A 72,089-nucleotide genomic window follows, 5' to 3' on the forward strand; every position below is an offset into this window, starting at 1 on the left:
ATATACAGAGCTTTAAAGGGTAAGGATCAAGTTGACAGAGAAGACTTATTTGTGTGGGACTCAAGAGATACAAAAGGACATGGAGTGAAGTTGAGGAAAACAGCAAGTAGAAGAGATATCAAGAAATATGGTTTCCCAAATAGAAGCATAGAAATATGGAACAGCTCAGATGTAATAGTGGTACAAGCAACAAATATTCATGAACTTAAAGTTAAGCTGGATGCTTATAGATAAGGAGACAGGACAGCATGAGCATAGCTCTTTTCCTGTAAAACACAACTAGATAAATACAACTAGGTAGATACACACGGTCCGCTAGTGTGGTGGTTAGCACACTTGGCTCACAACCGAGGGGCCAGGGTTCGATCCCCTGGGTGGACAGAGATTATTTGGGTTTGTCTCCTTACACGTGTAACCCCTGTTCACCTAGAAGTGAGTAGGTACGGGATGTAAGTTAAGGAGTTGTGACCTTGTTGTCCTGGTATGTTGCGTGTGAGTGGTCTTAGTCCAACCCAAAGATTGGTCAGTATGAGCTCTGAGTTCTTTCCGTAGGGAGACAACCAGCTGTCTTGAGAGAGACCAGCAACAGACTGTACAGTGAATACACACACACACACACACACACACACACACACAGGATATATAAATCTGCTGTGGAGAAATTTGTACCTAAAAAAGGAGCAAGATGTAGAAAGAGTAAAGAATGGTTCAGTACAAAATGCAAATAGGCTAGAAATTGTAAATCAAATGCTTGGAATAGATGGAAGAAGAGGAAAATTGAGAGCAGATGGGAGGAATATATTGATGCTAGAAACAAGTACATTGAGGTAATAAGAATGGAGAGAAGACACTATGAAAGAGATATAATAGATAGATGTATAAATGAACCCAAACTGTTCTTTAGACATATTAATGGGAATATGAAGAAGAAAGAAAGTGCATCAAGATTGAAAGTTGAAGGAAAAATCTGTGATGATGCACAGGACATGGCGGAGGTTATGAACAGTAGTTTCAGATCAGTATTAACTGTGGAAGGGGAGTTTGATGCTGGAAGGGATAAGTGGTGAGGAATATACTAAGTACAGTGCCAGTCAGTTATGAGGAAATACTTAAGATGATGGAAGAACTTGATGTAAATAAAGCAACTGGTCCAGATGGAGTATTGAACTGGATATTGAAGAAATGTAGAGAATAACTGGCTGATAAAATTCAGTCTAGTGGTGACATCACTATCACAGGGAAGAGTACCAAAAGATTGGAAGAGAGCAAATATTACACCAATATACAAAGGAGGAAATAAGGAAAATCCACAAAATCATAGACCAGTGTCCTTGACTAGTGTTTTAGGAAAATTATGTGAAAGATGGATGGAACACTTAGAAAGAGATAAAGTTTTAGTAAATTATCAATTTGGGTTTGAGAGGGGAAGATCATGCTCCATGCTTATTGTCTGTTTATTCAAGGGTAGTCGGTATTGTGCAGGAGAGAGACGGATGAGTGGATAGTGTCTACTTAGACTTGAAGAAAGCATTTAACAAAGTACCACACAAAAAAATTATGGAAAAATTAGAGGAAGACTGCTGGAGTGGATGGAGGATTATCTGGATGATAGATCAGAACTGTAATACAAGACCAAAATTCATGTTGGCTGAAAGTAACTGATGGTGTCCCACATGGGTCAGTGTCAGAACCGATAATGTTTGAAGTTAAAGAAGTCAGAAGAGGAAATGGATTGGGAGTGACAGTTACTGAAAATTTGACTCTGGACACATTGATAAAATTAAAATTACTGGAGAGATGATGAATTTTTTTAAAAGAGTAAGAATGGCATTCTCATATTTGGATAAAGAAATCATAAAAAAGTTGTTGATTTCCATGATAAGACCAAGATTGGAATATGCGGCAATGGTGTGGTCTCCTCATACAAAGAGGAATATTATAAAATTAGAAAGAGTACAAGCTGACACAATAAAAAGTTGAAGAAAGTTAACCGTAGAAGAGACATTAAGAAGTATAGTTTTCCTCACAGAAGTGTGAACAAATGGAATGAAGTCAGTGAAGACATTATAAATGCTGAAACTGTCAGTGCTTTTAAGACCGAACTAGATAGATATAAAGATGGGATACCATGAGATTAGTCTCCTCCCATAAACCACAATTAGGTAAATACAACTAGGTAAAATACAGAATGAAGATGAGATTTGCAAAGGAAGTTTATACCACATGGAGGAGAGACAGAAAAGGAAAGGGAGGAGGAGGAGGAGTGGTGATATTGGTAAAAGAGGATATTGTTGTTGAGGAAGTGGAATATGGTGATGGAATGGCAGAAACTTTGAGTGTTGTGATTAAGATCAAAGGAAGTGAAAAAAGAAAAGTTATTGTGACATTCATACCACCAAAACCTAATGCATGGGAGACCAATAGATATAAAACTATGCAACTAGAAACAAGAAATAGCATAGAAGAAATGATGAGAAAAGTAACAAAGTGCTCTTAGTAGGCGACTTCAACACTAAAGGAATTGACTGGGAGGAGATGGAAATGAAAGAAAATGTTGGGTCATGGAGCAAAGAACTTATGTATACCATGATGGTGAATACAGTGAGACACTGGGTGAATGTGCCTATGAGATGCAGAGAAGAAGAACCATCACAGTTGGACTTAGTGTTTACAAAAGCCCCAGAAAGCAGACCAAGTATGCATTGAGTCCACTGGGAAAAAGTGATCATGTGATAAAGGATAGTGATAAAGATGATACCAGAATTGGAAGACTTAAGCTATGAAGAAAAACTTGAAGAGATTGGATTACCAACAAAACTAGAGAGAAGAGAAAGAGGAGACCAGATAAAAATATGTAAATTAGCAAACAATATAGAAAGAATAGACAGAAATGACTTGGTACCACAGATAGAGGAGGGAGAGAGACAGACGAAGGGGCATGGGAAGAAAGTAAAGTTCAAGCAACATCAAGAAATACTAGCTTCTCATATCAAACTATTAAAATCTGGAATGATTTGAAGGAAGAGGTAGTTGTGGCAAAAATTGTACACATGTTTAAAGAGAAACTGGATAAACATGGTTATGGAGACAGGACAAAATGAGCTTTGGCTTGTGCCCTATACAATACAACTAGGTAAATACAACTAGGTAAATACACACACATTTGCCAAAACACAATTTAAAATGGATTTCGGTGTCATGAGCTATAATTGCATTCCACAGTTAGCTTTATTTCATGTTTTATTTACATATTCTTCCTCCTAGTCTCTGAATGCAGTAATTCTTATATATGTGACAGTGGGGAATCCTGCAGCTTATATAATGTGTTTGTCTCATCATAATATCCATCAGAGAGAGAGAGAGAGAGAGAGAGAGAGAGAGAGAGAGAGAGAGAGAGAGAGAGAGAGAGAGAGAGAGAGAGAGAGAGAGAGAGAGAGAGAGAGAATAAATCTGAAGATGCCGTGTAGTGCTTGTAGTGTGTGAGCCTCAAGGGTTTTGGCTGATGGTTGGCTGTGTTGTACCAATGTTATGGCCTTTATCCAATCTTATTCCCTACAGTGCAACTCCCTAGTGAATTCCTCACAAGTTCTATCACATATAAAATGTCACCAAGGGCATGCAGAACACTATCAGCTGAGCATCACTATTCTCTCATAGGGCACCTCTCCTTTTGATGAAAATTGAGGCATTGGGCTGTCATCTGCAGCCTAAAAATAATTTTGGGTGCATAGGAGTACCCTTCACCACTCCTAACCAATAAAAGTCTTTCAGGTCTTAAAAGTGATTATATATTACTTTTAAGGAACTTTTGTCAGTAAAAGTAAAACTGGTTACTAAAAGTACTTTTAGCCTGGTCCCCTTAATACTGGCATTACTATGTAGCTATTTTGTTCTCTTCTACAGTACAGAAAATTAACTTCCTTTGGATTATAACTCATACAAAGCAGGGTTGGCATTAAAAAAACCCACCCAAAAAAACTCACTCACTCCGAAAAAGTTTTTTCCCCTATGTCAAAATTTAGTTCTTTATCGTATTAATAAATAAGGTCTATATATGTACATATACATAAAAAAAATGTAAAAGTAGTCAATCCTGATCCATTAATTTCCTATACAGTATAAGTTAACACAGGCTTTGTCCAATTGGACCAATCTATATCAACATGACCTAAACAAGTGTCTTCTTCATCAATAGAAAGTGTCAAAATCTTTCAAGATATAACTCCCCTCGTGACTTCTGCCACCTAGCCAAAAACATCTTTATAACATTCCTTCTTCATCTTTCCCTCTTTTATTTCAACCTGATGCCACCACTGCTATCTCATCTACTTCTAAAGCTGAACTCTTCACTCAAACCTTTGCTAAAAGTTCTACTTTGGATGACAGGGCTTGTTTCCCACTCCTGCACCCTCTTGACTACTTCATGCTACCCATTAAGATCCTTTGCAGTGATGTTTTCCCACTCAATTTCCTCCACTCCCATTCCTATTTGAGAGTTGAAATTGATAGATCATATACCAGAAGAGTTGTTCTTTCCCATAGTATATTTAGTTTTCACCCAGGCCTCCAAACAGCCCCATACTAAATTTTAAAACATAAGTGTTTAGATAGGGAGAGAGTTTGCAGTTAGCGAGAGAGTGATGAAGCAGCTGGACTCTTCAAACCTCAGATCTCCATTCCCTTCTTCCCTCCCAGCACCCCCGTCCTGTGTCTTTATTGGGGACGAATTTAATGGATGTTCCCACAGATGCCAGCTTAGCAGCTGGCCGGGGATGAAGTTACAGAGTGAAGGATAGAAGCTGTAGGAGGGTTATTTTGAAATCAAAGTTTTGTGCCAGACTCTATCAAAAGCTTTTGATATCTCTAAGACGTCAAATTTTTCACCAACACTCTAAAAGAGGATGACCAATACTCAGTAAGGAAAGCCAGATCACCAGTAGAGTGGCCTTGACGGAATCCATACTAACAATCAGATAGAAGATTGTGAAGTGATAGACGTTTAAGAATCTTCCTGTTGAGGATAGATTTAAAAAATAGGTAGGCAATAAATTAAAACAATGGTACAGTAGTTTGAGGTATTAGAATGGTCACCCTTTTTAGGAACAGGCTGAATGTAGGCAAACTTCCAGCAAGAAGGAAAGGTAGATGTTAATAGACACAGCTAAAAGAGTTTGACTAGGCAAGGTGCAATCATGGAGGCACAGTTTTAGAGAATAGCAGGAATCCTATCAGGTCCATAAAAGGACAGTGAGGTCATGGAAAATATTGTGAAGGATTTTAATAGGTAGCATGAAGTATTTAGACAGTGGAGGAGAGGGAGGAACAAACCTTGAATCACCCAAGGTGGAGTTTTTAGCAAAGGTTTCTGCAGAGTTCAGCTTTAGAAGTAGATGAGATGGCAGTGGTGACATCAGGTTGAAATAAAAGAGGGAAAAATGAAGAAGCAAAGTTATTGGAGATGTTTATGGATAAGTGCCAGAAGTCAAGAGGGGAGTTAGATCTTGAAAGATTTTGACACTTTCTATTAATGAAGGAGTTTTTGGCTAGTTGGAGAACAGACTTGACATGATTCTGGGCAGAAATATAAGGTGCATAAGATTCAGGTGATGAAAGTCTCAAGTACCTTTTATGGGCAACCTCTGTCATATAAAGCACAAGAACAGTCTGTGTTAAACCACAGTTTAAAAAGTTTAGGTCGAGAAAAAGAGTGAAGAATGTACATTTCCATGCCAGACACTATCACCTCTCTTATGCATTCCGCACACACAGATGGGTCTCTGACATGAAAGTAGTGGTCATTCCAAGGAAAATTAGCAAAATAACTCCTCAGGTTCCCCCAACTAATAGAGGCAAAATGCCAGAGGCACCTATTCCTGACTGTCTTGGAGATATGCACAACATTCTTGAGCTTTTCCTAACCTCTAATCCTTCTGCTTATGATGTTACCCTCTCTTCTCCGTTGGGCTCCTCCAATCACAATCTCATATCTGTATCTTGTCCTATCACTCCAATCCCTCCTCAGGATCTCCCTAAGCAGAGGTGCTTCTGGCATTTTGCCTCTGCTAGTTGGAGTGACCTGAGGAGGTATTTTGCTGATTTTCCTTGGAATGATTACTGCTTCCATGTCAGAGACCCATCTTTGTGTGCTGAGTGCATAACAGAAGTGATAGTGTCTGGCATGGAGGCATACATTCCTCACTCTTTTTCTCATCCTAAACCTTCTAAACCCTGGTTTAACACAGCCTGTTCTCGTGATATACATGATAGGTGGCCCACAAAAGGTACTTGACCCTTCCATCACCAGAATCTCATGCATTTTATATTTCTACCCAGAACCCTGCCAAGTCTGTTTTCCAACTAGCCAAAAACTCCTTCATTAATGGAAAGTGTCAAAATCTTTTAAGATCTAATGCCCCTCGTGACTTCTGGCATCTATCCAAAAACATCTCCAATAACTTTGCTTCTTCTTTCCCTCCTTTTTTTTCAACCAGATGGCACCACTGCTATCACATCTATCTCTAAAGCTGAACTCTTCACTCAGACCTTTACTAAAAAACTCTGCCTTGGAAAATTCAGGGCTTGTTCCTCCCTCTCCTCCACCCTCTGACTACTTCATGCTACTTGTTAAAATTCTTTGCAATGATGTTTTCCATGCCTTTCCTGGCCTTAACCCTTGGAAGGCTTATGGACATGATGGAGTCCCTCCTACTGTTCTCTGAAAGTGTGCCTCCATGGTTGCACCTTGCCTAGTCAAACTCTTTCACCTTTGTCTGTTAACATCTACCTTTCCTTCTTCTTGGAAGTTTGCCTACATTCAGCCTGTTCCTAAAAAGGAGACCATTCTAATCCCTCAAACTACTGTCCTATTGCTTTAATTTCCTGCTTATCTAAAGTTTTTTAATCTATCCTCAACAAGAAGATTATGAAACATCTAACACTTCACAACCTTCTTTCTGACTGCCAGTATGGGTTCCGTCAAGGACACTCTACTTGTGATCTGGCTTTCCTTACTGAGTCTTGGTCATCCTCTTTTAGAGATTTTGGTGAAACTTTTGCTGTTGCCTGACATATCAAAAGCTTTTGATAGAGTCTGACATAAAGCTTTGATTTCCAAACTACCCTCCTACGGCTTCTATACTTCTCTCTGTAACTTCATCTCAAGTTTCCTTTCTGACCGTCCTATTGCTGCTGTGGTAGATAGTCACTGTTCTCCTAAATCTATTAACAATGGTGTTCCTCAGGATTCTGTCCTCTTGCCCACTCTCTTCCTATTATTCATCAATGATCTTTTAAACCAAACTTCTTGCCCTATCCATTCCTACGATGATGATACCACCCTGCACTTTTCCACATCTTTTCACAGACATCCAACCCTTTAGTTCACACAGGGAAGCCACAGAATGCCTGACTTCTAATCTCTCTAAGCAAACTTAGTATTGTTCAATGCCTCAAAAACTCAATTCCTTTATCTATCATCTCGACACAACCTTCCAAACAACTATCCTGTCTTCTTCAGTGACTCTCAACTGGCCCCTCTTCTACACTAAACATCCTCAGTCTGTCCTTTTCTTATAATTTAAACTGGAAATTTCACATCTCGTCTCTAGCTAAAAACAGCTTCTATGAAGTTAGGCATTCTGAGATGTCTCCACCTGTTTTTCTTACCCCCCAGCTGCTAACTCTATACAAGGGCCTTATCTGTCCATGTATGGAGTATGCTTCACATGTCTGGGGGGATTCCACTTGTATCACTCTTTTAGACAGGGTGGAATCAAAAGCTTTTCATCTCATCAGCTCCTCTCCTCTAACTGACTGTCTTCAACCTCTTTCTCATCGCCAGAATGTTGCATGTCTTGCTACCTTCTACTGCTATTTTCATGCTAACTGCTCTTCTGATCTTGCTAACTGCATGCCTCTCCTCCTCCCACAGCCTCGCTGCACAAAACTTTGTTCTTTCTCTCACCCCTATTCTGACCACCTCTCTAATGCAAGAGTTAACCAGTATTCCCAGTCATTCATCCCCTTCTCTGGTAAACTCTGGAACTCCCTTCCTGCTTCTGTATTTCCACCTTCCTGTGACTTGAACTCCTTCAAGAGGGAGGTTTCAAGACACTTATTCTTCAATTTTTGACCACCACCTCAGACCCTATTCAGGACCGGTATCTCAGTGGGCTTTTTTTTTTTTTGTTAGATTTTTGTTTCTCTTGTGTCCCTCCTACATATAAAAAAAAAAAAGAAAAGAATGCTTTAGGGGATCCAGAGGAGGGATTGGAGTGATAGGACAAGATACAGATATGAGCAGAATTAGAGGTTAGGAAAAGGTCAAGAATGTCGGGTGCATCTCGGGTAACAGCACAAGGAGAAGGATTAGAGGTTAGGAAAAGGTCAAGAATGTTGTGGATATCTCCAAAACGGTCAGGAATATGAATAGGTTGTTGCACTGGTTTCTCTAGTTGTAGAGGATAGCAAAGTTAAAGACTAGTTCACCAGGATGGTCAGTGAAGTTAGAGAAAAGCCAAAGCTGGTGATGAACATTGAAGTTTTGAAGAATGGAGATCTCTGCAAAAGGGAAAAGAGTAAGCATGTGCTCTAATTTGGAAGTTAAGTAGTCAAAGAATTCCTTATAGTCAGAGGAGTTAGGTGAGAGGTACACAGTACAGATAAATTTAGCTTAAGAGTGACTGTAGTAGATGATCGAAAACCCGGAAGATTCAAGAGCATGGGCATGAGAGCAGGTTAAGTCATTGTTCATGTAGATGCAACATCCAGCTTTGGATTGAAAATGAGGATAGAGAAAGTAGGAAGGAACATATAAGGGGCTGCTGTCAGTTGCTTCAAACACCTGTGTTTCACTGAGGAAAAGATGAGGTTTAGTAGAGGAGAGGTGGTGTTCTACAGATTGAAAATTAGATCTAAGACTGCGAATGTTGCTGAAGTTAATGAAGAAAAAGTTGAGGGGGATGCTAAGACACTTAGGGTTGATACCAGAAGAGTAGTCAGACTGGGGACATTTGTGGCCCCCTCTCCAGATGGGGACTTAGTGGCTGGTGTAGGAGTCACCATATTGATTTTGAATTTTGAGTGAAGGATGTGTGTGTAATTAGGTGGATGTAGTTTTGTGTGAAGGAAGATAGTTGTCTTTAGAGGGTAGGCTTTGACTGGTCCCCTGTGTAATGAGACAAAGGGAAGCATTCAGTGAGGTCACAGGTGGGTTCAATGAAAAGTTCTCAGCACCCCCTGATTAAGTGCTTTAGACCTCACTGGGAGTAATTATCATTTGGCAGGTGTCTACTGCCTCCTCCTGTGTGGTTATTTGTTAATTTATACTCCTTATCCACTTCCTGAAGTTCTCTACTGTTATCCCCACACTTCATCAGTTGTTTGAGTCTTGCTTAAAGATGTTTTTTTCTTTTGATTTTCAACCACAGTTTTTGGTTCATCAGTAATTCCTTGTTAGTTTGTTTCCTTGATGCCCAGACCTCCTTTACTGGTACACACTCTTTTATTGCTTCATCCACTCTAATTCTAAACTTTGATCACATTTTCTCTATGTCTCCCTCACCTAAGTACTCCCAATTTATGTCCAGTCTGTGTCTCATAAGGTCATAGTCTGCTCTCTCATATATGTATGTTTTGGTATAACAAGTCCTGCCTTGAACTTCAGCCTCATAGGTGAAAGTAATGCAGGCATGATCACTTCACCGAAAAGGACTTCCGTAATGCAGGCATGATCGCTTCACCCAGTAGGACTTTCGTAATGCCGGCATGATTGCTTCACCCAGTGGGACTTTCTATTCTAATTTCTCCAACTGCTTCTTCCTCACTGGTAAATACTAGGTCTACAACACTTCCTTTTGGCCCCTCTCTATACCTTGTGATGTCCTTAATGTGTTGTGTCAAGGTGCCTTCTCTCTCTCTGTCTCAATAAACTTGTACTCTATACTGTTTCATCCTCCTGTTGTGGTGTTGTTTGTCCAGTTAATAAATGGTACATTAAATCCCCTAAAATGATCTTGTATGCTGTTTGCTTATTGTTTATTTCTTTCGTTAATTTCAGTAGTTTTTCATTCTCACTGGTTCAACACTTGGACTTTATATATGGTTGTAATTAATATGGTTTCAGTCATTCCTTTTACCTCTGTCCACAGATACTTGCAGTATTTTTGTTCCACAGTTATATTGTTAAAGTTTACATCTTTACATACATAAATTAGCAGGCCTCTACCTTCTTTTGTATTAGTAATATTTTTTTTCAATTATTTTATATCCATCAATACTATATTCCAATGATAATACATTGGATCTGAAATTCTTAGGTTTAACTTCTTGCAGTGTTATGATACAAGGCTTATCTTCATTATCCTGTACTCTTGTTTTCATTTCCCTTAGTTTATCTAGAGTGGGCACATCCACATTGCAGAATACAACTTTAACACGTTACCCACTTCTTGTTCTACGGGTGTACCACTAACTACATTTCTCTATGGCGACTTGGTACATCAATGGTGCAATGATGAGTAAACAGGAGTATATATTTAAACTCATTTTCTCCTTCGCAATTACTGATCGGACATTTTCTTGACTTTCAAACATTACCAAGGAACATGAATAAGCGGAAAATGAAACACAGGAATATGTATTCAAATTTATTTTCGAGCAATATGTTGAGACTCCAGAACATAATATTATTTTTTTCATATGAAAAATAAGACATGGTAAAATAAACAGGCAAACAAACAATCTTCAATGCAGAATGGAGTTGTGTAACTGAAAACCATCTATACTGATAAAATAAATAATTAAATAAAGCAGAAACTTAATATAATTAGATTTCTAAGAACTTGTATTTATGCTTGAAGACAATTAGTATGATTACTCTAACTCCTTTGATCAATGCCACACATTGTTTTATAGCATGGAAGCCTTCGGTATTTTTAATACTAAAATTAACATCTTAGTGAAAGAAACTTTTTTTTTTTATAATGATCCTGAAATAGATACAGCTTCACAAAACAATAATCTTGAGTACAGTAACATGCTATATAACAATGTTTTCCTTATGATGAAAAGAAAGTATTGCTTGCATGTATTTTATGCACTGTGCTTCTCAGCAAAGCATATGATACAGAGGTGTGTCTTATCTTCACACTCAAAACAGAATGTGTTTACTCTTCCAGCTTTATTTCTAGCTACCTTGAATCCTTCAGAAAGTGAGATTTTTTGTAGCAGCCACAACACAACATCTTTTTCTTGTATATCTCTTAGGTCCATCTTTCTCAGTCAGTATATGAGGGCTCCTTTTTCCTGATATGACTCCAGAACTTTTCCCAGGTCTAATGTTCTCAGGTTCATTTCCAGTGAGCAAATACACTAAAGCCTCTTGAAATTGCAGCTGATTCATCTTAGCCATAGGGAAGTACTGGCAATGGAGAACCCATGTATTTACAACTAAGAGTCCAGCAGTCAGTTCAAAGGCCAACTTTCTGTACCATTTTTTTGCTCTTTCTCAGTGGACTGTAATAGGATGTGTATTGGTCAGAGACATCCACACCTTGTTTGCCCTGTTGTATGCCATTACACTTTCTGGTTTTGAAAACTTCTTCTTTGTGTCTTTTTATCATGCCACTGGGAACTAATTGATCACTGTGTTCAGGCAGAGTTGAAATAGTCAGTACATTTCTTTTATCCCTCCATTTGAAAACTCATGCCCTTGCTGTTCTCCTGTCCTTTCATTTCATTCTTTCTGAGTTTACTTTGAGTAACTTCCTTGGGAAGGTATTTTCTTGTGCCCTTTAGATAAGTTTTTTTTATCCGATAGGTACTCTGCTAATGTCACTGAACAATAGTAGTTATCAGCATAAAGGGTGGCACCCTGGTCAAATAGCTCTTCACAAAGTTCTACTGTTAGGCTTTCTGTGGAGTTTAGTCCCTGACTCTTTTTTTGACTTCTGGCATGAATCTTGAAATTCCATGTATAGCCACTTGGAATACATACCTTGTACAACTTGAAGCCATATTTATGTGCTTTCCCAGGAAGATACTGCCTTACATTAATTCTGCCCCTAAGGGGAACCATACTCTCATCAATTACAAAAATGGGCCTGGTTTATGAACAGCCTGACAGCAGTCCATAATGGCAGTGATCAAGGGTCACATCTTGAATAATGGATTAGCTGGATCATCAACTTCAGTATTATCCCTGAAATGTATACACCTAAGAAGGATTTCAAGTCTCTCTTGTCATCACACTGCTGACATAAGAATCAGAATACAGCTTGTTCTTACTCCAATAGGAAGAAATTTCTGGCATTGCAACAATTCCCATGCATACAATTATACCTATGAACTTATTTATTTCTTCCCTAGTTGTGGGTTTTCATTAAATGAGACGTGACCTCCTTGTCAGTGGTGCTATTTATTTTTTGTTGAGCATATACATTTGGCTGATTAACTGTTGTGTCCAAAAGAGCATCACTTATGAATTATTTACACATATCAATAATGGTTTGCCTGTGACTGAGTTTACTTGAGGCAAAATAACCAGCTCTTTTTTACTACTAAAGGTATAGGAATGCTGTTTGGAAGAAACAGGCCCCCATCCCTGTATGGCTGGTACAGAATCATCATCTGTCTTCCCCTCTACTTCATCTGATCCATCATCATCTTCTGTCTCTCCTCCTGCTTCACTTTCTTCACTGTTACTTGAGTCGCTCAAATTGGAGGGAATGAAATCTTCATCAGAGCTTTCTTGCTCAAAACGACTGCTGTAGAATGACGAAGGATCCATTTCCTGCATACCAAAAACACCTAAAGATGTTAACAAATCATTGCATAGTATTTCCATATCAATTATTATCAATTATATTTAAATCTGATAAAAAACTGTGATATTAACTTATTACAATTTTTTTTTTACTTGAAAATCATTGGTACATGAGTGGCCCAAGACACAACAGATGAATAAAATATTTGAGTATGGTGAATTGGGCCACTGGTGGTACACTGAGTAAGTGCTACACTGGTGGCCCAACACACAGTGGACAGTGGCATACACTAATGTGGATGGTTTGGTTTCGGTGATGGATGAAGTGAATGAATTTATAAAAGCAAATGAACCAGACATCATGGCAATGGTAGAAACTAAACTAAGAGATTCAGAGACACCAAATTTAGGAGGGGGAAAGTACAATATGTGGATAAGAAACAGATGTGGAAAAGGAGGAGGTGGAGTGATGATGCTTGTTAAAAAGGGTATCAGGGTGAAGAGTGTGGAAAAGGCAGAAGGCTAGGTGGAAGGCCTAAACTTACAACTAATAAATGGAAGAAGAGGATTATGATATGTCACAGTGGTGTATGTCCCACCAAAAACAAAGACCTGGAATAGACAAGAGCATGAACAGTTGCTGAGTGAGACAAAAGAATGGCTTGTAAAGAAAATTAAAGAAAACAACAAAATTGTTATAATGGGAGATTTTAATTGTAAAGAGATAAATTGGGAGGAGTGGAACACAAGAGGAGAAGACTCATGGAGAGATAAGGTTCTGAAACTGGCAATGAACAATATTATGACTGGGTTGAGGAAAACACTAGCTACAGAGGAGGAGAGGAGCCATCAAGACTTGATTTAGTATTATCAAAAGAAACAGATATTATAGAAGACATGAATTATAGTTGTCCACAAGGAAAAAGCGACCATGTCATGATAAGGTTTTGTATTAAAGAAAAAAGAGAAGGAAATAGATGTGAAGATTATAAAAAGTGAAAGATTTAATTATGGTAAGTCAAATTTTGAACAAATGAGGAGATACTTTGGTGAAGCGGACTGGAGTACACTTATCACAGCAAGTAATGTGGAAAAGAAATGGGAAGCTTTCATTAATATTTATGAAGAGGGAGTGAAAAGATATGTACCAAAAGTAGAGACAAAGAGAAGATATAACAATGACTGGTATAATAGAAGATGTGAAATAGCTAGAGAGGAGAGGGAAACGGCATGGAATAGATGGCGGAGGAAAAATACGCAGGAGCTATGGGAAAACTACACAACTACAAGAAATGAATATGTAAGGGTTATTAGAGAAAAAAAGGAAAAATTATGAGAAAGATGTTATGGACAAATGCAGAGAGGAACCAAAATTATTCTTCAGATATGTGACAGCAAAATGAAAAATAGAGAAAGAATAAGCAGATTGAAGGTGAATGGCCAAATGTGTGAGGATCCAGCTCAATTGGCAGAGATAATGAACACGAGTTTTCAATCAGTATTCACAAAAGAGAAAACATTTGTGTGGCAGAGTGAGATGAGTGAGGAAATGGGTTTTTTTTTTTTCTTTTTTATGTAGGAAGGACACTGCCCAAGGACAACAAAAATCCAATAAAAAAATATGCCCACTAAAATGCCAGTCCCATAAAAGGGTCAAAGCAGTGGTCAAAAATTGATGAATAAGTGTCTTGAGACCTCCCTCTTGAAGGAATTCAAGTCATAGGAAGGTGGAAATACAGAAGCAGGCAGGGAGTTCCAGAGTTTACCAGAGAAAGGGATGAATGATTGAGAATATTGGTTAACTCTTGCATTAGAGAGGTGGACAGAATAGGGGTGAGAGAAAGAAGAAAGTCTTGTGTAGCGAGGCTGCGGAAGGAGGGGAGGCATGCAGTTAGCAAGATCAGAAGAGCAGTTAGCATGAAAATAGCGGTAGAAGACAGCTAGATATGCAACATTGCGGCGGTGAGAGAGAGGCTGAAGACAGTCAGTTAGAGGAGATGAGTTAATGAGACGAAAAGCTTTTAATTCCACCATGTCTAGAAGAGCAGTATGAGTGGAACCCCCCCAGACATGTAAAGCATACTCCATACATGGACGGATAAGGCCCTTGTACAGAGTTAGCAGCTGGCAGAGACGTCTCAGAAAAACTGGCAGAGACGTCTCAGAACGCCTAACTTCATAGAAGCTGTTTTAGCTAGAGATGAGATGTGAAATTTCCAGTTCAGATTATAAGTAAAGGACAGACTGAGGATGTTCAGTGTAGAAGAGAGGGACAGTTGAGTGCCATTGAAGAAGAGGGGATAGTTGTCTGGAAGGTTGTGTCAAGCTGATAGATGGAGGAATTGAGTTTTTGAGGCATTGAACAATACCAAGTTTGCTCTGCCCCAATCAGAAATTTTAGAAAGATCATAAGTCAAGCGTTCTGTGGCTTCCCTGCATGAAATGATTACATCCTGAAGGGTTGGAAGTCTATGAAAAGACGTGGAAAAGTGCAGGGTGGTATCATCAGCGTAGGAGTGGATAGGACAAGAAGTTTGGTTTAGAAGATCATTAATGAATAATAAGAAGAGAGTGGGTGACAAGACAGAACCCTGAGGAACACCACTGTTAATAGATTTAGGAGAAGAACAGTGACCGTCTACCACAGCAGCAATAGAACGGTCAGAAAGGAAACTTGAGATGAAGTTACAGAGAGAAGGATAGAAACCGTAGGAGGGTAGTTTGGAAATCAAAGCTTTGTGCCAGACTCTATCAAAGGCTTTTGATATGTCCAAGGCAACAGCAAAAGTTTCACCAAAATCTCTAAAAGAGGATGACCAAGACTCAGTAAAGAAAGCCAGAAAATCACCAGTAGAGCGGCCTTGACGGAACCCATATGGGCGATAAGATAGAAGGTTGTGAAGTGATAGATGTTTACGAATCTTCCTGTTGAGGATAGATTCAAAAACTTTAGATAGGCAGGAAATTAAAGCAATAGGACGGTAGTTTGAGGGATTAGAACGGTCACCCTTTTTAGGAACAGGTTGAATGTAGGCAAACTTCCAGCAAGAATGAAAGGCAGATGTTGACAGACAGAGCTGAAAGAGTTTGACTAGGCAAGGTGCAAGCATGGAGGCACAGTTTCGGAGAACAATAGGAGGGACCCCATCAGGTCCATAAGCCTTCTGAGTGTTTAGGCCAGAGAGGGCATGGAAAACATCATTGCGAAGAATTTTAATAAGTGGCATGAAGTAGTCAGAGGGTGGAGGAGAGGGAGAAACAAGCCCAGAATCGTCCAAGGTAGAGTTTTTAGCAAAGGTTTGAGCGAAGAGTTCAGCTTTAGAAATAGATGTGATAGCAGTGGTGCCATCTAGTTGAAATAGAGGAGGGAAAGAAGAAGAAGCAAAGTTACTGGAGATATTTTTGGCTAGATGCCAGAAGTCACAAGGGGAGTTAGATCTTGAAAGGTGGTAAGTGGCATGAAGTAGTCAGAGGGTGGAGGAAAGGGAGGAACAAGCCCAGAATCGTCCAAGGTAGAGTTTTTAACAAAGGTTTGAGCGAAGAGTTCAGCTTTAGAAATAGATGTGATAGCAGTGGTGCCATCTGGTTGAAATAAGGGAGGGAAAGAAGAAGAAGCAAAGTTGTTAGAGATATTTTTGGCTAGATGCCAGAAATCATGAGGGGAGTTAGATCTTGAAAGGTTTTGACATTTTCTGTTAATGAAGGAGTTTTTGGCTAGTTGGAGAACAGACTTGGCATGGTTCCGGGCAGAAATATAAAGTGCATGAGATTCTGGTGATGGAAGGCTTAAGTATCTCTTGTGGGCCACTTCTCTATTATGTATAGCACGAGAGCAAGCTGTGTTAAACCAAGGTTTAGAAGGTTTAGGATGAGAAAAAGCGTCAGAGGAGTTAGGTGAGAGGTATACAGCACAGATAAAGTTAGTATGAGAGTGACTCTGTAGTCGTAGCCAGATGGTGGAAAACTCAGAAGATTCAAGAGCATGTGCACGAGAGCAGGTTAAGTCATTGTGCACATAAACACAGCATCCAGCTTTGGATAAAAAATGAGGATAGAGAAAGTAGGAGGAAACAGAAAAGGGGCTACTGTCAGTTGCCTCAGACACCTGAGTTTCAGTGAAGAAAAGATGAGTGTTAGAAGAGGAGAGGTGGTGTTCTACAGATTGAAAATTAGATCTTAGACCACGAATGTTGCAGAAGTTATTGAAGAAAAAGTTGAGAGGGGTGTCAAGACACTTAGGGTCGTTGACAGAAAGGTAGTCCGACCTGAGGACATTTATGGTACCCTCCCCAGATGAGGACTCCAAAGCTGGTGTAGGAGTCTGGGGGAAATCCAAGTGACTGAAGAGGATGTCCAGAAACAGATGGAGGGACTAGATGTTAGGAAGGCCCCTGGACCTGATGGAGTGTCACTGTGGATACTAAAAGAGTGCAATCAGCAGTTGACATGGGTAATACATAATGTTATTGAAAGCTCCGTAATTCAAATCAGAGTCCCAATTGAATGGAAGAGAGCCAACATAGTGGCATTCTACAAAGGTGGTAGTAAAGAGACCTGTGTCTCTAACAAGTGTGGTGTGCAAAATATGTGAAAGATTGGTGAAGGATAAATGGATGTAGTACCTAGAGGGAAAGGAAGTGATAATAAAGCAACAATTTGGATTTAGGAGAGGGAGGTCATGTGTTACAAACTTACTGAGTTTTTATTCTAGAGTGGTGGATATAATGCAAGAAAGAGATGGATGGGCTGATAGTGTTTATTGAGACCTGAAGAAGGCCTTTGATAAAGTGCCACACAGGAAATTGTTGTGGAAGTTGAAGCGTAATGGTGGGCTAATAGAGGGGCCTGCTAATATGGATGGAAAATTTCTTGACAAACAGAGAAATGAGAACAGTGGTAAAAGATAAAAAAAAAATCATCATGGAGAGAAGTTATAAGTGGAGTACCCCAAGGCTCAGTACTTGCACCAGTCATGTTTGCAGTCTATATAAATGATATGAAGGAGAGTGTGAACAGCTACATGAGCCTTTTTGTGGATGATGCAAAGTTGCTGAAGAAAGTTGAGAGTGCAGAGGACTGTGAAACGTTACAAGAAGACCAGAACAAGATATCAAGAGTGGAGTTATAGATGGGAAATGGAATTTAATTTAAAGAAGTGTAAGGTAATAGAATTTGGAAAAAGTAAAAGAAGAGTAAAAGGAAATTATGTGTTGAATGGTGTAAGGTTAAGTGGGACAGAAGAGGAAAAGGATCTTGGTGTTACAGTAACTGGGAACCTGACCCCAGAGAGACACATTAGCAAAATTACAGGAGAAACCTATAACTTGTTGAGAAGAATAAGGCAGGCCTTTGCATGTATGGATGAGGAGACGGTCAGGAAGATGATTGTGTCGCTGATAAGACCTAGACTAGAATATGCAGCAGTAGTGTTGTTGCCATACAAGAAAAAGGATATAAGGAAGTTGGAGAAAGTTCAGAGAGCAGCTACGAAGATGGTACCAAGTATCAGGGACTTGTTATATGAAGAGAGACTGGAAAGGATACATCTACCAATGTTGGAAAAGAGGAGAGAAAGGGGAGACTTGATTGCGATATATAAAGCACATGAGGGAGTAGAGGAGGTGGACCAGAGCGACTTAATGGTCTGGGATATATGGGACTCTAGAGGACATGGAAAGAGTCTGAAGAGGAGTGCTAGTAGAAGAGATGTCAAAAAGTATAGTTTCCCATATAGAAGTATTGATGTATGGAACAGTCTGGATGAGGAGATAGTAAATGCAGAAAGTATACATGGATTCAAGGCTAAGTTGGATATTAAAAGATATGGAGATGGGACAGCACGAGCATAGCTCTTTTTCCATAAAGCACAACTAGGTAAATACAACTAGGTAAATATGGTAGAAGAAAATATCGTGATCACGTGTTGGGCCACCAGTGAGACATCACTTTTATGAAGCCATATGAGTCATTGGGACTAAGAGAAGGTATGTACTTATTTTCTCCTTGATAGCTCCAATGCGACTGACATGAGACCAACGTAAAGGTTGCCGTGACAGAGGCAAATCTTGTTATTGCCGTAACGTGGGTAATGTGTTAAACTCATTTACAATATTTTCAGGTGGTTGAGATTTACTTAAACTGAGCTTGCCCCTTCCACTTGTTGGCCTTCTCCTTCCTGTATTAAGTTCCTCTTTTCCTGTACTGTGTTCCTCATTCTTATGCTGCCCATGTCCTGTATTGGGTTCTTTCCCATGTCGCCTGTGTCCTTTATATCTGTGCCTTTCTCCATAGTGTTGGGGTGCTTGGCCATGACCCCATTGCTGGATCTCATTGCATCTTCTCTGTACCACCTTCTCCATCTTACCAGATGCCTTTTCCATGGGTCTTCCCTCACCACGTACAACTTTCTCAACTCACTCTCTTTCTGACTTGCATTCTTTAGTCTTGCTTCTTCTCTCAGCTCTTTGTCCTTGTTTCTTTCTTCTTTGTTCATGAGAGACAGTAACATTCCTTAGCATTTCCCTGTTTTTTGCTGTTTGTGTCCTTTAATTTTGTAGGCATTTTTAAGCACTCTGTCCTTTAGTCCTTCTCTCATAGTTACTACAGTCGGCCTTCCCTTCTTGAGGTTGCTGTTTCTGTCATCCTTATTGGGCTCTCCATTATACTTCTCAATTCTTTTATTTCCATCATATCATCCTCAAATATCTCCACTCCAGCCACTTCACAAATTTCATGAATGATAATTTTGTCTTGCTTAATTTTCTCCTACCTAAGACCAATATTAGCTTTTCTGTTAATATGCCCAGGCACACCAATGATCACCATGTTATTCTTCTTGTCAAGTCTACTCTGTACTTGAGTTGCAGCTTTCTCCACAAGAACTCTGTCAATGTCCTTTTGTTCATGCATCTGTTTCATCTCTTCCTTCATTACATCCCTGTAAGACTCTAGGGCAGGTTTGACGTTGGTGCACACCCTCAGTTATCTCCCTAGACTTTTTTACTCTCCACATCCACTAAATCCTTCCTCACTGTCTTAAACTTCTCTTCTGAATTCATTTCTGGTACTTTGAGTTTTGACTCCATCTCATCCTGCCATCCCTGGAGTGGTGTCATTTGTGATGCTATTTTACCACTGATTATGTTGCATTTATTGCAATACCAGTGAAGGGATTCAAGTTCATAACTCATTAAAAACTTGTAAATTTCTATCAACATAAATGCTCTCATAGGTGATATGATGCCACTTATCACACAGATTGCACATTAAAGCCTCATCCTTATTGTTTGTTTACCTTTGCAGGTGCCGCAAGTATTTGGGGCAGCATCCTGCTTAATCCCCTTGGTGCCAACTGAGCTTTGTTTACCACTCATCACGGACCTCAGATATTTTATACACATTCTCACTATGTGTGTTTTTAGGACTTGTGCTGTCCTTGATTTATATTAAGGAATATATCCCAGTATGCACTCAATAGACTCAAAAGTAACAAAATATTGAAGTAAATGCAGGAGCTACACTGAATACGTCTGCTCTCTGCCACTGCTAAAAATTATAAGAATATTATTTATCTCCATCTTACATTGCAGATGATTCCTGCTCTTTGAGCATCTGTGAAAATCAAGGAACAGGAAATACTGACAAGAAGATAGCCAGAATGGCTCACTGGTTCCTGAAGTTCCTTTTAGTGGCCTTATTGAACCTGTGAGTTCTTTGCTGTTGTATCTGTATTATTTTCCTTCCCAGTTTTCTTTCCTTAATTTGATCCCTTTTTACATGTGAGGGACAATGTTAAAGGGGTATATCAGCCTTTTTGACCCAATTTTTGTCAAAAATGGTGAAATGAGATATTTGCTCCAAAAAATCAACCAGTGCTCTGGTAATATTTCAGAGATAAAGTTTTAGTGTTCCATGCCATTTTTAAAACCTCTAGGGGACATTTAAAGGGACATGTGCTTTGCATTTAATGATCCAATCTGAGGCATAGGAAACATGTACATTTTCATTTTTTTTTTCCTGATTTTTTAAATTTAATGTAGTTTTTTTATTATTATTATTATTCTATCTTGCAAAACATGAGATCTATCTGAACAGCTGGCAACCCTCTCACTGCCTTAGTATGGTATGCCTACCAGCACCATTGCCCTTGAGGACTTCCAAGCGAGAGGTGGGTGTATCGCCTTGCTCAATTGCACTTTTTGTTATTCTTACTTCTGAATACTTATGCTTGGCCTCATCATGCCAAAAACAAATGCTTTATGTAAGAAGAGGAAGAAGGTCTTCATCAAGGAAAGAGCACACTGGTGGAAACATCAAAATCAGCGAGAAACATACGCAATACTATTACCACCAACACCAGCAGGCTTAGGCCTTAGCTCCTTGTTCATATGCTAAAAAGCAGAGGTTTCTCACACACTCATTCAAATTTCCAGACTGCAGTGGCAAAACGTGAAACACCACCAAACTATCGAGAGATGAAGATATTCTCCCTCCTATCTAAGCAGCTGGAATTAATGAAGAGAGTGTATACTTGGCTTGCATCAGATGAAATGATGAAAAGATGTCTACAAGGAGTCACACAGAACCCAAATGAATCTTACCACAGTCACATATGGCTACACTGCCTGAAGCACCTCAGAGCTGCTGAAAAAAGAAAGCTTGACTTTGTAGTAGCTGTGGCGACAATGGTGTGGCGATTGATGTCATTGCAGTGTGACTGGTTCATGCTGCAATTCCTGGAGCTGGAGAAGAAGTACAGTGGTGGTTATGTCACCAGCAATTTCCATCGCTGTCTTGGCCTGCCATGTACCTCCATACTTCACAAGGGCCTTGAGAAGAAGGACAACAGGATGGACAGGCCACTAATGAAAAAAAAAAGAAAAAAAAAGTAACAAACATCTCTCGAGAGAACTCATTTACTAACCTCAAAGTTTCTGTTGGGTTGGAGCGCGGCATCATGGAGACTCACCTTTGCACTCTGTTTTCTCGAAACCAACTTTTTTGACTTTGTGTTTTAATAACTTTGCTAATTTTTAATCAATTACCTTTGTTCTTTTTTTAAAGTGATCACCATTTAATATTCTATGTCTTATTCTGATTAGAATTTTTATTTTGCCAAATCTTCCAGTCAAATTTTTCCCTAATTTCTCACTTTTTTGACAAAATAAAAAAAAAACACGCGAGTTTACAGTTTTATTAAAAATTGCACAAGCATATGAAATGAAAAAAAAAAACATCAGATGAAACCTTAAAGTATCCATTCTTGCTTTAATCAGACGAAATTTAAAGCAATTTTGGAAAGTCATAATTACATCATTCTTTACATGCTAGGTGGACAAAATTAGCTTTTTTTTTTTACAGCTATATTGGAACAGCTTAAGTTTATCATTAAGACACAATAAAAATTAAAAAATGATTGAATGAGTTTTAGCAAAAATGGCTAAAAAGGCTGATACACCCAGTTAGAGTGTATAAGATTGATGTCATTGCAGTGTGACTGGTTCATGCTGCAATTCCTGGAGCTGGAGAAGAAGCTGTATGGACAGAAGTCAGCTGTCAGTGTGTTGGAGTGGTACAAGAGTGACCTTTGCCGTGCTCCAGCACATCACCTCGCCTACCACTTCTACAAGAACCTAGTGCCGGGATCAGTCACGGAGCAACTAATGGAGCTGGAGGTGTGTAAGGGGAGAAATAACCAAGATAGGTTATAGTGAAGTGTCCAGCCATTTTTCCAGATCCCAGAATCATCTGAGCCAAGCAGGGGGTGTTCCACAAAGGGGTGATAGGACAGAAACACAAGGGAGCAGTGTGGAAGTTTAATCACAATACTTTCTTCACACACTACACACAAGATACCAAAGACAAGAGTAATACGTAATACACATTTACACAAGGACACTGCCGCTGAAGTTTCTCAACACCCTTCCCCTTTCCGTCATTGTGACAAGAGAAAACACTAACATACACACACATACAACCTGTCACTAGGGACAAATGAGGATGAGGGCACTTCATTGCAGTGGAAACCGAGATGACAGCCAAGAGAGAACAGGTGTGCCTAGTCTTGGCACCGAGTCTGTTCTGCTGGAGTTGGAATTACAGGGTCTGCAAATAACCTTGGAAAGAGGCTACAAGAAGCCTACACACACACACACACACACACACACACACACACACACACACACACACACACACACACACACACACACACACACACACACACACACACACACACACACACACACACTGAAGCCTTGAGACAAGTTTAGCTGTTCAAAGCATCCACACATTCTAAAACAGCCGATGACTTGATGCTTTGGGACAGGCGCTGGTGAGCTGACCTTCTACACTCCCAGGTGGTGGAAGAGGGAAGAGTACCAGGTTCCCCTGCTCCTCCTCAGCTTGCTTAGGTGGGAGTGGTGTTTCATCCCTTACAAGGTGCTTCTGTTTTCTCACTTCTCTTAATTCTTTTTACTTCACATTTCGTTTTGTTTTGTTGTGATGAGTGAATGAACAAGAGAGCAACTAATGGAGCTGGAGGTGCTTCTGCCTTCTCACTTCTCTTAGTTCTTTTTATTTCACATTTTGTTATAAGCTGCCTATGTTGTGACAAGTGAGTGAACAAAAGAGTAACTAATGGAGCTAGAGGTGCTTCCATCTTCTCACTCCTCTTGGTTCTTTGGTGATTAATTTCTCTTTCTACTTTATATTGTGTGTTGTGATAATTGAAGAGCTAATACAGTCAAGAGAGCTAATACAGTCAGTGCCAAATGGTTGTGTGTGTCTTAAACATAGTGTTATACTTAGTTGCTGTGCAGTGCCTAGAAAATACACAGGTCATGATGAAAGTTCAAGCTATAAAGTTTTATAAGAATGGTGAAACAAGTAGAAAAATAAGCTGTGCAACTGATGCCAATGTAAAGACTGTGATGTGAAATGGTGTGATGAGTGGTGTGAGGATGTGCCTCACTTACCCGCTAAATGATCTGTTATGCTCCACTTTTATGATTGCCCAAGTGCACATTCACCCTCTCTGCAAACAAGTGTAGTGGCATTTATTTGGGTGAATGATCATAGCACCATGATGTTCCAACAGCCAGTGTTTCCAGCACTTGTGTTCACCAACTGTGTTGTGTTTGGAAGTGCCAAAGATTTACCAGTGATATACAACATCAGTGACTTTATATTACCAACCATGGTTTCCAAATGTCCTGCTGGCTCCACTGACTGCCTTACCAAGGCCAAGAGAGCAAGGACAAGCATCAATCTTGAGATGAAATTGGTGATTCTGAGGCAGCATACTGGAGGAGAAGGGATGAATGCCTTCGTATGCTTGCTTGATTTGGCCCAGTCATCTGTCTCCATCGTCCTCAAGAATACTGCATCAGAAAAGCAGGTGAAGCTTGCACTATGCTCATGGCAAAGACGACCACCACACTTACTCACTACATTGAGAGTAAGTAGAAAAATTATTTTTATTTTATTGCTTTTTTCTTGTGTTTGTTTTATTAAAGTAACATGTTTTATTACTTTAGGCAATAACTATTTACATATGATATTTCATGGTTTTTATGGGTTTTAGAGACAATTAGGGCACATTCATACAGGTCTTGGAATGCATCCCTATTTTACCCCACTCATTCTTAACTTGGCTATATGATCATTTGCTGTATGATTGCATCTTCAGGACCCTAATTCAATCACATAGCTGATTACCTGTGTTAAATCATATATATATATATATATATATATATATATATATATATATATATATATATATATATATATATATATATATATATATATATATATATATATATATATATATATATATATATATATATATAGTTACAACCACAGATTCATGTCCCATTTACAGCTGCCTCAAGCTGGGCTAGCTTCCCCCAAGTCACCATCTGTGTGACTTGGTGCAAAGCCTAAAGTGGGTTACAAGATCCTTCTGGTCTCTTGCAGATGCTCATAATAGCAGGTTATGCTCCCCTTCTCACCTACTTGTACTGCCACTTAATGTGCAGTATAATGCAGAGCCTAATTTACCTCCACTGGGTCCTTCTGGCCTCCTGTAATGAATTAAACAACTGAGGTCACCAGTCTGTTTATCCCACCCACAGACAAAGATATAATACAACAATCAGTTCCAACAGCTGAGTAAGAGTCACCAGCCACATTCTAGGGAAAAGACAATTATAACAAGTGACAACACGTATAGGGTTGAAGTAGCTCTGTTGGACTACTGCCCTCATATCAAAGCCACCCACTGTCCAACAGCATGTTACAGCCTCTAGCCAAGTAATGTCATTTACAGCCTCCTGGATGGCAGGCCTTGTCAGGGCCTGAGGAGAGAGTAAAGTTCATTACACAGCTCTTCACTTAAGCCCTCTGTGGCTGAACAGCCTCAGTCAGCAGTAGCATTTAACACAAAAGAAGAACACAAAGGGACACGAATACTGACAGGTGTCCACAAACAAACAGGAGAGTAATTCACCTCTCACTGTATCACAAAGTACTTGGCTTTAGCACTGCCAAGGAGTCACGTCCCCCAATATCAGTGTGTTACAAATAACTACACTCACTGGCAGACTGAAGTGGAGACTCCTAAAGCTACTTAGATAGGATGGGACATATGGCTGGTAATTACTCAATTATCCCCATAAAGCAACTTCATTGTCAAAAACCAACTCTTCTACTAAATGCTGGGTGAGACTTAAATTGAATGAACAATGGGAAATAAGGAAATTTAAGTTAGGAATATAAGAGACATCTATGCAGGTAAATTTAACACTAAGATCTGTGGACTAGGCTACCCATCAGAGATGTGTCAAATTTTCATTCCCATCCTTTCTTCTCATCTCTCTCTCTCTCTCTCTCTCTCTCTCTCTCTCTCTCTCTCTCTCTCTCTCTCTCTCTCTCTCTCTCTCTCTCTCTCTCTCTCTCTCTCTCTCTCTCTCTCTCTCTCTCTCTCTCTCTCTCTCTCTCTCTCTCTCTCTCTCTCTCTCCCTCCTTCCTTCTTTCATTCTTATTTCTCATCCTTTCTTCATTCATCTTTCTACATCACTTTATGTCGCTGTGCACAACAATATATATATATATATATATATATATATATATATATATATATATATATATATATATATATATATATATATATATATATATATATATATATATATATATATATATATATATATATATATATATATATATATATACGAGTATATATATATATATATATATATATATATATATATATATATATATATATATATATATATATATATATATATATATATATATATATATATATATATATATATATATATATATATATATATATATATACAGAGGGTGTCTGAGTCACAAGGTGACAAGTTACAAATGTTCAGAAATGCAAGCAGTCTATTCATAAAATGAAATTGTGCTCTTCATATTGTTACCTTTGCTAACCAAAAGTTCAAATTTGGCATTACGCCCCATATCTAACTAGTACGCTGCTTTGCCACTACCCACAGTGCATCATGATAGCAAAGGACCACCCACCACCCCAGGACACAGGCCTTTTAGCAGTTTATTCTGAGACGCTAGTTTAAAATTTGTTTAATTTAAAAATTTATTGTATTGCACCACAGTGAGTATGGCTTGAGATTCCACTGTATAGAGACCTCTGCCAGTTGGCCTAAGAGAGACATAAAGATGGGACTGTTGTGCTGCTTGGTGTAGAAAGCCTTCTCCATTACATTGTCTATAAATAGGCAGACATACCTGTCATGCTTTCAGTCAGCTTTCAGTCAGCCAGCTTAATAAATTATATGAATAAAGGCTTGTACAACCCAAGAAAGAAAGAGAGAGCAAGAAAGGAAAAAATGTGTATGAGAGAGAGAGAGAGAGAGAGAGAGAGAGAGAGAGAGAGAGAGAGAGAGAGAGAGGCGTTTCATTTTAACCCAGGTCATATGCCTGGCAAATCTGAGTCTTGCATTTGGCAGAAGCCTCAAGCCTATCACTATTCAGTAGTATCACATCACCCACAAAGCAAAGTACTCTCTCTCTCTCTCTCTCTCTCTCTCTCTCTCTCTCTCTCTCTCTCTCTCTCTCTCTCTCTCTCTCTCTCTCTCTCTCTCTCTCTCTCTCTCTCTCTCTCTCTCACATGGTATCAAGTATCAAGTAAGTAAGCATTACATTGTGGAACATATGTTTTTTTTTTTATAGAAAAATTATTATGAGTTTTGAGCAAAACGACTTAAGTGCAGCCTTCCAGAACATAACTTGCTCATAAATTGAACACCCTCTGTGTGTGTGTGTGTGTGTGTGTGTGTGTGTGTGTGTGTGTGTGTGTGTGTGTGTGTGTGTGTGTGTATGTGTGTGTGTATATATATGTATAATCTTGTACAGTTAACTCCAAAAATTTTAGTACACATCATGGCAAGGTGAAGGCAATGTTTGGCATGACTACACAGTGGAGCTGAAAATGTCCCCAGGGTTAGGATAACAGATGGAAAAGCTGTTGTCAGTGCTGCCTGAGACAGAAACGCATGCAGTATCTCCATCCCAGTTACCCTAAACTTGGGGATAATTCCTGCTCGGTTTTGTGTCATGCCAGACATTGCCCTCCCCTTGTTGTGATGAATACCAAAATATTTGGAGCCCAAATAACTCCTTCATGCATTGAAACTAGTGTCTTGCCAACAGTGCATCAGCAGAGCATGTCCTGATGACCCCATGGTGCTGGAGCAAGTGAACCTCTACCTTCACAGTTGTAAGTCCACTGCTTCATTTCTTCATTAGTTCCTCTCATTGGTTCAGTGTGCTGCATCAGAGAACACCTCTGAATGTCATTTACTCTATGTTTTTATAAGCTATCACATATATCACATTTTCTAAATATGTAGTGTTTTATTTATATATGTATTTTTTTTCATCCAGGAATATTTCCCTGCACTATATGATATATTTATTCAGTACATAGTAAGCAAGCCTGTTTCCACAGTAGCCATGTGCTGCTGATGACACCACATTTTTGCCACCACACTTGTTTAGAAGCATTGGCAGTGATGGTGTGTATTGCTTAACCAGTCCTGACAGCTTTGTGTTAGGGGCAGTAATCGGAAGTGTCAGCAGTGCAGATTGATAATATTAATGGTGATGATTCACAGTTTTTGTGTTGGTGATTAATAGTGATTAGTTTTACTAACAATGGCCAGTATTGGTGATGGAGGAAGTCACTGGTGGTATTTGGTAGTATTAAAGTAAGTTCTGTAACTTAGCTTACCTTGATAACTTGTCAAAGTGTGTCTCTAAATTTCCTTGATTCATGTGCATGAAAATGCTATAACCAATACCTGAATAGTTATTAAGTGATGTGTACTGTCAAATGGGCTTAGGGGTGGAAGTGTGAGGAATTCAGTGGAGAGAATGGAGGACAGAAAACTAATAAAGATAAAAGTGAAGTCAGATGTGCTCCGTGAAAGGTTAAGAGATAGATCATGTCTGGAGTGAATGAACTGCATGAAGAGAGCACTGAATGAGAGAGGAATGACAGCAGCAAGCAAGAGTGATTTTGTCTGATAGAGGTGAATGGAGAGTGAAGGGGAAGTGCATGAAAATGACATGGTTTCCTTGACCACTGGGAGGGGATGTAGACACACATGGAGTGGCCCATTGGCATATGGACTGAGAGTGCAGGGCACTCTGTAGGAAGTAGCCTGCATCTGCTGTGGTCTCAGGATTGGAGCAGGTGTGGAGTAGAGAAGAGTCTCATTATGAAGGGACAAGGATAAACCAGTGTATACTGATGGGCCAGCCAAAATTAAGATTTATCTTATAATTATGCTTGTGCTTCTTCAATGCTGGAAAATGAAGTAATATTTTGCATTTGCATCCAATGAGTTTTTGTGTTGTACTTTCTCATATTTTATTTCTTTCACTTCTCTTCCAAATAGAGTGTGATTAAAACCTTCTTATTATATTTGAATATCCAGCCATGTCATCAAAGTGGAGTTAAAAATAAAAATGGTTCTTCAGTAGTCATTAAGAATATAGCTTAAGCTGCAAGAAGCCCGTAAGCCTGAAAGTGTCAATCCCTAAGAAGTAGGTGCAGCTGTATTACATGTTTGTCTGTATGAATAGCTTTGTGTCTTGCCTCACAGTGGAGCATAGAGGGCCGGCACTAGAGAGGGCTGTGATGTGGATGAGGAGTGCTGAGAGTGACAGTGGCCAAGAAAGCAGTGATGAGTGTCCAGGTCCCACAAATGCCTCCTGCACATTGAGGACAAGTGAGTGCTGTGGTGTTTCTTGGCAGCTGGTAGGGATATTCTGTTCTTTGCAGTTTCCTTATGCTACACTTATGAACTTTTGTTGGTATTGGTTGCTTCAGTCATTTTACAGATACACCTAAATATGGCTTAGTATTATTCATTGGCATATTCTTTAAAGCATGATGTGTGTTAGTTGTAAAGGTTATCTTCTAAATGAAACGAATGTGAAGAACAGTAATGGTAATGGAATGTTCAGGCAGTTGAGATAATTTGTGTATTTACTAGTTGTATTGTACAGGGCACGAGCCAAAGCTCATTTTGTCTTGTTTCCATAACCATATTTATCCAGTTATTCTTGAAACATGTGCACTGCTTTCTGCAACCACCTCTTCCTTTAAATCATTCAGATTTCAGTAATTCTGTACAGGAAACTGTATTTCTTGATGTCACTTGAACATCCATTCTTCTTTATTTTCTTCCCATGCCCCCTCGTCTGTTTCTCTCCTTCCTCCATCTGGTGTACCAAGTAATTTCTGTCTATTCTTTCTATATTGTTTACTAATTTGTACATTGTTATCAGGTGTCCTCTTTCTCCTCTTTCTCTCTTGTGTGTTGATAAACCCATCTCTTCAAGTCTTTCTTCATAGCTTGAGTCTTTCAATTCTGGTACCATCTTTGTCACTTTCCTCTGTTTCCAGAGGAAACAGTTTCTCCAGTTTCCATATATCTTTTTTTTCTGTATAGAGCCCAAACTACTGCTCCATATTCATATCATGCTTGCTATAATTTTCTTCATAATTTCTTTATCTAAATAGTTAAATGCCACCCTAATGTTGGTTAACAAGCTGTATGTAGGGCTGAATATCAATTTTATGTGGCTTCCAGGTGATAGTATGTCCTGGATCATTACTCCAAAATCTTTTCTTCATTACTTTTCATTATTATTTCTCCCATTTTGTAATTCCATAAAGGCCTCTTTCTACTTTTTCCTATCTCTAACTCATGGCATTTTCTGGCATTAAATTCTAGTTTCCATCTTTGGCTCAATGCATGTATCTTGTCAATATCCTTTTGTAACTCCTTGCAGTCATTTTCATCCATAATTATTTTCATTATTTTTGCATCATCAGCAGAAAGCTTTATATAATTACTTAGATCATTTGTCATATCATTTATATATATTTGTAACAAAATGGGTTGCTTGCAGATGCTTGCAGTACCCCACTTGTTACATCGCACAAACTTGAATTAGTGTCTCTGATTAGTATTCTCATTTCCCTTCCTTGTAAATAATCACCTATCCATCTTTATGTTGCTCCCTTTAGTCCTCCTCCATTTTCTAACTTTCACATAAGACTTGTGTGGGGAACTTTATTGAATGCTTTCTTTTGAGATCCAGGTATACCACATCACCCCATCTGTCCCTGTCGTGCACTCCATCTGTTACTTTCATATAGAAGCTCAGTTGATTTCTGATACAGGATCTCCCTTTCCTGAATCCAAATTGCTTTTCTGTAATTATATTTTCATCTTCTAAATATTGCACCCATCTATCTTTAATTACTATTTAACAAAGCTTGCTTACAATACTTGTTAGTGACACTGGTCTGTAATTTAATGGTTCCATTTTATTTCCCCCTTTGTATTTTGGGATTATGTTAGCTCTTTTCCATTTCTTTGGTACTTTTCCTTCTTTCAATGAACTGTTAATTATATCCCATATGGGTTCCTCCATTTGTTCTCTGCATTCTTTAATATCCATCCATTTACTTGATATAGTCCCATAACTTTTATAACATCCAGCTCTTCCAGCAGTTTCTTAATTTCTTGTCTCTTTACTTGTATCTCCTGTATTTCCTCATTGTGATACCACTTTTGGTGCCACAAAATCAGTTTCCTTTGTAAACACAGATTGAAAACTCTCATTCATTAGTTCACTCATCTGAGTAGTTTCATAAGTTCTTCCTTCTCTTTTTGACTTGTTTATGTCATCCCTGTTTCATTTTGTCCATTTACATATCTGTAGAAGAGTTTGGGCTCTTCCTTGCATTTTCTTACTCTGTCATTTTCAAAACTTCTTTCTTCTTCACTTCTTATTATACCATATTCATTCTTTACCTTTCTGTATTCTTCCCTAATATTTCTGCTCAGTTTTCTCATAATTTTCCTCTATGCCCTGTCCTTTTCCTTTTTTCTGGTTCTACTCACCTAGCATTATACCATTCATTCTTCCCAATTTTCACTTTATAACTTGGTACAAACTGTTGCACCCCACTCTATAGTTGCTGAAAAATATCTCATATTTTTCTTGGACTACTTTACCTTCAAATAGTTCTTTCCAGTTATTTTTCTATAAAATTTAGTAAGACCTGCAAAGTTTGCCTTAGCATAGTTCTGTCTCCCATTTCTAAAGTGTTAATTTCTGTGCAACACTGTTTCCTTCTGTAGCAATATTTCTGTTGTCACATGATCACTTCTTCCCATTGGACTCAGACAATGTATATTTGGTGTACTTTCTGGAGTTTTGTAAACACTAAGTCCAAATGTGATGGTTCTTCTTCTCCTCTGCATCTTGTAGGTTCATTCACCCACTGTTTCATTGTATTCACCATCATAAATTCTTATCATAAGTTCTTCCCTCCATGACCCAACATTTTTTTTCACTTCCATCTCCTAGTTAATTCCTTCAGTGTTGATCTTCTACTAAGAGCACTTTGTTATTTTTGCTTATCATTTCCTCTATGCTATTTTGTGTGTGTGTATGTCTGTGTCTGTGTGGACCAGTGTTCATTGTCCTATGTAATGTATAGTTTATCATATTTTTTCATGTGTGTGTGTGTGTGTGTGTGTGTGTGTGTGTGACATTAAGCTTAAGACCTTAAGCTGATGGGGTGCCAGTCTTAAGGGGATGCTTAGAGTAACGTTAAGTTCATCTGCAGCAGGGAAGATGGAGGTGCTGATGAGATGCCTGTCGCTGCTTGTGGCAATGCTGGACTACCCTGCTCACACCTGGGATCTGCAGCGGTGGCAGAAGCTGACACAGGTGTTGACCAAGTTTTACCAGGCCTGGGTCCAGTACGTGTCTTGCAGGCTTACTTTTCTTGCAGTCTTTTGAGTGGTTAGTTAACCATTTTGTACCTGTGGTCATCCTTTGCTCATTTGACTCCTCTTGGCCACATAACTATTTAATAGACTGTAGCATAGAAAAGTTATTGATAATTATGGGAAAAATGATGCAGGAGTGAGAGGGTTAATGATTTTTTTGTTGGGAACTTCAGTTGCTTTTGGTTTCCAGTGTGGAAGTCATCAGCAACCCTGACTACACCATTTCAAGAGGCCAGGTTATGTGTACAAGTCACCTTCAGTTGTGTCACAAGAGTAGTGAAGTGCTTCTCAGTTTTTGCTGTTACCAGGTCTCTGAATCTGAATGGGTTCTTACTTTGGAATTCTTTCCTCTTCTCTTTGGGAGAGAACTAATGGGCTTTTTCTCTTTTCTGAATTTGTTCTTGGCATTGGTGTGTCTTCTTTGTGATTAAAAAAATGGTATAGAAATAGTGCGTTGTTGGTGCCATCCCTTAATGTGGGAAGGCATTAATCAGGTAACCTCAGTACCACAGTGGTTTGCTGGCTTACCCCCTCATCCCTATACTGTCTGAACACTACACTGCCATTCCCACAAAGCAGGCACTATTATTCCTATTGTTATTGTCTATGACTTTATCCTTTACTTACAACATTTTCTGTTTTACTAACTATTTAATTGGTGGTATTATTATTATTTTTTTATTTATTCATTTACCTATTTATTTATTTATTTACTTCTTTATTTCTTTCTTTATTTCTTTCTTTCTTTATTTATTTATTTATTACTTTATTTTTTTCTGGTGTGTGTGTCAGTGAGGAGAGGGGTTACCTAGTTATATTGTACAGGGTCCAAGCTAAAGCTCATTTGACATCTCCATACCTGCATTTATCTAATTTCTCTTTAAATTTGGTGACAACAATTGTAACCACCTCCTCACTAAAGCTATTCCAGAGATCAGTGCTTCAATATGGGAAATGTATTTCTTAGTGTCATTGAGACATTTACTCTTCTTAATCTTTTTTATTTTTTTTTATTTTATGTCCTCTTGTACATCTTGTCCTCTCATCCATATGCATCTCCAAAACTTGTCTGTCTACCTTTTCCATACAGTTTATTTAATTTGTACATTGTTATCAAGTCTCTCATTTCTTCCAGTTGCTCTTCCTAAGTCTTTTCCTTCAATTCTGGCACCATGTCGTTGCTGTCATTTGTATTCTTTCCAATTTCCTCATATTCTTCCTATGTGGAGACCATGAAGCATAGTCCAACTTGGGTGTATCAGATGTATCATGTTTATAATTATTGTTTATTTATTTATTTATTTTTTCATCATATCCATGTCCATGTAGGTGAAAGCCACTCTTAATGTTACTTAACATCCTATATGTGGAACCAAATATCCAACTTATATGTTCTTATGGTGACTGTGTCCCCAAATCCTTTTCTTTATTACTTTTCATCATCATATTTTCACCCATTTTATAGTACCATATAGGTCTCCTTGTACTTTTTCCTATTTCCAACACATATCATTTCTTTGGATTAAATTCAGGTTTCCACTTTAGGTTTCAAGCATGAATTTTATCCAAATCTCTCTGTAGTTCCTTACAATCCTCCTGGCCCTTTATAGCTCATAACATCTTTGCATACAGCAGACATATTAATGTCTGCATACAGCAGACATATTAATGTCTGCATGCAGCAGACATATTAATGTCTGCATATAGCAGACATATAGCTATTTAATTCTTTCTGTATATCATTCATGTAAATGTGAAACATAATTGGTGCTAATAAAGATATTCTTATGGTAATTCACTTGTTATCCCACCCCAGCTTGAAATTACATTGATTATTGTCCTCATTTGTCTATCCTTCAAATAATCTTGCATCCAACTTAATATGTTGCCTTTTAATCCTCCTATATTTTTCAGTCTCCACACTAGGCTCATATGTGGAACTGTGTCAAATATATATATATATATATATTTTTTTTTTTATGTAGGAAGGATACTGGCCAAGGGCAACAAAAATCTAATAAAAAAAAAATGCCCACTGAAATGCCAGTCCCTTAAAAGGGTCAAAGCAGTGGTCAAAAATTGGTGGATAAGTGTCTTGAAACCTCCCTCTTGAAGGAATTCAAGTCATAGGAAGGTGGAAATACAGAAGCAGGCAAGGAGTTCCAGAGTTTACCAGAGAAAGGGATGAATGATTGAGAATACTGGTTAACTCTTGCGTTAGAGAGGTGGACAAAATAGGAGTGAGAGAAAGAAGAAAGTCTTGTGCAGCGAGGCCGCGGGAGGAGGGGAGGCATGCAGTTAGCAAGATCAGAAGAGCAGTTGGCATGAAAATAGCGGTAGAAGACAGCTAGATATGCAACATTGCGGCGGTGAGAGAGGGGCTGAAGACAGTCAGTTAGAGGAGAGGAGTTGATGAGACGAAAAGCTTTTGATTCCACCCTGTCTAGAACAGCAGTATGAGTGGAACCCCCCCAGACATGTGAAGCATACTCCATACATGGACGGATAAGGCCCTTGTACAGAGTTAGCAGCTGGGGGGGTGAGAAAAACTGGCGGAGACGTCTCAGAACACCTAACTTCATAGAAGCTGTTTTAGCTAGAGATGAGATGTGAAGTTTCCAGTTCAGATTATAAGTAAAGGACAGACCGAGGATGTTCAGTGTAGAAGAGGGGGACAGTTGAGTGTCATTGAAGAAGAGGGGATAGTTGTCTGGAAGATTGTGTCGAGTTGATAGATGGAGGAATTGAGTTTTTGAGGCATTGAACAATACCAAGTTTGCTCTGCCCCAATCAAAAATTTTAGAAAGATCAGAAGTCAGGCGTTCTGTGGCTTCCCTGCGTGATATGTTTACCTCCTGAAGGGTTGGACGTCTATGAAAAGACGTGGAAAAGTGCAGGGTGGTATCATCAGCATAGGAGTGGATAGGACAAGAAGTTTGGTTTAGAAGATCATTAATGAATAATAAGAAGAGAGTGGGTGACAGAACAGAACCCTGAGGAACACCACTGTTAATAGATTTAGGAGAAGAACAGTGACCGTCTACCACAGCAGCAATAGAACGGTCAGAAAGGAAACTTGAGATGAAGTTACAGAGAGAAGGATAGAAACCGTAGGAGGGTAGTTTGGAAATCAAAGCTTTGTGCCAGACTCTATCAAAGGCTTTTGATATGTCCAAGGCAACAGCAAAAGTTTCACCAAAGTCTCTAAAAGAGGATGACCAAGACTCAGTAAGGAAAGCCAGAAGATCACCAGTAGAGCGGCCTTGACGGAACCCATACTGGCGATCAGATAGAAGGTTGTGAAGTGATAGATGTTTAAGAATCTTCCTGTTGAGGATAGATTCAAAAACTTTAGATAAGCAGGAAACTAAAGCAATAGGACGGTAGTTTGAGGGATTAGAGCGGTCACCCTCTTTAGGAACAGGTTGAATGTAGGCAAACTTCCAGCAAGAAGGAAAGGTAGATGTTGACAGACAGAGCTGAAAGAGTTTGACTAGGCAAGGTGCAAGCACGGAGGCACAGTTTCGGAGAACAATAGGAGGGACCCCATCAGGTCCATAAGCCTTCCGAGGGTTTAGGCCAGCGAGGGCATGGAAAACATCATTACGAAAAATTTTAATACGTGGCATGAAGTAGTCAGAGGGTGGAGGAGAGGGAGGAACAAGCCCAGAATCGTCCAAGGTAGAGTTTTTAGCAAAGGTTTGAGCAAAGAGTTCAGCTTTAGAAATAGATGTGATAGCAGTGGTGCCATCTGGTTGAGGTAGAGGAGGGAAAGAAGAAGAAGCAAAGTTATTGGAGATATTTTTGGCTAGATGCCAGAAATCATGAGGGGAGTTAGATCTTGAAAGGTTTTGACATTTTCTGTTAATGAAGGAGTTTTTGGCTAGTTGGAGAACAGACTTGGCATGGTTCCGGGCAGAAATATAAAGTGCATGAGATTCTGGTGAAGGAAGGCTTAAGTACCTTTTGTGGGCCACCTCTCTATCATGTATAGCACGAGAACAAGCTGTGTTAAACCAAGGTTTAGAAGGTTTAGGACGAGAAAAAGAGTGAGGAATGTACCCCTCCATGCCAGACACTATCACCTCTGTTATGCGCTCAGCACACAAAGATGGGTCTCTGACACGGAAGCAGTAGTCATTCCAAGGAAAATCAGCAAAATACCTCCTCAGGTCCCCCCAACTAGCAGAGGCAAAACGCCAGAGGCACCTTCGCTTAGGGGGATCCTGAGGAGGGATTGGAGTGATAGGACAAGATAAAGATATGAGATTGTGATCGGAGGAGCCCAACGGAGAAGAAAGGGTGACAGCATAAGCAGAAGGATTAGAGGTCAGGAAAAGGTCAAGAATGTTGGGCGTATCTCCAAGACGGTCAGGAATACGAGTAGGGTGTTGCACCAATTGCTCTAGGTCATGGAGGATAGCAAAGTTGTAGGCTAGTTCACCAGGATGGTCAGGATGGTGGTGAACATTGAAGTCTCCAAGAATGGAGATCTCTGCAAAAGGGAAGAGGGTCAGAATGTGCTCCACTTTGGAAGTTAAGTAGTCAAAGAATTTCTTATAGTCAGAGGAGTTAGGAGAGAGGTATACAGCACAGATAAATTTAGTATGAGAATGACTCTGTAGTCGTAGCCAGATGGTGGAAAACTCGGAAGATTCAAGAGCGTGGGCACGAGAGCAGGTTAAGTCATTGCGCACATAAACGCAGCATCCAGCTTTGGATCGAAAATGAGGATAGAGAAAGTAGGAGGGAACAGAAAAGGGGCTACTGTCAGTTGCCTCAGACACCTGAGTTTCAGTGAGGAAAAGAAGATGAGGTTTAGAAGAGGAGAGGTGGTGTTCTACAGATTGAAAATTAGATCTTAGACCGCGAATGTTGCAGAAGTTAATGAAGAAAAAGTTGAGGGGGGTGTCAAGACACTTAGGGTCGTCGACGGAAAGGCAGTCCGACCTGGGGACATTTATGGTCCCCTCCCCAGATGGGGACTCCGAGGCTGGTGTAGGAGTCGCCATGATTTAAAAATTTTTTGAGTGAAGGGTGTGTGTGTTATTAGGTGCTTGTAGTTTTGTGTGGAGGAAGAGAGTTGTCTTTAGAGGGCAGGCTGTGACTACCCCCTTGTGTTGTGAGACACAAAGGGAAACGTTCAGTGAGATCACAGCTGGGTTTAATAATAAGTTCACAGCACCCCCTGAACAGTGCTTTAGACCTCACTGGGAGTAATTATCGTTTCGGCAGGTGTCTACTGCCTCCTCCTGGCGGGAGTAACTATGACTCTCTGAGGTCCCGGGATGGTGTCATGCCGTGACTCCCCGAGTGACGTGAAAATCCTCTTTGAGACTTAGTTACAGGGGAAGCCTGCCTCCTAGTGGCGCCCGCTGGTAACGTAGGCACAAGCCCGAGGGATTGGGCCTACGGCTAAAGTGCTTACCCCGCGAGATGAATGTGGGGCGGGGAGTTGGACAAATATTCCATCCTCCCTTCTCAATAAATGTTCATAGAGTAATGGGGCTCCGCCAGGCTTCGGAGCCCAGAACAGCTTCACTGGTCCGGAGTCCTTTCTGCTCCTTCGAGTTCTCTACCTCGTTGGGTGGTGGGCCGTCAGGGTGATTTGCTGAGTCGGTGGGCTAAACCCACTAACCCTCGACAGCGGTAGTCACTCTGGCGTTTCCGGGATGACGGCCCGCTGGTTTGGGGGGGTAGCGCTCTTCCTGCCCCCAAGGGCCAGCGGGTTCATGGCTTTGAAATGGGGTACACGGGGTGGATGCGGTCCCAGTCCCCCTCGGGTCCGAGGGGCGTGCATAGAGCCCCCGTGCACGTCCTCTCGGACCCAGAGCGTCCTAGCAGAGCTCGTAGTCTGCGAACGGTTTGTCATGCTGCGGTGGGCCTAGTAGCTCAGGTAGCCAACCGTCTGGCTGAGGGTGGCGTCCTCAGAACCGGAATCCTGTCGGGGGCGACCTCGGCAGGTAGGTTTCGCATCGCCTGTGCCGTTGAAGACGGTAGGCGTGAGTAGTGCTGGCTTTAGCCCGCTACCCTATCGTCCCCTCCAAAGGGGTAATTCTTGCCACCGGTGCCGGCTGCTTGGTAAACAAGCGCCGGTGAACGGCGGCAGAATTAAGTATGACTCTCTCAAGGTATATATATATATATATATATATATATATATATATATATATATATATATATATATATATATATATATATATATATATATATACAGCCTCCACCCATCCATCACTCTAGTATAAAAGCTCAGCAGATTTACAACACACAATCTTTTTTCTCCAAATCCAAATTGTTTATCTGTAATTACCTCATTTTCTTCCAAATACTGCACCCATTTGTTTTCTATTACAATTTCACAGAGTTTACCTATGACACTAGTTAATGATACTGGCCTATAATTAAGTGGCTCCAGTTTGTCACCTTTATAGGTGCCTCTTTTCCATTTTTAGGCACTCTTCCTTTCTTCAATGAACAATTTACCACATTCCAGATTGACTCCATCAGTTGGTCTCTACATTCTTTCAATACCCATGCAGACACACCATCTGGTCCCATTGCTTTTCTAACATCTAAATCACTCAATAGCTTGTAGATTTCATACTTTCCAACTTAATTCATATAACCCTTCATTTGATACTCCACTTATAGGCACTACAAAATCTGCTTCCATTTTAGGTATGAATTTAAAACTCTCAATCATAATTTCACTCATCTCCTTGTTATCTTCATGTGTCCTTCCTTCTTTTTTTTAAATTAATACAATCTCTATATTTTATTTTATCATTTATTTATAAAGAGGAGGCAGTAGGCATCTGCCAAAATGATAATTACTCCCAGTGAGGTCTAAAGCACTGGATCAGAGGGTGCTGTGAAATTATCATTAAACCCAGCTGTGACCTTACTGAACGTTTCCTTTTGTGTCTCACAACAACTCTCTTCCTCCACACAAAACTACAAGCATCTAATAACACACACACCCTTCACTCAAAATTTCAAAATTCATTGCGACTCCTTCCCTAGCCTCGAAGTCCCCATCTAGGGAAGGGACCACAAGTGTCCCCAGGTCGGACTGCCCTTCTGACAACAACCCTAAATGTCTTGACACCCCCCTCAACTTTTTCTTAATTAACTTCTGCAACATTCGTGGTCTAAGATCTAATTTTCAATCTGTAAAACACCACCTCTCCTCTTCTAAACCGTGTCTTCTTTTCCTCACTGAAACTCAGGTGTCTGAGGCAACTGACAGTAGCTCCTTTTCTGTTCCCTCCTACTTTCTCTATCTTCATTTTCGATCCAAAGCTGGATATTGTGTTTATGTGCGCACCGACTTAACCTGCTCTCTTGCCCATGCTCTTGAATCTTCAGAGTTTTCCACCATCTGGCTATGACTACAGAGTCACTCTCAAACTAAATTTATCTCTCACCTAACTCCTCTGACTATAAGAAATTCTTTGACTACTTAACTTCCAAAGTAGAGCACATTCTGGCTCTCTTCCTTTTTGCAGAGATCTCCATTCTTGGAGACTTTGATGTTCACTACCAGCTTTGGTTTTTCTCTACCTTCACTGATCATCCTGGTGAACTAGCCTTCAGCTTTGCTATCCTCCATGACCTAGAGCAATTGGTGCAGCACCCTACTTCCATTCCTGACTGTCTTGGAGATATGCCTATTCTTGACCTTTTCGTAACCTCTAATCCTTCTGCTTATGCTGTCACCCTCTCTTCTCCGTTGGGCACCTCCGACCACAATCTCATACCTGTATCTTGTCCTGTTGCTCCAATCCGTCTTCATGATACCCCTAAGCGAAGGTGCCTCTGGCGTTTTGCCTCTGTTAGTTTACCGAACCTGAGGAGGTATTTTGCTGATTTTCCTTGGAATGACTACTGCTCCCATGTCAGAGACCTGTCTTTGTGTGCTGAATGCATAACAGAGGTGATAGTTTCTGGCATGGAGGCATACAATTCTCACTCTTTTTCTCGACCTAAACCTTCCAAAACTTGGTTTAACACAGCTTGTGTTCATGGTGTACATGATAGAGAGGTGGACCACAAAACATACTTAAGCCTTCCATCACCAGAATCTCATGCATTTTATATTTCTGCCCAGAACCATGCCAAGTCTGTTCTCCAGCTAGCCATAAACTCCTTCATTTACAAAAAATGTCAAAATCTTTCAAGATCTAACTCTCCTCATGGCTTCTGGCATCTAGCCAAAAATATCTCTAATAACTTTGCTTCTTCTTCTTTCCCTCCTGTATTTCAACCAGATGGCACCACTGCTATCACATCTATTTCTAAAGCTGAACTCTTTGCTCAAACTTTTGCTAAAACTCTATCTTGGACAATTCTGGGCTTGTTCCTTCCTCTTTTCCACACTCTAACTACTTCATACTACCTATTACAATTCTTTGTAATGATGTTTTCCATGCCCTCGCTGACTTAAACCCTTGGAAGGCTTATGGACCTGATGGGGTCCCCTTATTGTTCTCCGAAACTGTGCCTCCGTGCTTGCACCTTGCCTAGTCAAACTCTTTCAGCTCTGTCTGTCAACATCTACCTTTCGTTCTTGCTGGAAATTTGTCTACATTCAGCCTGTTCCTAAAAAGGGTGACCGTTCTAATCCCTCAAACTACCGCCCTATTGCTTTAATTTCCTGCCTATATAAAGTTTTTGAATCTATCCTCAACAGGAAGATTCTTAAACATCTGTCACTTCACAACCTTCTGTCTGATCGCCAGTTTGGGTTCCGTCAAGGGCGCTCTACTGGTGATCTTGTGGCTTTCCTTACTGAGTATTGGTCATTCTCTTTTAGTGATTTTGGTGAAACTTTTGCTGTTGCCTTGGACATATCAAAAGCTTTTGATAGAGTCTAGCACAAAGCTTTGATTTCCAAACTACCCTCCTACAGTTTCTATCCTCCTCTCTGTAACTTCATCTCAAGTTTTCTTTCTGACCATTCTATTGCTGTTGTGGTAGACGGTCACTGTTCTCCTAAATCAGCGGTGGTGTTCCTCAGGGTTCTGTCCTGTCAGCTACTCTCTTCTTATTATTCATCAATGACCTTCTAAGCCAAACTTCTTGTCCTATTACTCCTATGTTGATGATACCACCCTGCATTTTTCTGTGTCTTTTCATAGATGTCCAACCCTTCAGGAAGTAAACATTTAACACAGGGAAGCTACAGAATGCCCGACTTCTGATCTTTCTAAAATTTCTGTTTGGGGTAGAGCAAATTTGGTATTGTTCAATGCCTCAAAAACTCAATTTCTCCATCTATCAACTCAGCACAACCTTCCAGACAACTATCCCTTCTTCCTCAATGACAATCAACTGTCCCCTCTTCTACACTGAACATCCTTGGTCTGTCCTTTACTTATAATCTGAACTGGAAACTTCGCATCTCATCTCTAGCTAAAACAGCATCTATGAATTAAGGCGTTCTGAGATGTCTCCGTCAGTTTTTCTCACTCCCCCAGCTACTAACTCTGCACAAGGGCCTTATCTGCCCACGTATGGAGTATGCTTCACATGTCTGGGGGGTTCCATTCATACCACTCTTCTAGACAGGGTGGAACCAAAAGCTTTTCATCTCATCAACTCCTCTTCTCTAACTGACTGTCTTCAGTATCTCTCTCATCGCTGCAATGTTGCATCTCTAGCTGTCTTCTACCTTTATTTTTATGGTAACTGGTCTTCTGATCTTGCTAACTGCATGCCTCCCCTCCTCCCGCAGCCTTGCTGCACAAGACTTTCTTCTTTCTCTCACCTATATTCTGTCCTCCCCTCTAATGTAAGAGTTACCATAACCAGTATTCTTAATCATTCATCCCTTTCTTTGGTAAACTCTGGAACTCCCTGCCTGCTTCTATATTTCCACCTTCCTATGACTTGAATTCCTTCAAGAGGGAGGTTTCAAGACACTTGTCCTTCAGTTTTTGACTACCACTTTGGACCCTTTTCTGGGACTGGCATTTCAGTGGGATTTTTGTTGCCCTTGGACAGTGTCCCTCCTACATAAAAAAAAAAAAAATGTTTCTATAGAAAAGCTTTACATATGTGCACTATATTCTTTTCAAAGTTCCTTTCTTCTCTTCTTTTCCTAAGATATTAATTTCTTACTTTTTTATAATCTCTATTCCCTTTATTCCACTGCTTCTTCACCTTTTTTCCATGTCTTGCCCTTGTCCCTTTTTCCCTTCCCACATCTAGCATTATACCAACTATGCCTACTCATTTTCACTTTGTACGTTGGTACAAATTTAAACACTTCCTCTTTGTACGTATTTAACAGTGCTTCACATTTTGTCTGTACTTCCTTGTCTTACAACAGCCTATCCCACTTTATAATTCCATAAAGTTTTTTAGGTTCTTTAAAATTTACCTTTGCATAGTTTAGTCTGCCATTTCTGTATTTTTTCGAATCCTTTACTGTTATCGCTTCTAATTTAATCCCTATTACAGTATGATAACTTCCAAATGGGGGCAGTTACGTCATATTTTGCCTAGATTCCTGTAAACACTAGGTCAAACATTGAAGGTTGCTCTTCTCCTCTGTATCTTGTAGCTTCGTCTACCCATTGCTCTAAAGTATTCACCATTTCTAATTGTATTATCTCTTCATATCATAAATCTACACCCTCCCCTAGTTCCAACTCCTCCCAATTAACATTCTTTCAATTAAAGTCATCCATGAGCAACACCTTATTTGTTTTTCTGATCATATTTTCCAAGCATTTCCATAATTCTTGCATCTTATACTCTTTTGTCTTTCATATATTTGTCTTGGGTGGTATATGTGACAATAATCTTTCTCTTTTTCTTTTCACTGCCTTTAACTACTGTATCACAGTTTTTTATACCTAAGGGGAGACTTTATACTAATTCTCCCTGAAAATCTCTCATGGACACTTCACTCACCTTGTTTTGAAAAGCACATTACAAGCCACTCAGTCAGAAGGTCCAGAAAATTCAGTGAAACATGAATATTGTGCAATAATTATGTCAAACCCAAGCAGAGGGTTAGATTTAGTAGAAGCAAGTAGGGAATAGGAATATTCTAGAAAGATTAAGTAGTGCGGAAGCATGTCATGGCCAGTCACCACCTGCCAAGCTAGGGGCACAGTGATATCGACACCTTGTTGGCATCCACTCCACCACCCTCACCCTCCCTCTGACTCCGACCTGTAACCAGTCAAGAGGTGGACCCTGATTTCCCACAGTGGTGACTACATTCTCCTGAGAAGCAACCAGCAGAGGTGACACCCAACATTCCCCTGAAGGGCATCAAGGAGGGACCAAGTGGACAAGGCAGCTGGATGAGGTCAACCCAGGTCATCCTGGGGATTGCAAGGTAACACCACATGGACACCATGGGGCTGTGAGGGACCACCAGGGCTGCCTAGAGACCTGTTCCTTAACACCATTACTTCTACTCCTGCTGTGTCTTCTCTGCAGACAAGTCTTTGTGGTCGTGTGGCCAGCCCACCCACCATTCACCTAGACCCTGACCTGCCTACAGCCACTATGCAAACATCCACTCTCTACAAAGAGACAGACTAGCACTCTGGGATCTTTGGTGTTTAGTTAGTTAGCTAGCTAGATGGTGCTGCCCCAAAAAGGGGATTTGAATAGATAAGAATCCTCCTCGGTCTGTTTTTTTTTTTTAGTGTTATCTTTTTTTCTGTGACCTCGAGAGTGTTTAGTAAAAGTATTTATTTCTTTATTGATTTTTTAACTTAAGCCAGTAACTGATTTTTTTTTTTTCTTTTAGTCAACTGTTAGGAATACTTATTTATTATATTTTATTTATTTATTTATTTATTTATTTATTTATTTATTTATTTATTTATTTTATTTATTTATTTATTTTTTATTTATTTATTTTATTTTTTCTCCTCTCTCTGAATAAGTTTTTTTTATAAGTGACCAGGGAATCAGCACACTACAATTCCTAAAACTTCTGCCATCCCATCACCATATTCCACTTCTTCAACAAAGATATCCTTCTTCACCAATATTAACACTCCTCTCCCACCTTTATCTTTTCTATCTCTCCTCCATATTTTATTTGTGTTTCCTCTTTTAATTTGGTCTCTATTAAACATCCAATATCTGGTTTGTTATCTTCTAATGTACTTGACACAAGCCCATATATATTTGTGCACATAATTTTCAGAATGCTGCATTCCTTTTCAATCATATTATATTCATTCTCTATTGTTGGTCCTCTTCCATGGCATGTGTGTGTGTGTGTGTGTGTGTGTGTGTGTGTGTGTGTGTGTGTGTGTGTGTGTGTGTGTGTGTGTGTGTTTACCTAGTTGTGGTTTACGGGAGGAGTCTAAGCTTGTGCTGTCCTGTCTCAATATCTACTCTTATCCAGTTTTTCCTTAAAATCATTTATAGTGATTGCATTTACTACTTCTTTATGTAGCTTAATACAGATTCCTGCAGCCTTTGCAGGAAACTGCTCTTCTTAATATCCCTTCTTCACCTTCTCATGCCCTCTTGTGCTTCTAAAGTCTCTCACCACCAAATCATTTCATAGCCCGACAAAATCCAATGTAAGGCAATCAAGTCAACTCTCTATCCTCTCTTGCAAGGTGGGCAGGTTTAGTTTCTTTAGTCTCTCTTCATATGATAGGTCTGATATGGTTTGAGGCAAATTTGTCTTTGCTCTTATTCTCTCTCTCTCTCTCTCTCTCTCTCTCTCTCTCTCTCTCTCTCTCTCTCTCTCTCTCTCTCTCTCTCTCTCTCTCTCTCTCTCTCTCTCTCTCTCTCTCTCTCTCTCTCTCTCTCTCTCTCTCTCTCTCTCTCTCTCTCTCTCTCTCTCTCTCTCTCTCTCTCTCTCTCTCTCTCTCTCTTATGCCCCTTTTAGTGCTGGGAAACCATATCACTGCTGCATATTCCAAACAAGGTCTTATCATTGTCACAATGAAATTCAGTGTCATCTCTTCATCCAGATAGTTGAACACTGCTCTTATGTTTCTCACCAGATGATATGTTTACCCTGTCTTCCTTCTTACATGTACTTCTGTTGACAGCTTATCAGTGACAGAAATACTTTTGTGTGTGTGTGTGTGTGTGTGTGTGTGTGTGTTTTTACTTAGTTGTATTTACCTAATTATAATTTACAGGGCCTGAGCTATGCTCATGCGGTTCTGTCTCCATATCTACACTTGTTAAATTTCTCCTTAAAATTGTGCACATTTGTTGCCAGTACTATCTCCTCACCTATCTTGTTCCAAACTTTTGTATTGCTCTGTGGGAAACTATATTTCTTTATGTTAATTAAGCATCTTCCTTTTCTTAGTTTTTTGTTGTGGCCTTGTGTGTATCTGGTATTTTCTACTTCTCTTAGCAGTAGTTTCTCATTATCAATTTCTACCACTCTATTCTACAATTTATATATCAGTATTAAGTCTCTCCTTTCTCTTCTTTGTTCCAATGTTGGCAGGTTCATTTCCTTTAACCTGTCTTCATATGTTAATTCTTCCAGTTTTCGAATCATCTTCATTGCCATCCTTTGTATCCTTTCTAGTGTTTTGACATGTTTCTTTTTGTGGAGAGATAAAACTGATTGAGCATATTCCAGCTTTGGTTTAATCATAGTGGTAACTATCTTTCTCATCATGTCTTTACCCATACAGTGGAATGTTGTTCCAATATTTCTTACCATTTAATATGTATCTTTCCAACTGTTGACTATAGTGTATTACCACTCCCATATCTTTCTCTTCTTGTACATTTATTATTTCTTCATTTCCCATTTTATATATCCATTTTGGTCTCTTTTTCACTTTTCCCCATTTCCATTACATGACTTTTTTTTCACATTAAATTCCCATTTCTTACTCCAGTCTCTGATTTTATTCAAATCCTCTTGTAGAATTTCAGTCTTTGTTGTTTCTTATATGTCTTTGTAATTTTTCTGTTGTCTGCAAACAAATTCATGTAACTCTTTACTCCTTCAAGCATATAATTTATGTAGATCAGGAAAAGTATTAGTGTCAGCACTGATCCTTGTGGTACTCCACTATCTACTTTTCTCCATTTCAGTTTTTACATCTGTAAGAAGTTGAAGTGGGCGCGCCTGCGAGAGGCTCACAGACTAGTCAGCGAGTCCCGCCAAAACGAGTCTTAAGGCCCTGAAGGTTTGTTGTTGTGGGGATTTTGGCGGGAGAGGCGAGCGAGAGAGAGACAGGGTGCAGAGGAGTGGTGGATTTGCCATTTGATTTGCAGGAGTTTGGTCTTGGCAGTGTGCTGTGGGACGTCAGTGAGGTGGCACCGTAGCAGATACTGTGAACTAAGGAGGCTGCAGTGAGGAACTTGCTGTCCCTGGCTGCTATGGTGTTAGTACCGCCGTGCATGGAGGAAGAGCTGCAGTACTTCAGGGTAGTGGTAGTGGCGTACCTTCAGCGCGTTGGGTCGGTGTGCGGTTGGGCCTATAGGGTGTGAGGGTCCTGGGGGTACTGGTTAGGGTGGGACAGTGTCAGTGGCATATAACATTTCTTGTGTTGGTGCGTGAAGTGTTTATTTCTCCTGTTTATTTGTATGTGGATTTACCCATTTTCTCATGGGATCAGGTATTTTGGAGTGCCAGCAGTGTGGCCTCTAAGAGTGTTAAGCACTCATATTTTATTTGTGTTTTCTTTATTATGTACTCATTTGTGTTTTCTTTATTATGTACTCAACCATTAGATTTTTAAATTGTGGCCCGGGTTTCTGTGAACCTAAGCAGGAGGTTTAAATTAATCAGTGGGTTCTTGTGGTGAGTGCTTGGTGAGCCTAATTAAGGTAGGTTAACTGTGCCCTAGTTTTGCACTCATTACAATTGGTAGCAGAGCGTGGTTCTATGCCCTTTTGGGGAAATTGTTTCAAACTCCTGCTTGGGTCCAGTGCTTTTGGCAAAATCCACTTAAGTGTTAGTGTGGCACTACTCCTGCACAATGGAGGATTTGTTGTGTTTGGGTGATGTTGATGGCCAAGGTGTAGCTGGGGTTAAAGTTGAGTGTAAGGAGGAGAGCAGGGAGGTGGAAGTGACCCCAGAGGTAGTTGATAACTTAATCAGTACCAATGCTCAGTTATCCCAAGCAGTGGCACAACTGTGTAATAAGTTTGACCAAATGGGGCACATGCAAAACATGGTGTGGTCACGTCCTGTCCCCACTATTGGAAAATTCTCTGGAAGGGTACGGAGGGCCAGTGAGTTGGATGACTGGGTAGAGGATGCCACAGAGAAAATAAAGCAGCTGGGATTACAGGGCTCTGAGGGAGTGTCATACCTGTATGGGTTCTTGGAAGGCCCAGCCCTGTCGAAGGGTCCGCAACAGTACTGTGAAGACTGTGTCTGACCTTTTTGATTGTTTGAGGTCTGCTTTTGGACCAGAACTGAATTATACAGACTTAGAAAAACAGCTGCATGCTCGGGTTCAACAGCCGGGTGAAGGAGTGTGGGAATTTGCTGATTCTCTGGGTGTTATTGTGGATAAAATGTACAAAGTGAGAGACAAGGGAGATAAAGAACGGCAATGGCTGCTAACTACATGGTTCTGTAGGAATTTGAGAGACAGAAAAGTAGGAGTGAAGTTGGGAAAATGGTGGGAAAAGCACCAGCCTGTGAAGTGGGAGGACATGGTTCAGCAAGCAGCAGACCAAGTGAGTGAGGCTGAGCGGATTGTGAAGGAAGAAGCAGAGTTAGTGAGTGGGAAAAAGCCAGAGAGAGTTGTGAGGAGTACCCTTTCTTCACCATCTTGCTCCTTGTGTGGACAACATGGACACTTGGGATATCAGTGTGAATGGTTCAAGGAGTTGGTGTCCAAGACAGCGGGAAAACAGGAGTCCTTGAGAACAAGGGGCCAGCTCTCAAGGCCTGACGACAGGGCCCCCACTACAGCTCAGATAAGGAGTGTGACTAATGTGACCGAGGAATGGAATGATGTAAAAAGAGGGAAAGTTAAGTTGTTTGGAAAGACTCTGAGGATAGATGCGTTGGTGAATGGTATACCTGTAAGTGCTATGGCTGATTCTGGTGCTGAGGTCAGTCTGGTGACAGAGGAATGGTACAAACAGCACCTCCTCCCCAAGCAAGCTGTGATCTATGGGATGGACATTCGGATTACAGATGCAAATGGGAGGGAAATTCCCTGTTTGGGTTATGTGAAGGTGAATGTGGAAATTGAGGGAAAAAGTGTTAAAGACTGTGGACTTTTTGTGAAAGGTGGTGGTGGGGAGAGTGGTGTGGTGCAGGGCACTACATTGCCAGTGTTGTTTGGAATGAATGTGTTGAAGGGAGCCGTGCACCTGGGGCTAACTGAGAAGTGGGGCAGGTGTGTCCGTGCCATTGAGGCAAAATTGAGGGTGACACAACAGCCTCTGGGGTTTGCTGTAATTCAGCAGCAACAGGATTTAGTAATCCCGGCTGGTACCAGAAGAATAATGAGAGTGTTTGTGGAAAGTTTACAGGAAGTAGATGTAGATAGTGTGGTGTTGGAGCCCTTAGTGCCTGGTGAGGGCTACTGGGTGCCTGAAGGTTTGTGTATATTTCCCAGTTATACCAGAGTGGTTAAGGGTGAAGGATGGCTGTCAGTGGGTAACCTGGGACAAGCAGATGTGCAATTCAGGCCACAGTGGAAGGTAGCCAAAGTTTCTCATGGAAGGGAGGTTACTGTGGGAAGAGCTCACACACACACAATAGCTCAGACTGCACCTCCTTCAGTGGTTAAGGAGTTCAGGGACAGACTAGGGGTGCAGGTGGATGAGAGTCAGCTTGATTCAGCACAGTTGGAGAGACTGGATGGATTGATCCATGAGTACGGAGATGTGTTTGCTGAAAACGAGCAGGATTTGGGATGTGCTACTGGAGTGGAGCATGAAATTCACCTCAATAGTGCAGTGCCCATTCGCCTTCCATACAGACATATTCCTCCCCCATGTATCACTGAGGTTAAAGCTCATGTAAAGGGACTGTTGGAACAGGGAGTGATAGAGGAGAGTGTGAGCCCATATGCAGCCCCAATAGTGATGGTGAGGAAGAAAGATGGTTCGCTGCGACTTTGTGGTGATTATCGAAGGCTGAACGAGGTGACAGTGAAAGATGCCTTCCCATTACCAAGGGTACAAGACACACTAGATGCATTAGCTGGGGCACAGTATTTTTCTTCTTTTGATTTAGCTGCAGGTTATCATCAGATTCTTGTGCAGGCAGAAGACCGGCCCAAGACTGCTTTTGTAACACCATTTGGCCATTATCAATATGTGCGCTGTCCTATGGGGTTATCCATTAGCCCAGCAACATTCCAAAGGTTTATGGAGTATGTGTTTAGCGATCAGGTTTTTGTGACTCTTTTGGTGTATCTGGATGATTTGTTGGTGTTTGCTCGGAGTGTGGATGAGCATCTGGATAGACTGGAGGGAATGTTGAAGCTTTTGAGGAAACATGGGCTGAAGTTGAAACCTTCCAAATGCCACATACTAAAGCCCCAGGTTAGGTACCTTGGATTTATCATTTCTAAGGAGGGAATTAATACAGACCCAGAGAAAATACGGGCTGTACAGGAGTGGCCAGTTCCGCGCACTGTTAGGGAGGTCAGGGCATTTGTCGCATTCTGGTCCTTTTACAGAAGGTTTGTGAAAAATTTTGTGAAGGTGGCTGCTCCGTTGCATGCTTTGATGAGTGGTGATTCTAAGGCAGCAGTGAGTGATTATTGGGGGAAGGATGAGGCCAGAGCATTTGCCTTGTTGAAAGAGAAGTTAAGTCAGGCTCCAGTGTTGAAAAGTGCAGATTACAGCAAGCAGTTTGTGGTGGAGACAGATGCTAGCTTTGAAGGACTGGGAGCAGTTTTATCTCAGGAGCATGATGGGAGGTTGCATCCGGTGGCTTTTGCAAGTAGAGGTCTCAGAAAGTCAGAGCGGAACATGAGCAATTACAGCTCTAGGAAGTTGGAGCTGTTGGCTCTGAAGTGGGCAGTGACAGAGCAGTTTAAGCACTATCTGGTGGGTGGACATTTTATAGTGCTGACGGATAATAATCCATTGGCACATTTGAACTCTGCCAAGCTTGGGGCAGTGGAGAGTAGGTGACTGGGTGACTTGGGAAGGTTTGATTTTGAGGTGAAATACCGGCCAGGGAAGAAGAATGGTAACGCGGATGGATTGTCGAGGAGGCCCCAGGAATTGATTGAGGGAGGGGAGGAAGAGAAGGAGGTATGGGAAACCAGTCCTAACACCTCGGTGAAAGGGGCGGCTGTGATGCAGGTATGGCGTGGTGCCAGTAAGGAGCAGCTTAGGGATATGCAACAGTCTTGTCCAGTTGTAGGGAAGTTGTGGAGACAAATGATTGGTAGAGTGAGGCCAACAGAACTAAGGCAGTTGCTACAAGTAGAGGAGTTTAGACAATGGTGGAGAGTGAGAGGGTCCCTCATTATGAGGCATGGGGTGATCTACTGGCGTGGAAGGGAGACAGATTCTAGGAAGTGGAAAGTGGTGTTGCCAGTGAATCAGAGACAAGAAGTGCTTAAAGCTGCTCATGATCAGTGGGGTCATCAAGGGGTTGCTAGAACAACGTCACTAGTGAAGGATAGGTTTGCTTGGCCAGGACTACATGAAGACATCAAATTGTATGTGGCAAAGTGCAAAGTCTGTGTCATGGGGAAGGAGGAGGGTGTGCGGGCCAAGACTAAGTTGGGTACGTTGGAAGCCAACCGCCCCTGGGAAGTGTTGGCTGTTGACTTCACTTTGCTGGATCCGGCCAGGGATGGCAAGGAAAATGTATTGGTGGTGATGGATGTGTTTAGCAAGTTTGCCCTGGCCTTTCCTACTAAGAACCAAAAGGCAAGCACAGTAGCCAAGATCTTGGTGGAGGAGATTTTTCACCGTTTTGGTTGCCCAGAAAGGGTACATAGTGACCAGGGTAGGAATTTTGAGGGAAAGTTAGTGCAGGAACTATGCAAGTATTACCATGTAGCCAAGTCTCGTACCACCCCGTATCACCCTCAAGGAAATGGGATCTGTGAGAGGTTTAACCGCACCTTACATGGGATGTTAGTTACCCTTGGTCAGGAACAGCGGGAGCATTGGCCTAGGCACTTGTCAAGCCTCGCTGCCATCTATAATACCACACCCCATGCTGTCACTGGTTTTTCACCCCATTATTTGTTGTTTGGTGTGGAGCCCCATTTACCTTTGGATAGGTTCTGTGAGGAAACTGATAGTGAGCCTACTAACCATAGCATGTGGATTAGGAAGCTCAGAGAGACACAGGAGGCTGCTTGGAAAGCAGCTAAGTTGAACATCAAGAGTTACCACAATACCAATAGGTGGAAATGTCAGGAGCAAGGAAAAGCAGAGCCATTGAGGGTGGGACAAAGAGTGTTGCTAAGGGACAATGCAGTACTAGGTAGGAGGAAGATTCAGCCTAAGTTTGCAGCTGAGGTGTGGGAAGTTGAGGAGGTGTTGGATGGGGTGAGTGGGGTGTATATGGTCAGACCAGAAGGTGAGTCCAGCTGTAGTAAGGTGTTACATCGCAGTAAATTGCGTCCTTGGAATGGCAGTGAGGGCCATGCAGGGACAAGTAATGAAGTGCCAGCAGGGACAAGTAATGAAGGGCCACCAGAGGAGGAAGAAGTAGAAATGCCAGATATGACAGAAGTGTTAAAGCGCTTTGGGTTTCCAGAACCGGACTCAGAGGAACAAGTGGACTCAGTGGTTGAGCAGGAGGGAGAGGATGCCCTAGGGCCTGGTGAAGAGCCAGATGAACAGAGTGGTGAAGGCTCAGAGCAGGTTAAAGGGGTTCAGGCCCCTCAACTCAGGAGGTCTAGTAGGATTGCTGAAAGGGGTGCAACAGGTTCGTCTTGTGTTGGCTGTGGGGATTGTGCATGAGGGCATGCACAAAGTTCAGGGGGGGTGAGTGTAAGAAGTTGAAGTGGGCGCGCCTGCGAGAGGCTCACAGACTAGTCAGCGAGTCCCGCCAAAACGAGTCTTAAGGCCCTGAAGGTTTGTTGTTGTGGGGATTTTGGCGGGAGAGGCGAGCGAGAGAGAGACAGGGTGCAGAGGAGTGGTGGATTTGCCATTTGATTTGCAGGAGTTTGGTCTTGGCAGTGTGCTGTGGGACGTCAGTGAGGTGGCACCGTAGCAGATACTGTGAACTAAGGAGGCTGCAGTGAGGAACTTGCTGTCCCTGGCTGCTATGGTGTTAGTACCGCCGTGCATGGAGGAAGAGCTGCAGTACTTCAGGGTAGTGGTAGTGGCGTACCTTCAGCGCGTTGGGTCGGTGTGCGGTTGGGCCTATAGGGTGTGAGGATCCTGGGGGTACTGGTTAGGGTGGGACAGTGTCAGTGGCATATAACATTTCTTGTGTTGGTGCGTGAAGTGTTTATTTCTCCTGTTTATTTGTATGTGGATTTACCCATTTTCTCATGGGATCAGGTATTTTGGAGTGCCAGCAGTGTGGCCTCTAAGAGTGTTAAGCACTCATATTTTATTTGTGTTTTCTTTATTATGTACTCATTTGTGTTTTCTTTATTATGTACCCAACCATTAAATTTTTAAATTGTGGCCCGGGTTTCTGTGAACCTAAGCAGGAGGTTTAAATTAATCAGTGGGTTCTTGTGGTGAGTGCTTGGTGAGCCTAATTAAGGTAGGTTAACTGTGCCCTAGTTTTGCACTCATTACACATCTTTTACTACTGTTCTCATTTCTCTTCCCTATAAGTAACTTTCCATCCATTTTTTTTTTTCCATTTAATCCTCCTATATATTCTAACTTCCATAGCAGCCTGTTGTGGGAAACTTTGTCTAAATTATTATTATTATTATTATTATTTTTATTTTTATTTATTTATTTATTTTTTTTTTGCTTCAAGATCTAAATACACACAGTGTACCCATCCATCCCTCTCCTGTGTTATATCAGTCACTTGAATAGCTCATGAAATTTCTTACACATGATTTCTTTGTCTAAAGCCATACTGTTTTAATTTATTATATCATGTTTTTCTAGAAATTTTGTCCACTGCTTTTTTATCACTTTTTTCACAGATCTTACATAATATGCTGGTCATTGATATTAGTCTATAGTCTAGTGGCTCTTCTTTCTTTCCACTTTTATAAATTGGCATGATGTTTGCTCTCATCCATTCCTTAGGCATTCTTCAAGTTGATATTGAGCACTTTATATTGTCATATATTGATTTGAATAACTGTTTCTGCACTCTTTTAAAATGAAACCTGATACTCCATCTGATCCTGTTGTTTTTCTTTCTTCCAGTTCCTCCATCATTTTATAAACTTTGATTATTGTAATTTCCTACATTTGCTTTTTTGTCTTCTCATCTTGTGGTTCTTTATATTCTGATGTTTCTGTGAAAACTTATTGAGACTTTTTGTTTACCAATTCACTCATGTTTTTTGGGTCCTCATATGTTTCATTTCCATCCTTCAACTTTTCAACTTTTTCTTTTAGTTTAATTTTTCCATTTATGAACCTCTAGAACAGTTTTGGTTCATCCTTGCACTTTCAACTATATCTTTTCCATATCCTTTCTTTTCCTCTCTCTTATTTTCACATATTCATTTCACACTGTCTTAAAGTCATCTTTATTTTTTTGGTTTCAATTTCTTTTCATTTTAATCCATGTTTCTTTTTCTTTTTTTTTTCTCTCTCTCTCTCTCTCTCTCTCTCTCTCTCTCTCTCTCTCTCTCTCTCTCTCTCTCTCTCTCTCTCTCTCTCTCTCTCTCTCTCTCTCTCTCTCTCTCTCTCTCTCTCTCTCTCTCTCTCTCTCTCCAGATCTTGCCTTGAACCACATCTGTTTTCCTTTTTCTTTAGGTTTGTATAGTGGGACATCTTTATTCACTCCTTTCTCATATAGTTTCATAAAAATGTCATACTTGCACATCATTTGCTCTTTTCAGCTTTCCTCAGTCCATTTCTTCATAGAATCTCTTAAGATCAACTATATTGGCTTTCCCATAGTTTCTTCTGTTTTCTTTATATAATTCATCCTCTTCACTGACATCATTATCCGTTTCTGTTCCTGTCATTACATGGTCATTTTTTCCCATGGGGCACACATATATTAATTCTTTAGTTAGGTTGATTCCTTTTGTTAATATTAGGTCAAATTTTGTTGGTTTGTCATCTCCCCTATATCTTGTATTTTCAGTTATCTATTGCATCATTGTGTTTTCCATAGTCAGCTTCAGAAATCTTTCTCCCCATGCAGTCTCATTTGCTCCTGCCTCGAATATTTCCCAATTTACTTCTTTGCAATTGAAGTCACCAACCAATAATACTCTTTTATTACTTTTGATTAATTTACTCAAGCACTGAATGGTATTCTCTATTATTTTTTCATAGTCTTCCTTGCTCCAAGAATTTGTTTTGGGTGGTACATAGGCTGTTTTAACTGGTAGTATTTCTCCATTATTATCCTCCAAGTTAAGACTCCTTATTTCTGCTTTTCCTTCCCCATATTTCACTATATTTGTCTTCACCTCATTTCATGTCATTATCATTACACCTCCATATATTGAAGTTACTGTTTATGACAATCTGATTCTCTTCTTTTAGCTTAGTTTTCATTAAACACGCTACCTTTGGATTCTTCTTTTAATAGTCTTGTAATTCCAGTGTTCTGTGTAACAGTCTGTCTATGTTGGTATATATCACATTGAGTCCTTCATTCTTACTGTTTTTCTTTATTTTATTTTAATTTATTCCCTTTTCTTTATGTACCATTTTACTCTGTCTCCCAAAACTCAAAAAAAAATTTGGTCTTTTCTTCTGTTCTTGATTAATTTTTCTCTTTACCTTCTTTATACATTTCTTTCATTTTTTTTTCTTCTGTTTTTCTTAACGGATATATCTTTGCAATCTTAAACTTCTGTTAGTTTGGATGTTCTTTCTAGTATCTCTTCTGCTGCTTGTTGTGATTTAGTCTTATTTTCATGGGTCTTGTTTTGCTCTCCAGATAAGGTCCTAGTCAAACAATTTCTTTCACTTCTTCCTCGAATATAGTGTCATCTTCATCATTTAGTTTCTTCAACAAATCCTTCACTGTTTTTGTTTCTTTCTCTCTTTTCAGTTTGTATGGTGTATTCTCCTTTATTCCATAAACTATAACACTTTTCTTCTTATCTACTGCATCTCTTACCAGATCTTCATTGTTTTTTCAGTGCCTTCACCACTCCCTTGTCTACAATTTAATTTTTTTTTTTCAGTTCCTTTTCAATTATTTCCTAGTCAACATATACTTTATATTTTTTTTATTTTCCAGCCTTTCATTTCATCCATGACTCCCTCTCTCATCCTCTGCTCATCTTCCACTAGTTCTGCTTTCAGATCTTTATTTTCTTTCATCACTTTCTCTAAGTTGTTTTGTAATTCTTGTTTTTTCTTAATATGCTGTTCTCTCACTCTTGTTTCCTCCTGTTCAGTTTTCAGTTTGAATATTTCACCATCTTTTCTAAGGTTCTTCTCCAGTTTGTCCTGAAGGGTTTTTACCATTTGCAACACTACTTCCATCTACTTTTCTGCTGCTCTGCATCACTTTCCACTTACCTTAGTCTCATTTTCAGAAACCCTATCTCACTTTTATATTGGTTATCTTCATTAAATCCATCAAAGTTCATTTCACTTCTGCCAGAGTCTGATAATTAGCTGGCCGTCTTTGTTTTGAAACTTGGGCCCAGTCAGCTTGATCCCTGAAAACTACAACACTGTTTCCTCACCTACAGGACCAGACTCCCTTACTCAGGCCCTAGAAACCACATCTCTAGCTATTCCTGGTGATGTGTGTGTGTACACCTAGTTGTGAGATACAGGAAGAGAACCATACTTAGGCTCATGCTATCCTGTCTTTATATTTCTTACCATCTAACTTTGTCCTAAATTTGTGAATTGTTTTTGCACACACACAATCTCTTCATCAAGTTCTTTCCAATCTGTTATACATCTATGTGGAAAGCTATATTTCTTGAGATCTCTTCTGTATGTGCTCTTTTTCAGTTTCTATGTCCTGCTCTATCACATGCATCCCTGGGACCATATTTATAAAACTTTCCTTTGTGAGTCATAAGTCATCACTTAACCTGTCACTGCTATGGCGTAACATAGGCGGTAAAGATATGACTCGGTTACACATAAGCAGCAAAGATACGACTCAGTTACCCCTCGTCACCAGCTCAACTTAGCACAGTGATGCCAGCCACAGCATAGGGCTGAAATTTACCAACATTTTATGGCTGAAATTAATCCAGTTATGGTGAATTGAAGAAATAAAAATATTGGACGCATTTCTATATTAATAAGATTAACATTACATAAGATTTAATTATATTTGAAGACGATCATTAATAATACCCCCAGCCTCCTTCCATTTGATGTAACAAACAGCATGTGCCCCATGCAACATGTACTTTGCAATAGTGTGTTACTGTTAACCTGGATGTATCAAAGCTACCACCACAGCCACCACAGAAGAGAGAAAACAAAGCAACAACTGGAGTATTGGTGAAACACTCTGCCATATTGATAAAATAGCAAGCCTCCTAGCTGTCAAAGAATGCCAGAAGAGGTGGCAAACTGTTCAGTCTGCCACCAAAACCAACAGGGCTGAATTTAACGAGGCCCAACATGGAGCAGGTGAAAATATTCTCATTGTTTAATTCCCTCATACTAAACTGTATGCAACTCTTAGCCAAGTTGTAAATTATGCATTAGTAATGTATGACCTTGGTTGTTCCTAGTAGCTTTTTGGTAGTGTTAAACCAATGTACAAGGACATCTTTCCAGGTGAAACCAAGATATTAGATATTTCTTATAATTTGATATTTTCTATAACTAACTCATCATTTCTTGCAAATCAGTAACTTAAACCTAACAACCTTATGTAACCTAACTTAACCTAAACTAACAGAATGTAACATAAGTAAGATACATAACTTAACCAAATTCATGGGTCTCGTTCATTTCAAGAATAATTTCCATTGTTGATGTTCATTTATGGAAGGTGTGTCTAGGATTGGAAATACTTACAATGATGAGATGTAACAATCTGTAATAGCAAAATAGAGATAGGTTATCCCTGTGCACTTGTAAAGTAAAATTTGGTTTTCTTGCACTAGCCTTATATAAAAAGAAAGATTTAGGCAAGCACAAGAAATCAGTGATGTGAACTAATAGGATAATCCTGTAAGGCATTTTTTTTCCCCCATACTTATATTGTTATCCTTCATGGAAGGCAGTAGTGAAACACTGAACATTAGTGGCCACTCTACTAATGGGTCTGTTTGATCTAGGAGGCAGTTCACCTTCCAAGCCCATTGATGACATTGACAAGATGGTGCTTGACATCCTTGGAGAGGACAGCATAGCTATTACTGGATTTGATGAGGTGGTTGAAATATTCCTCCCCAATAAAAATGAGGGTGCAGAATGTGGGTGAGTATATCATTCCATATACATGTGGATCATCTTGTGTTTGAAAGGTGTTTACCCTTTTACCCATGTGCTTCTATATCTTCCCACACCCTAGGTTACATTAAGAATCCACACCCTTCTTTTCCCCCATCTTTTTTTTTTTTTTATGTAGGATGGACACTGGCCAAGGGCAACACAAATCCAATAAAAAAAAATGCCTACTGAAATTAGTTTTTTTTTTCACCTAAGAAGCAGAGATCTCCATTCTTGGAGACTTTAATGCTCACCACCAGCTTTGGCTTTCCTCTTCCTTCACTGACCATCCTGGTGAACTAGCCTTCAACTTTGCTATCCTCCACGACCTAGAGCAATTGGTGCAACACCCTACTTGTATTCCTGACCGTCTTGACCTTCTTGACCTTTTCCTGACCTCTAATCCTTCTGCTTATGCTGTCACCCTTTCTTCTCCGTTGGGCTCCTCCGATCACAATCTCATATCTTTATCTTGTCCTATCACTCCAATCCCTCCTCAGGATCCCCCTAAGCGAAGGTGCCTCTGGCATTTTGCCTCTACTAGTTGGGGGAACCTGAGGAGGTATTTTGCTGATTTTCCTTGGAATGATTACTGTTTCCATGTCAGAGACCCATCTTTGTGTGCTGAGCGCATAACAGAGGTGATAGTGTCTGGCATGGAGGCGTACATTCCTCACTCTTTTTCTTGTCCTAAACCTTCTAAACCTTGGTTTAACACAGCTTGTTCTCGTGCTATACATGATAGAGAGGTGGCCCACAAAAGGTACTTAAGCCTTCCATCACCAAAATCTCATGCATTTTATATTTCTGCCCAGAACCATGCCAAGTCTGTTCCCCAACTAGCCCAAAACTCCTTCATTAACAGGAAGTGTCAAAACCTTTCAAGATCTAATTCCCCTCGTGACTTCTGGCATCTAGCCAAAAATATCTCCAATAACTTTGCTTCTTCTTCTTTCCCTTCTTTATTTCAACCAGATGGCACCACTGCTATCACATCTATCACATTCTAAAGCTGAACTCTTCGCTCAAACCTTTACTAAAATCTCTACCTTGGACGATTCTGGGCTTGTTCCTCCCTCTCCTCCACCCTCTGACTACTTCATGCCACCTATTAAAATTCTTCGCAATGATGTATTCCATGCCGTTGCTGGCCTAAACCCTCAGAAGGCTTATGGACCTGATGGGGTACGTACTCATAAGAAGCTGAAAAATACTCAAAAGTCTCGTTTATTTTAATGTTTTCTTTTTCCCAAATAGTGTTTTATATACTATTCTGCGTTTTGTTGCCTGATACGCTCAAAAACACCCAAATGACACGTTTCTGGTAAAGTCCTTTCGTTACCCCAAATAGGGTGTTTTGCAAGCATTTTGGAGTTTTGGTAAATAGCAAGCAAGAAAAAACTCGAAACACATGTTTTTGGTCATGTTGTTCTGATTCTACATAAAGAGTGTTTTCCATGCGTTTTAGCGTTTTGGTACCTAAGAAGCTAAAAAGGAAAAAAAAGAGACTGATAAGACACGTTTTTGGCAATGTTCTCTTCTTTTCCCATATCGGGTGCTTTGCATGCACTTTGGAATTTGTGGTACCTAACAAGATCAAAAACATTCATGATACACGTATTTGGTAATTTTTTTTTTCATAGAGTTCTTTGCATGTATTTCGACGTTTTGGTACGCAATATGGGGGAAAACTCATAATAAACGTTTTTGGTATTGTTATTCGGTTTCCCCATATAGACTGATATTCACAAGTTTTAGCCTTTTGGCACATAAGAAGCTGAATAAAGCTTCTAGCGTTCTAGCGTTTTGCTACATAAGCTGTAAAGCAATCATAAAACACTTGTGTTAATATCGTTTCGCTTCCCAATATCAGTTAATTTGCGTGCATTTTGGCGTTGTGTTACCTGACAAGCTCAAAACTTTCAAAACTTCCGTTTTTAGTAATGTAATTCTTTTTCCTCATACAGGGTATTTATTTTGCACGCGTTTTAACTCTTTGGTACGTAAGAGGCTCAAAAAGCCTCTTACGTACCAAAAAGTTAAAACACGTGCAAAATACCTCAAAAGACACTTAAAAGACACTTTTATAATAATGCCCTTTAGCGTTTTGGTACCTAGCAACCTCAAAAATACTCAATACACATTTTTGGTAATGTTGCTTTGTTTCTTCATATAGGGTGCTTTGTATGCATTTTTGCATTTTGGTACCCAATATGAGGAAAAACACTCATAATAAAAGTTTTGGTAATGTTCTATTTCTCTATATAGAGTGCTATTCACGTGTTTAAGCGTGTTGGTACATAAAAAGCTGAAAAACACTCATAATAGAAGTTTCTGTTAATATCGTTTTGTTTCCCAATGTCCGGTGATTTTCATGCATTTTGGTGTTTTGTTACCTAACATGCTCTAAAAAATCTCAAAGTACACTTTTTTGCTAATGTTTTTCTGTTTCTCCATGAAGAGTGTTTTGTATGCGTTTCAGTGTTTTGGTAAGTAAGAAGCTGAGAGATACTCAAAACACAAATTTTTTGTAATGTTTGCTTTTCCCATACAGGATGCTCTGCATGCACTTTAGCATTTTGATACCTAACAAGCTCAAAATTATTGTTAATACACATTTTTGGTAATGTTGTTTTATTTCTTCATATAGGGTGCTTTGCATGAACTTTACCGTTTTGGTACCTTACAAACTCAAAAATATTCATAATACACGTTATTGGTGATATTGTTCTGTTTTTCCATATATCGTGCTATTCACGTGTTTTAGCATTTTCTTACCTATGAAGTTCAAAAACACTTATAATACATATTTATGTAATATCGTTTCGTTTCTCAGTATGTATTGCATGTATTTTGGCGTTCTCGTACCTAACAAGCTCAAAACTTTCAATACACCCGTTTTTGGTAATGCTGTTCTGTTTCTTCTAATATGCTCAAAACTCCCAAATGACACGTTTCTGTTAAAGTCATTCCGTTACACGATTGAGGGTGTTTTGCATGCTTATTGGTGTTTTGCTACCTAAGGAGCTTAGAAACTCTAAAAATGCATGTTTTTTGGTAATGTTCTTTTTCTCCATAAAGGTTATTTTCCATGTGTTTTAGCGTTTTGTTACGTAAGGAACTAAAAAATATTATTATTATCTTATTGAGAAACCTAACAACATTACCGAAAACGTGTGTGTGTTTAGTATTTTCCAGCTGGTTAGATACTAGAACGACATTTACAGAAGACGTGCCATTTGGATATTTTTGAGCATATTAAGCACCAAAACTCTAAAACACATGAAAAATACCCTACATGGGAAAACAAAATAACATTATCATCGTGTGTATTTTGAGGGTTATCTTCTTATGTACCAAAACGCTAAAACGCGCGAATATTTATATATATGGAGAAACAGAACAATTTTACCAAAAACCTACTGTGAGTGTTTTTCTTTGTGTTTAGGTACCAAAACCCCAAAATGCATACAAAGCACTCATACAAATTGCTTTATATGCATTTTGGATACAAAAAACGTGCGTTATGATTTTTTTTTTTTAAGCTCGTAACATACCGAAAAAGTTAAAACATGCGAAACGCTCTTTATGGAGAAACAGAGCAACGTTGCCAAAAACGTGTTTTGAGTTTTTTTCTTTTTTTTTCCAACATCCTGGGTACCAAAATAACAAAACACATGCAAAGCATCCTATTTGAGGTAACGAAACGGCATTCCCAGAGATGTCTTATTTCTGTGTTTTTTGAGCATATTAGCCACAAAAAAAGCTATAAAAACATTGAAAACACTCCTTATCAAAAACACGTCTTTTGAGTGTTTTTGAGCTTCTTCCGAACCAAAAGGCTAAAACAGTGTAACACTGTTTATAGAGAAACAGAACAACATTATCAAAAAATGTGTTTCTTCATTGTTTTTGGGCTTGTTAGGTAACAAAACACCAAAGTCCATGATAATCACCCGATATGGGGAAACGAAACGATATTAGCAGAAACGTGTGTTATAATTGTTTTTCAACTTCTTCAGTAACAAAACGCTAAAAACACGTGAATATCACTATATTGAGAAACAGAACAGCATCATCAAAACTTGTATTATGAGTGCTTTTCTCAATGTTAGGTACAAACAAAATGCTAAAATGCATATAAAGCACCCTATAAGAAGAAACAGAATAATATTACAAAAATGTGTATTATGAGTGTTTTTACCAAAACGCTAAAGTGCATGCAAACTCCCAATAAGGCAAAAACAAATAACAGTAACGAAAATGTGTCTTTTCAACGTTTTTCAGCCTCTTAGTACCAAAACGCGAAAACGCATACAAAACGTTGTTTATGGAGAAACAGAAGTACATAACCGAGAATTTGTCTTTTCATTGTTTTCCAACTTGTTGGGTACCGAAACGTGAAAATGCATGCAAAGCACCCTATTTGGGTAGCGAATCGACATCACCAGAAACGTGTAATTTGTGTGATTTGAGCATATTAGGCACGAAAACGCTAAAAAGCAGAGATAAACAAAGCAACATTATCAACGTGTCTTTTAAGAAATCTTAAGCTTCTTACGTACAAAAACGCTAAAACATATGTAAAACACCCTTTAAGGTGAAACAAAACTATATTAAGAAAAACGTGTGTTTTGAGTGTTTTTGAGCTATTTAGGTAACAAACGCCAAAATGCATCCAAAGTATCTGTTACCGGGAAACGAAACGATATTAACAGAAACGTGTGTTATAAGTGTTTTTCAACATTATTGATACCAAAACACTAAATTACGTGAATCGCTCTCTATATGGAAAAATAGAACAACATTACCAAAAACGTGTATTATGAGTGTTTTCGCCATGTTACGTACTAAAACGTCAAATGCAGACAAGCAGCCTATATGACAAAAAAAAAAAAAAAAAAAATCACTAAAATGGATAACTAGATAACTAATCGCTAAAATGCATGCAAAGTTTCAGATATGGGGAAAAGAAAAGATATTAACGCTGTTTTTCAGCTTCTTATGTAACGAAACGCTAAAACACGTAAATAGCATTCTATATGAAGAAACAGAACATCATTACGAAAAACGTGTATTATGGGTGCTTTTCCCCATGTTAGGGACCAAAACGCCAAAATACATATAAAGCACCCTATGTGAAGAAACAGAACGACATGATCACAAACATGTATTATGAATATTTTTGAGTTTGTTAGTTATCAAAACGCCAAAGTACATGCAAAGCATCCTATAGAAGAAGAGAGAGAGAGAGAGAAAAAAAACATTACCAAAAACATATCTTTTGAGTGTTTTTCAGCTTCGTACGTACCGAAACTCTAAAAGTGATGCAAAACGCACTTTACTGAAAAATAGAACATTAACAAAAACGTGTGTTTTAAGTGTTTTTAAGTTAGTTAGGTACCAAAACGACAGAATGCAGTGTCTTTTAACTTGTTAGGTACTAGACCCATATTGCATGGAAAGAACCCTATTTAAGGAAACGAAACGATATTAACAGAAACGTGTATTATGAGTGTTTTTATTTTTATTTTTTTTATGTACCAAAACGCTAAAACACGTGAATATTACTCTATATGAGAGAGATAAAAAAAAATCATTAACAAAACCAGTAGCAAAACCACCAGAAACTTGTCATTTAGGTGTTTTGAGCGTATTAGGCAGCAAAACGCTAAAAAAGCAAGGAAAACACCCTATATGGGAAAACAAGATAACATTAACAAAATCGAGTGTTTTTGAGCTTGTTACCTACCAAAACGATAAAAGGCGTCCAAAACAATATAAGCAAAAACGTATGTTCTGAGTTTTTGTTTTAGCTTGTTTGGTAACAAAACTCCAAAATGTATGCAAATTACCCTATATAGGTAAAAGAAACGATATTAACATAAAGGTGTATTATGTCTTTTTCAGCTTCATAGATACCAAAAGTCTAAAACACGTGAATAATACTATATTTGCAGAAACAAAACAACATTACCAAAAGCGTACTTTATGAGTTTTTTTTTTTTCCCCATGTTAGGTACCAATTGCCTAAAAGCATAGTGAACACCATACATAAAAAAAAAAAAAAAAAGCAGACCAACATTACAAAAAACTTGTATGCTGAGTTTGTTAGATACAAAAACACCAAAGTGCATGCAAGACAACCTGTATAGGAAAAGCAATCAATATTAACAAAAACTTGTCTTTTGAGTGTTTTTTCAGTTTCTTACGTACTAAAACTCTAAAACGCATGAAAAACACCGTTTATGGAGAAAGAGGACAACATTACTATAACCGCGTGTTTTGAGAGTTTTCCCGATCATTAGCTACCAAAACGCCAAAATGCAGACAGCACACTATTTGATGTAAAGAAATTATATTACCGGAAACGTGTCATTTGAGTGTTTTGACCATATTAGAAACCAACCCCACAAAAAAAAAAAAAAAAAACACATGGAAAACACTCTATATAGGAAAAAAAATATATAACATCGAAAACGTGTCTTTTGAATGTTTTTGAGCTTCTTACGTACCGAATTTCTAAAAAGCGTGCAAAACATCCTTTATGGTGAAATAGAACATTACCAAAAATGTGTGTTTTGAGTGTTTTTGAGCTTGTTGGGTACGAAAACGCCAAAATGCACACAAATTAATGAACATTGAGAAACGAAAAGTTATTAAGAAAAAAATATTATTATGAGTGTTTTTCAACATCTTATGTACGAAAACACTAAAACACGTGAATATCACTCTATATGGAGAAAAAAGCATTAACCAAACAAATGGGTTTTTTCCTCATGTTAGGTACGACAATCTATACAGAATACCATATATAAAAAACAGAACAACATTACCAAAAACGTATATTATAAGTGTAATATAAGGTAATAAAATACTGAAACACGTGATTAGCACATCCATTTAGGCGTTTTGGTTTCTAAAAAGCTGGAAAACGCTTAAATCATACGTTTTTGGTAATGTCTCCCGCTATTGTGCACGCGTTTTAGCATTTTGGAACATAAGAAGCTCAAAAACACTCAAAAGACACCATTTTGATAATGCTGTTTTGATTTTTATATAGAGTGTCTTCCATGCTCTTTAGAGTTTTGGTGCCTAACGCTCAAAAGCCCCGAAATAACATTTTTTTCTGGGAATGTCGTCTCTTTACCCTATAGAGGGTGAAATGGATGAATTTTTGCGTATTGGTACCTAATAAGCTGAAAACATTCAAAATACACGTTTATGGCAATATTATTATGTTCCTCCATGAAGTTTTGTTTTCTATGCATTATAGTGTTTTGGTACGTAAAAAGCTGAAAACACTCAAAAGACACGTTTTCGTTTGTTTCTCCAGTATAGCTTACTTTGCATGCACTTTGGCTCTTTCGAAAACACTACGAATACATGTTTTTGTACCCTAAATGAGGAAAGGAAACGCGATTTCCAGAAAAGTGCCTTTTGAATGTTTATTGGGGTGCTAGGCACCAAAACGCTAAAAAGCATGGAAAGCACCCTATAAAGGAAAACAAAACAACTTAGCCAAAAACGTCTGTTTTCAGTGTTTTTGAGTTTCTTACCTACCGAAACGCTAAATCGCATGAAAAAAAAAAAAAAACATGCAGAAATAATATTATCAAAATAAAATATTTCGAGTGTATTTAAGTTAGTTAAGTAGAAAAACGCCAAAATGCATATATAGTATCTTAAATGGGAAAATGAAAAGACGTTACTAAGATGTGTACTATTGGTGTTTTTTTTTTTTTAACTTATTAGGTACGAAGTCGCTAAAATGCATGAATAACACTCTATATGAAATAACATTACCAAAAACGTATATTTTCAGTGTTTTCAAATTGTTATGAATGAAAACGCCATAATGCATGTAAAGCCCCCTATTTGGGGAAAGGAAACAAGATTTCAGAAACGTGTCTAAAATGTTTTCTTCAGCGTGTTAGGCACAAAAATGCTAAAAAGCATACAAATCACCTGATATGGGAATACAAAACAACATTAAGAAAACGTTTCTTTTGAGTGTCCTACGTACCAAAACGATAAAAAAAAAACATAGAAAACATCCTTTATGGAGAAACAGAATAACATTACCAAAAACAAGTATTTTTAATGTTTTATAAGATTGTTACGTAAAAAAACGCCTAAATGAATCGAAAATACCCTATATGGAAAAAATCAAAAGACATTACGAGAAACGTGTATTATGAGTGTTTTTGACCTTCTTAGTATCAAAAGGGTAAAACGCATGAATAACACTCTATATGGAGAAAAAGAACAATATTGCCCCCCCAAAAAAACGTGCATTTTGAATGTTATGACATTGTTAGTTACCAAAAAGCCAAAATGCATGCAAAGACCCATATATAGATATACGAAACGACATTAAAAACGCATGAAAAAAACCTATATGGAGAAACAGAATACATTTACCAAAAACGTGTATTTTGAGTGTCTTTGAGCTTATTATGTACAAAATCGCCTATCATCAAACAAAACACACTGCATATGGAAATGAAAGGACATTACGAGAAACGTTTATGTTTTTTTTTTTTTTATTACTCTCTTAAGTACCAAATCAGCAAAAAGCTTCAAAAGTGCTCTGAAGAAAAAGAACAAACTTACCAAAAACGTATTTTTTTTACATTGATAATTACCAAAATGCCAACATGCATGTAAAGCAACCTATATGAAGAAATGAAACGAAATCACTAGAAACTTGTCTTTTGTTATTTTTTGAGCGTGTTAGGCACCAAATCAGTAAGAAGCAACGAAATCACCCTATAGGGGAATACAAAACTACTAAAACGTCTCTTTAGAGTGTTTTTTTTAGGTTCTTACGAACTAAAATGTCAAAATACATGCAAACACCCTGTTAGGTACCAAAGCACCAAAAAGACCCTATATGAGGAAATGAAAGGACATGACAAAAAACGTGTATTATGAGTTTTTATTTACTTTTTTTTTCATCTTCTTAGGTACCAAAACGCTAAAATAAATGAGAAGCACACTGTATGGAGAAAGAGAAAAACATTACCAAAATCGTGTAATTTGAATGTTTTTTTTCACATTGTCAGGTAGCAAAACACCATAATGCTTGCTCGCTATACGAGAAAATTAAACAACAATGTAAGAAATGTGTTTTTATGTGTTTTTCAGCGTGTTAGGCATGAAAACGCTAAATAGCATGGAGAGCACTTTATATAGAAATGCAAAATAACATTACTAAAAGCATGTCTTTTAAGTGTTTTAAACTTTTTACGTTCCAAAACGCTAAAACACGTGCAACAAACACGAATAACCCTACCAAATAGAAAAACCTTACCAAAAAACGTGTATTTTGAGTCTTTTTCAGTCTGTTACGTACATCAACTTAAAAATGCATGTAAAGCACCCTGTATGTGGAAACGATAGGACATTACGAGAAACGTGCATTATCAGTGTTTTGAGTCTCTTAGGTACCAAACACTAAACCACCTGAATGAAAATTGAATATATCCTATATCTCTTAATGGAGAAACAGAACATCACCAAAAATGTGTTTTTTAGTGATTTTTTTTTTTTTTTTTTACCTTGTTATGTACCAAAACGTCAAAAAACATACGAAGCATCCTATATGGGGAAATAGAAAGACATTAGGAGAAACAAGTTTTGTTAGTGTTTTTGAGCTTCCTAAATACCAAAACGCTAAAACGCATGAATAGCAATATATCTTTATATAGATAAAGGAAAGGAACAACATTAACTAAAACCTTTATTTTGAGCGTTTTTCACATTATGTAGCAAAACATCATAATGCATGCAGATCTCTATATGAAGAAGCAAAACTATATTACAGGAAACGTGTCTTTTGAGTGTTTACTTGAGTGTTAGGAATCAAAATGCTAAAAAGCATTGAAAGCACCCTATTTGGCAATATAAAATAACATTACCAAGAAAGTATCTTTAAAGTGTTTTTGACCTTCTTACGTCCAAAATCGCTGAAACACATGCAAAACAACGTTTACAGGGAAACAGAATAACATTACCAAAAACTTGTATTTTGATTGTTTTTGTGCTTGTTAAGTGCAAAAATGCCAAATTACACGCAAAGCATCCTACATGGAGAAAACAAAGGACATTACGAGAAAAGTGTATTATGAGAGATTTTGAGCTTTTTAGGTACCAAGACTCAAAAACACATGATTAGCACTTTATATGGAAATACAACTCTACCGAAAACTTTTACTTAAACTCTTTTTCATATTGTTAAGTACCAAAAGACAAAATGCATTGGAAGCCCCCTTTATCGGGAAACGAAACGACATTATCATCAACGTGCCTTTTGAGTGTTTTTCAACGTGTTAGACACCAGAACGCTAAAAAGCATGGAAAGCACTCTATAAAGGAATACAAAACAACATTACTAAAAACGTGTTTTATAGGTTCTTATGTACAGAAACGCTAAAACCCATGCAAAACACCCTTTATGGAGAAGCGAAATAAATATTTCGTTGATAAATTACATTCAGGACAGTTAGGGAACATCCCTTACAGAAGAATAAGATCACAGAAAAATGGTCCTAAATGGATGACTGAGGTTAAAACACTACATAGGGCGAAAAAGAAGTATATATGAGATTAAAGACAGGGGAAGTGGTTTTAAGGCCATAATATAATGAATTAGAAAAGTCAGGAGTTTAACAAGGAAAGCTAAAAATAGTTATGAATTAAAGGTAGCCAGCCAAGCGAAGATGGACCCCAAGGGATTTTATCAGGCATATAAGACGAAGAATAGAGAAGCAATAGTTCCTTAAAGACAGCAGAATGGGGCCTGATTAGTTGTTGAGAGGAGATTAGTAAAATTGTGAGCGAGTATTTTTTAATTGTCTTTGCCCAGGAAAACATGCAGGATTTGCCGAATAGTGAGAAGATATTTAGAGTAGAAGAGGATGAGAAGCTGACAGATATTACCATAACTAAAAGAGATAGTGGAACAGGAGATAGATAAGTTGAAAAATTCAAGTCACCAGGACCAGATAAAATATATTCCACAGTATTTAAGGAAAGGAAAAAGGTTATAAGTAATCTGTTAGTTTCTGTCCTTAGGTAATCACTTTAGTCATGTGAGGTATCGGTAATTTGGAGGCAGGCGAATATAGTACCTACCTTTAAGAAAGGAGATAAAACTTTAACGTTTAACCTGTCAGCTTAACTTCTGTTGACTGTAAAATAATGGAGTCAATAATAGCGAAGAACATTTAAGAGCATTTAGACAAACATAACTTGATAACTCAGTCACAGCACGGCTTCTGGAATGGGGAGTCTTACTTAAGAAACTTGGTAAGTTTATACAGTAAGGTTTACAAGGCGGCAGATAATGGTGATAGTTATGGCATCCTATATCAGGACTTTAGTAAAGCGTTTCACAAGGTACCCCATCAGTGGCTACTGAGAAATGTTACGGCGCACGAGAGAGATGAGGTGTTTAGATTGGATAAGGTCATGGCTAAGCGTCAGGCGACAGAGTGTTGTAATAAACGGCTCTAAATCGGAGTGGGGTCAAGTAATTATTGGGGTGACAAAGGGATTATTAGTATTAGGGCCGATGTTGTTTGTAATATATGTCAATGGCTTGGATAGTGGAATTAGTAGTGTTGTTTGTAAATTTGCGGATGACACGAGAATATGTAAATTAATTAGGTCAGAATCGCATACAGTCGCCTTGCAGGCATATTTGAATAGGTTGAACGAATGGACGGACAGATGGCAAATGCAGTTTAATGTCAACAAATGTAAAGCACTTAGCGTAAGTAGAAGAAACCCACACAGTAGTTACACAATAAACAACCAAGTTCTGGTAGGTTCAGGGTAAGTAAAAAATTTGAGATTTAAGGTTATATCTGAACTCCGTCTAAGAAAGCAATGGAAAGAGGCCAGAAAAAAAAGCAAATAGTGTATTATGATTCATTTTCAGGAGTGCTGAAAGTAGAACTCCCGAAGTGATATTAAAGTTACATTTGGCGCTGGTCAGACTTCATCTAGACTACGCTGTCCTATTCTGGTCACCACATCACAGGAAGGATAAAGGTCTATTAGAATCCGTACAAAGGAAAATGACTAAAAGGACACAGGGGATGAGGAGTATTCCTTACGAGGCGATATTCAAGCTGTTAAATTTACATTCTTTAAAGAGACATAGGTTAAGAGTGGACCTAATAGAAGTCTTTTAGTGGTATATGGGTTATAATAAAGGGAACATAAGGAAAATTCTTAGAATCTGTAAATATGATAGAACAAGAAAAACGGGTTCAAGCCTGAAAACTTGATGTTCAAAAAGGAGACAGGAAGGAATTGGTTCTCAAATAGAGTAGTAGATGATTGGAACGGACGTAGTAATCAAGCTGTTAGTGCTGAGGCATTTGGGAACAGTAAGAGAAAATTACACATTTATGGATGGGGATAATAGGTGGAAATAGGTAGGCATATTTCATACAAGTACTGCCACGTGTAGGCCTGATGCCTTCTTGCAGATTTACTTATTTCTTATGTTCTTATGTCCTTATTACCAAAAGCGTGTATTTTCAGTGTTTTTCAGCTATTACGTGAAAAAAAAAAATGCCAAAATGCATGCAAAGCACCCTATATGAAGAAAAAGAGCGACATTACGAGAAACGTGCATTATGAGTGTTTTTGGGATTCTTAGGTACCAAAACCCTGAAACTCATGAATAACACTCTTAATTGAGATACAGAACAACCTTACCAAATGCGTGTATTTTGAGTGTTTTTCACATTCTTGGTTACCAAAACCCCAAATTGCATGCGAAAGTAACTTTATGTGGAAAAAAAAAAAAAAAATGACATTACCAGAAGAGTGTCTTTTGAGTGTTTTTGAGCGTGTTAGGCAATAAAGCACTAAAAAGCAGGGCAATCACATTACATGGGAATAAAACCAAATTTTACCAAGAACTTGCTTTTAAGTGTTTTTGAGCTCCTTACATATTGAAACGCTAAAACGCATGCAAAACACCCTTTATGGAGAAACAGTAAAACATTACCAAAAACATGCATTTTGAGTGTTTTTGATCATGTTACCTATAAAAACGCTTAAATACATGCAAAGAACCCTATATTTGGGAAACGAAAGGATATTATGAGAAACGTGTATTATCAGTGTTTTTAAGTTCCTTAAGTACCAAAAAGCTAAAACCCACAAATAACACTCTTTATAGAGAAAAAAATAAATAAATAAATAAAAAAATAGTAAATATTTTTGTTTTTTTGTTATTCATCTTCATAGGTACCAAGATGCCAAAATTCTGGCAAAATTCAGGGAAATTATGTTAAAAAAAGAACATTATCAAAAAATTTAATTATAGATTTTTTTCGGAGTGTTATGTACCAAACCCTAAAGTTCATGCAAAGCCACCTATATATGGAAATTAAACGACTTTACAAGAAACCTGTCTTTTCAGTGTTTTTTTTAGCATGTTAGGCACCAAAACGATAAATACCATTGAAGTCACTCAATATGGGAATCCAAACCAAAATTACTGAAAACATGTCTTCTCAGTGTTTTACGCAGAAAAACGCTAAAACGGATGCAAACCAACCAATACGAAGAAATAGAAAAACATCACCAAAAAGGTATATTTTGAGTGTTTTTGAACTTGTTACCTACAAAAAACGCGAAAATGCATGCAAAGCACTCTATATTGGGAAACAAAAGGACATTACGAGAAACGTGTATAATGAGCGTTTTATAGTTTCACAAGATCCACAAGGCAAAAAACACAAAAACTCGTATATATGGAGAAGTTTCTTAGATACCAAAATGCTGAAACTCATAGCACTCTTAATTGAAAAACAGAACAACCTCACTAAATGGGTGTATTTTGAGTGTTTTTTCACATTCTTAGTTAAAAAAAAAAAAAAAAACGAAATTCCATGCGAATATAGCTTTATGTGGGAAAAAATGATATTACCAGAAAAGTGTCTTGTGAGTGCTTTTGAGAGTGTTAGGCAATAAAGCACTAAAAAGCAGGGCAATCACATTACATGGAATAAAACCAACGTTTACCAAGAACTTCCCTTTAAGTGTTTTTCAGCTCTTTATATGCGCTAAAACGTATGCAAAACACACTTTATATAGAAACAAAATAACATTACCAACAACAGGTATTTTGAGTGTTTTTTAATCATGTTATCTATAAAAACTCTGAAATACATGTAAACAACCTTATGTTTGGGAAAGGAAAGGATATTACGAGAAACGTGTATTATGAGTGTTTTTAAGTTCCTTAAGAACCAAAAAGCCAAAACCCACAAGTAGCACTCTGTATTTAGAAAAAAATAAAAATAAATAGAAAAACAGAAAATTTTTATTTTTTTTATTCATCTTCATAGGTACCGAGATGCCAAAACTCTGGCAAAATTCAGGGCAATTATGTGATAAAAGATCATTATCAAAAAAGTTAATTTTAGCTTTTTTTTTCGGACTGTTTTTTACCAAACCCTTAAGTGCATGCAAAG

At 38.9% G+C, this 72,089-nt stretch overlaps 2 protein-coding genes and 1 long non-coding RNA gene across 4 annotated transcripts; 2 read left to right on the forward strand and 1 right to left on the reverse strand.

The window, feature by feature from the left end:
- Nucleotides 1-12,396: 12,396 nt before the first annotated feature.
- LOC135094850 (uncharacterized) lies at nt 12,397-20,373 on the reverse strand. Of its 2 annotated transcripts, XR_010263996.1 has the most exons (3): nt 20,058-20,257; nt 17,029-17,183; nt 12,397-12,790 (listed from the first exon to the last, which is right to left on the reverse strand). It is a non-coding gene; the product is annotated as an uncharacterized LOC135094850 (long non-coding RNA). The 2 variants fall into 2 exon arrangements; XR_010263997.1 differs by lacking the exon at nt 17,029-17,183 and having other exon boundaries at nt 20,058-20,373.
- Nucleotides 20,374-22,188: 1,815 nt separating this feature from the next.
- LOC135094965 (uncharacterized) lies at nt 22,189-33,988 on the forward strand. The gene is made up of 5 exons (XM_063995513.1): nt 22,189-24,218; nt 27,467-27,533; nt 28,924-29,049; nt 31,971-32,106; nt 32,327-33,988. The coding sequence occupies exons 1-5, from the start codon at nt 23,754-23,756 to the stop codon at nt 32,565-32,567; spliced, it is 1,035 nt and encodes a 344-aa protein (XP_063851583.1). The 5' UTR covers nt 22,189-23,753; the 3' UTR covers nt 32,568-33,988.
- Nucleotides 33,989-41,965: 7,977 nt separating this feature from the next.
- LOC135094848 (uncharacterized) lies at nt 41,966-50,224 on the forward strand. Its single transcript, XM_063995294.1, has 2 exons — nt 41,966-43,489; nt 46,195-50,224. The coding sequence occupies exon 2, from the start codon at nt 47,425-47,427 to the stop codon at nt 50,215-50,217; it is 2,793 nt and encodes a 930-aa protein (XP_063851364.1). The 5' UTR covers nt 41,966-43,489; nt 46,195-47,424; the 3' UTR covers nt 50,218-50,224.
- Nucleotides 50,225-72,089: the final 21,865 nt, after the last annotated feature.

This window comes from Scylla paramamosain, chromosome 47 (genome assembly GCF_035594125.1).
Source record: "Scylla paramamosain isolate STU-SP2022 chromosome 47, ASM3559412v1, whole genome shotgun sequence".
NCBI classification, from domain to species: Eukaryota; Metazoa; Arthropoda; class Malacostraca; order Decapoda; family Portunidae; genus Scylla; species Scylla paramamosain.

Bases quoted from the DNA above. Each gene is read 5' to 3' on its own strand.
- LOC135094965 (XM_063995513.1), top strand. From the start codon at position 23,754: ATGCTCCACTTTTATGATTGCCCAAGTGCACATTCACCCTCTCTGCAA. The intron at 24,219-27,466 runs GTAAGTAGAAAA...TCTTGCCAACAG, and splicing joins ACTTACTCACTACATTGAGA to TGCATCAGCAGAGCATGTCC. The intron at 29,050-31,970 runs GTGAGTGCTGTG...GTTCATCTGCAG, and splicing joins CTCCTGCACATTGAGGACAA to CAGGGAAGATGGAGGTGCTG.
- LOC135094848 (XM_063995294.1), top strand. From the start codon at position 47,425: ATGGGTTCTTGGAAGGCCCAGCCCTGTCGAAGGGTCCGCAACAGTACT.